Genomic DNA, 72,089 nt, shown 5'->3' with positions numbered 1-72,089 from the left:
CAATGTGCCAGCAGGGAGTTATCATGTGGTGAAGTGCAACTAAAGGGTAAAAGCTGGTGGGGTCCCAGGGCTGCAAATCTGCCATGAAACGCAGCACATCCAGAGGCAGAAGACAGGGGAGATGGATGGGAGGGCAAAAACTGTCTGAACTGTCCTGGTTGTGGCTCCTTAGCTCATTGCCTTCCACTGAGTGAGTGAGGCTAATTAGCCACCTGTGTGGCCTTCAGCTCCCCAGGTGGGATGCCAAATGTCTTTCTTTCACCCTGAGGAAGGTGGACTGTGTCCTGCTGTGCTGCTGAGGCCAGCCAAGGCCTCAGGCATGATCAGCCACCACGGTTCAGCAAACCTCAGTGATTGACTGACAGCAACTGTACCGAGTTTGCAAAGTAATTAGACAGCATCCACATCACTTGGCCGACCAGCACAAGTTCCTGTGGCTGTTGTTGCTTCCTTTCTTCTCTCCTAGACAAGCCATGACTCTTTGTATTTGTGGAGTGACCTGCGGGTAAAAGCTCCCCATGCATCACCTGGGCTGTGAGAATTTTCTATGTGCATCCAATTAGCTCGTCGCAAATGCAAGATAAATGGGCTGGCTTGGCCCTCCTTCATGAGCTCACAGCAGAGCAGGTACTGCAGGTGAGGCTGTGCACATGATCTCCTGCCAGGAAAGCAGAGCAGATCTGTGCCAGTTTGAGTGAACCAAGTCCCTCACATATCACATGTTGAAGATACTTTGGTGCACTGTGCTATTTATGCCCTCAAATCCAGGCATAGCTTCAATTTCTGTACCTGAGACAAGGAAAAGTTCAATTATTAACATTTCACAGCTGTGGGTGCTTGACCACACTGGGTGGGTGATGGCAGAGACATCATCTCTGCAGCATTTTGAGCTCAGTGTCTTTCAAGATCACAGAGGCAGAACCACATTTTTCATACTTCTCTGTCGCATTGTCAACAGCATTTCTATATGTATCCAATTTAAAAATCTGCAGCTGAGTCGTTGTGGGGAGGGTATCTTTTTTACATTGCCAAGTCTTCCACGCACAAGTTGGTTTTGTTTCATCTTCAGGCTGACCTTCCAGTCTAAATCAGTCTTGCATTGACTTTCCAAAGGTCAAATCTGCAGAATGCCGAGTCAGTGGATCCTGCAGAGTGTCACTATATTTTTTTTATCGAATTCTAGGCCCTAATTGTACTCAGTTTGTTCTGCATGAGATCAACAAGGCAGGTGGAAAATCATTCTCACAGGGCAGCTGATGGTTCTCCACAAATACTATAAACAGGGATGACAGCTGCCTATGGATTTTCGCCTGCCAGGGGGTGGGAAGGACAAGCTATGCGGGTCAGTGCAGCTGACTGGTGCTCTCTTAGACTAACTGTAGTGTCCACGTGGCCATCTATGCTTCTCAGTGGGCAGAGAGGCACCTCCATGGCATGGCCTGCACCTTAGGAGGGAGCGGATGTCTCTCCAACTGTTACAGAGACTGACCTTCACACATGCAAATTGAAGTGGTAAGATGTCTACATTTGGGGGATGGGGGCTTTTTATATCACTCTGCAAATCCTTTGTGGGGCAACTGCAAAATGTCCTGAAGCAGCTGAACTGTCTTGATCTGGGAGGAGATGGAGCAACCAGACTGCTCAAGATGGAGGGAAGAGAACAAAGCACCTTCAGTCTCCTGCTCTAATGGGAAGACAGTAGCAAAAGTCTTTTGTAACCCGACAGAACCCTTCCTGACTCTGAAATAGGATTCAGCATCTCCCACCTGCATCAAATGTCAAAATAATTGTGGTGTGGATGTCAAGACAAATGCAGGTACATCTAGATGTTCAAGACTCTTCCTACCAAAGGCTTGCCAGGAGTGTCTAATGTGGAATAAGAAATACTGCAGCTCAGGCTTGTGTGAGCTGAAGGCTTCTGTAGTCTCTGGTCTTCATGGTGCCTGCCTATTTCATTTGGGAATCCCCAGGGATTCCTTGCTGAACCACAATGGCTCTATCATCTTGGCTTAGTCTGTAAACCATCCCAGTGATCTTCAGCTTTCCACACCAGGTGGCCATGACATCACCCACTGTGCAATCGAGGCTTGATATTCCAGACCAGCTCTTCTGCTCCAGGGTTTACTGGTATGCAGCTGAAGTACCTCTACAAGAGAACACTCTGTCCTTCTGTATTATATCACAGAACCATAGAATCATAGAATAGTTAAGATTGGAAGGGACCTTAAAGGTCAACAGGTTCCTCATCTTCCCAATGGCTGTGCCTATAAAAATGGAGATAGGCACCTCATCCCCATCTGTGTCATTCCTAAAGCATGTCATGGAAACAAACTGTTGGGAATGGTAAGAGACTTGCTCTGGTTCCTGACATGAACACGAAGTGCAGAATTCAGACCTTCAGCATGTGGCATGCTCAAGATATGCTTTAGAGGACCATGCAACTAAAACACCTCCACTCAGTCTGCACCATGTGTCTGCACTGGTCCACAGCAGCCAGAGATGCATCTGTCTGCTCCCTAAAACACAATGGTAGCTCAATTCCCACATCAGTGTAAATGGTGTGAATTCATCATTTCAAATGGTGAAAATCAGGAGTGAATCCAGAGCAGAACAGACTTGCACTGCTGTAGTGGATGGATATTCAGGTGGGCATCTTCTGCTGGTCTCACACTGAAAGAAAAGGAAATAGAGTATTTCTCAAAACAAAATGAAATCCAGAAACTGAAACAACAAGATATTTCAAGCCTGTCTTTGTGCTGTACAAGGTATTTTACAACACTTTTCAGTATTACATGTAGGTTTTTATAATCTGATACAGTGAGGCTCTGATGCTGTCTTCATAAACTGAGCACAGGAAAGCAGCATTAATCTCATGTTCCTCTTCTTTTCAGGGAAAGTGTAAGGTCATTTTTGTCTTCACATTCTGGCAGAGCAGAACTGCAAATAGAAGCCAACTCTAATAACACTTTATAGAGGTAATAGAAGAGGAAGAAAATGGGAAGAAGAGAAGGTAGAGAAGATAGGAAAATTACATATGTAGCCTTATCTGGTGAAACCCAGCAATTGGAGGAATTTTTCACCCTCCTTTATTAAGCACTTTTTAATTAAAACCACTCCAATAAGCCCCACACCAATCACCAACGTACACTGACCATTGTGGCCCAAATTAAACATTCTAAAAGGTCACACTTTGATTTTGGGACAATGCAGGAGGGTTGGCCCCTATACAAAGACACATGATGCTCATAAATCTTCCATGGGTGCTGGCTGTATTGTCTGCTTTTAAGTCATTTGGATTGTTCTGAACATTTGCTGACCTTAAAAAGGGATTTTGATGCAAATTCTGACCTACTGTTTAGCATGTGAAGGGGTCCAGTGTTGGTCAAATGTTGGAGCAGCTAGGCTGTCTCTAGGGTGATTTCATTTAGGTGGCCTGGCTACCAAATGAGATAATCCTTGGAAACAGGGTTTCTGATCTAAAGCCACTTGGCAGTTTTTGAGATGGTATTAACAGGCCTTGGACTTGTTCCCTGTGCCCTCCAGCATTTCTGCAGTGCTGCAGGAAGGGAACAAGGAAAAGGGCCAAGATTTGTCCTGACTAAGAAAGAAGGTAAGAAAACAAATTGCATAGGTGGAATAAAGCAGCGTTGGGGTGGTGAAGATGGAGTTGAGAACAATTACTTGTTCTCTAGGTGCATCACCTCCACAGGCTCTCATCTATGTCTGATGGCAGAGGATGTGAGGCTTGGAGAAGCCTTTCTGCTTCCCTGAAGCCCTGCCTGCATGCTTAGCAGAGCCAGGCAGTGGTGGTGATGGAGCAGAGCAGGACCCCAGCTGAGATGTCCACTCCTCACCTGGCTCCCACCCTACTTCTCCTGAAAGAGCAAAAAAAAAAGCAGCCTACAAGCACACAGAGAGAAGTGCCATAAAGCCATCTCCTGAGATCCTCTCCAGGACAGGTAGTGACCACATCCATCTCAATGCTGTGGAGGCCATCACAGCTTACAGCATGGCAAGAGGTTTGCTGTCAGTGGCAAAGCTTGCAGGACTTTGCAACCTACATGGGACAACACTTGCTCTCTGGTCCATCACACCTGCAATTCCCTCCTGGAGGAAGAGGAGTGGGGATGGAGCTGAAGACAACAGAAGTGTTAGTGTGGCTTCAGGACAATGTAAAAAAAGCAGAAAGCAGCTACAAATTCCCTCTAGAGATACCTACCAATTCACCCCTGCCACTGTCACTTCCCCTGCCTGGACCACAGGAATGTGTTTTGCTTTTTTGGTGACTTGGCTCTTCCAAACCAGAGGATCATGTTGACCCTTATTTCTGTCACCAGGTTCTATAATGAGCACCCTTTAAGCACACACATGCACAAAGAAATCCAAGTGAACCCCATGGCACTGTGTTTCTGTTCAGACATCCTAGAGGCACTGGCAGGTTGCTGATTTTCTGCAAAACTTCTTTTCCAAGAAAACTTATCTACATCTGTCACAAGATGAATGATTAAAGCCCCAATCCAGCAAGCCACAGCCACCCCTGCCTATTTACCAGGGCTTGCACAAAGCCTCAACTTGTAACAATGATTGCAGTCCACTCAAGAGAAATAGCCTTTGTGCTTTCTATTTGCTTTCTGAACAAGGGAAAGTTTTAAGAAAAAAAGGAACACAGGCAGTTTCCCCTGAGTCTCCTTCATTTGTTATGAAATGTAAGTCTTTAGCCAGCATGGGCAGAGATGAAACTCATGTAAAACCTGCCCAAGAGCATAAAAGCAAAGGGTTTCTAGGACTGCCCTTTCAACATGAAAGCAAAAATATTAAGCAAGAGTTCCTTTAGGAAAATGCTCTCCTTTGAAGAGCTGAGAGCTGGTGGAGAGCTGATTACAGCTCCAGGACTAGGCTTTCTTTAGGCCAGAGTTGAGGGGTGTCGGGCTTCATGAGCTGCTGGTGCCACTTTTCTTCTGTTGTTTCTGCTTATGAGCACATGAGGTTTCAGCCACGACTTAGATTTTCTAAAAAACAAACCACTTGTTCTTTTATTTAATGGGGATTTGGATTTAAGGAGTAGGGAAAAAAAAATCCAGTGGGTTAAATCTGATTGTAAACTTGAATATAATGGCCCTTGTCTTATTTCTGATATAAAACTCCCCTGCATATTATTAGATTAAAGCCCTGGCCAAGTCTTCAAACTGAGTTTAACATCATAAGAGGACAAGTGTTCTTTAGTCTGACTGGTGTCACAGGGACAAACCCCATCCAGTTATACGCTGAGGAAAATCAAATGCATTTATAAACTTTTCAATGGAACAAGTGCATTCCTCCTGTGCTGGGCACTGGGGAGGGGGCACCTCAAAACCTGGGGTCAGTTCTGGGCCCCTCATGACAAGAAGGACATGGAGGGGCTGGAGCGTGTCCAGAGAAGGGCAAGGGAGCTGGGGAAGGGGCTGGAGCACAAGTGTGAGGAGGAGCAGCTGAGGGAGCTGGGGGTGTCCAGCCTGGAGACAAGGAGGTGAGGGGAGACCTGCTGGCTCTGCAGCTGCCTGGGAGGAGGTTGGAGCCAGGGGGGTCGGGCTCTGCTCCCCAGGAACAAGGGATGGGACAAGAGGAAACGGCCTCAAGTTGTGCCAGGGGAGGTTTAGATTGGATCTTGGGGACAATTCCTTCCCCAAAGGGCTGTCAGGCCCTGGCCCAGGCTGCCCAGGGCAGGGGGGAGTCCCCATCCCTGGAGGGGTTTCCAAGCCCTGTAGATGTGGTGCTGAGGGACATGGGGCAGTGGTGGCCTTGGCAGGGCTGAGTTAATGGTTGGGGTCAATCATCTGAAAGGTCTTTTCCAGGCAAAACAGTTCCCTGATTCTGTAGATTCCCACCCACAGGGCCATGTGAGTTTGCACTTGAAATCACTCACAGTGTGATTCATCTCACCTCATTTCACCATCCCAAAGTCAGTGCTTCCCTGAGATGCTCACTGTGGTTGTCCCCCCTTGCAGCTTCCGTCGGTGGTAGAAAGATGGGTACGTCCTCCAGGATGGGATGAGTGTGAATTCACTTTGCATGGGAGATGTGTGGCCACACAGCTTCAGCGAGCAGCTCTGTGACTGGAGGAAGAAATCCAGACTTGATGTGCAGGCCAGCACGGTGTCAGCAGCTCACACTGAGCGTCTGCAGGGCAAACACCACCCTGGCAAACTCACACATTTTGCATCTAGTGCCATTGAAAAAGAGCCACACTTGTCAGCAAAACTGCTCATGAAAAATAATTTCACCAGGAAACTATAATTGCTGCTGGAGTCATTTTTCAATTAAATCTTTTTCAGCAGTGCTTGTAGATATCAATATTATTTTGGCAATTCGTAGCACTCTGACAAATTTCTCATGGCAGATGAAGACTGAAAATAGGTCTTCACCATGAGAGAGAGATTTTGTTTTGACAAACTAAATGAAAAGTTCTGTTTTCTTTCTGCATTTCTGGAGTTTCTGTTTTGAGATTGTCTTTCCGTTTGTGTGATAAAAACATTAAAATTCATCCTCAATCAAAAGGAAGCATTAGTCTGTATTCAGATAAGCCAGATAATTAACTATATAATTTGGAATGATTTGTAAAGAGGGGTTTTAATTCAGTATTTTTAAAAGTTTTCAATCAGTTGGCTACACTCAAAAGGCTGAACAGCAAAACAGCCAAACAAATGGGAAAATTCATCCTTTTCATAATTCTACCACTGAGTAACGAGCACATCTTGCAGTTAAATGGTTTTCATGCATTATTCTGGTTTCCTGTTTTCAGATAAATATTGGTAGTGGTGGCTGCAAACTGTGTACACAAACTGTAACTACTTCCAACTGCAATAAGAACCTGATTGTGATTCATATGCCATGTGTTTCAAAGAAACACAAGGGAAAACCAGCATTAAAACACATTTGTCTTTAATTATTCTTTCTAGTTTAGGCGATGACACAACTGGTTTCTAGTGTGAGAAGTGGAATGGTGGTTTACATGCATATAAATCATCAAAGAAGGACAAAAACATCACTTTCACTTCATCCATACGTACAACTGTAACTTCACCTTTTTCCTTTGAGTGGGTTTCTAGATTTCCCAAATGGTGCATTAAAATTCTCCCCACTGCAGCTGAGAAGCAGCAAAAGGAATCACGATTTCAACTGTCTGATTTCTCTTTTTGTTTCCTCTGTATCTGACAACTGAGAAGCCCTGACATCTTACCCACATCTCCTGCTCTTACACACGTACTTGGAGTCTCAAGGGATTGGGGCTTTTTCTTATCTCTAAGTGGGTCTTCACCTGAAATTCTGAGCTCACCAAAAGCACAGCACTAAAACTGTATGGTTGTACAATTATTTCAAGTCTTGCTCTTCTTGCTTCCCATATGTCTTGACAGCAGAATGATGACGGAATGCAAATCAAGAGTACCAGCCACTTCCATTTAGGTTTCAAAAAAGTATTATTTTTTTATTCTTTTTTTATAAGAGGAAAACAGAATGTAAGAAATTAATCAATCGAAACAGAATTCTGCTCTTTTTTAAGTTTGAGAGGCTTTGAAAAGCAACTGCTGCTCAGTGTCCATTTTCACAGGAGTGTCTCTTGTCCTTTTGCCTCTCTACAAAAATTGGGGAGATCACAAAGCTGTGGGGGAAAAAAAGCCCTTGAAAGATAAACCCCATCTTTCAACCAGCATGACTGTGCTCCCTGAACCCCTCCACCACAGCATGACACAGTCTGGTTGATGATAAAGGACCTCAAAGAAAGAGTTAAATATTGCACAGGGCTCACAAAGGCCTCCTAGTTAATTTAATTTTTTTTAAGCAATTTAAATGTGCTTTTTGGTATCACTATGGAAACACATCACTCCTGAAAAGCTGGTTTCTGCTACTGGTGCTCATGCAAAGTCCTCTGGGGAGTAGTGCATGTTCTCCATGGCCTTCCCACCTACACAGCTCCTGCCAAGGCCAGGAAAACTCTTGAGCAGCACACAGGAGAGTCTGTGAGAAATCAGGAGTAATTTATCCTCATATTTTGTACATCAGTTCATGTTGGTTATTGAATTAAATGAAGTTAATATGGTCTCGAGCAAGACTGAACAAACAAGATCATTAAAGTAGTTACAGAGAATCATCAGAAACTCATTTGGCATTGTTAAAATTATTGAATTAGGATTACTGAAACCACTGGCAAAATCCAATCCCATGCCTGGGCAGACTGTCTGCAGACTCCCAGCACTCATTCGGAAATCAGGAGACACACAGCAACTTGAAAAGTGAAATGGCAATGGGTTTTATCTGCTCCTTCTCATCAAACCCTTTTCTATTTGGAAGCTCAGTACTAATGAGGCACTGCAGTGTGCTTTGCTACCTGCAAGCTTCCTAGAGAGAAGATGAAAGAGATGCTTATTGGAAGTGGTTTTGGTTTTGTTTAGCAAACATAAAAGAGAATTTTTTTTTTCATTTAATATTATAGTAGAGCAGTGATCATGTAACACACATACAGTTTTCTGTCTAATTGCTCTGCATATCCAGAGCTTTGAAGTTAGTTCATCTAAATATCTCTGAGATTTAACAAATATTACATTTGATTTCCACCCAGGGCAAAACAAACAATTTTATTCTCTAGTGTGGATGGATCCTGAGTTGTGTTTCATACTAGGAAAACTTCAGGAACCAAAAATTCACATCCAGCTGCTCCCTGTAGTGCAGAAATACAAACAAGAAAATAGAAACAATCCATAATTTGGAATTTATTGGTAATTTGCTAGTGCACTTATCTGCAACAGCAGAAGCAACATGAACAATCAGAGCACAGAGCTGCTTGGTCTGGAGGCCCTAAGAAAAGGATGTTTGAGAATAAACCAAGGCTGTAAAAAGAGCAGCAAAAGCCTTAAGCTAAGCAGGGCTAGAGCAAAGTTAACTTGGAAAAGGGAGCCAAGTCTGACAACTCCTTGTGAGTAAAGCCCTTGGTGCTGAAAGGCTGAGGGGCAAAGTCCTGAGCACAGCTGGAGAACAATGGAATTGTGGTTTCTTTTTAAAATGAAGCTGCTGTTTTTAACTCACAGTAAATACCTCACCTATAATTCTTTGAGAAATACTTTAAATATACATCTGTGTTAGGAATTTCCCAGGTGGTGGAGCCTAGCCACATTATGCTTTTTAAACAGATGTGGTTTGTAAATATATTTACTATAGCACTTTAACTGCATCTTTGGGTGGCTGTGGAGCAGAGGCCAGCTGTGCTGCCTCATGGGTTTGTCTCCCCAAACAGATGTCCCACCTCACGGGAAGGCAGTGACTTGCAAATCACCACCTTTGAGAGGTGCCACCATGGAAAAACATTGAGGCATCCACCATCTGAACATTTTCTTTTCCTATCTGGGAGCAAAATAGTAGGAGGATCTAAGTGTCAGTTACGGGTTGGATCCTCCTCACCCTTTCTCTGATCTGGATCAGAGGACACTTGACTTTAGCCCACCTTGCAGTCAGGCAGCTTTTTAAGGAAAATCCTAATGCTGAAGGTTGCTTTTAGTTGTTCAAGCAAGACTCAGGCTAAAGTGGGAGAAAAACTGGGCTGCAATTTGCATGAAAGGAGAGCAAGAGCACTGAGGAAACTCCAGTGAGGAAATTCCTTTCACCTCTGCTAAAACCATAAAAAGCTGGAATTGTCTCAGCTACAGTTTTGGTGAGTTCTGAAGAGTGACAGGGCTTTGGGCTGGAGGGTCTCACACCAGCCCAGACCTCTGCAGAAATGGGGTTCTTGAGAGACACTGCACTGGCTTGTACCCTGCTTCTCCTGCCTGTGACAGGAGGAGAGGATGATAAGCTGATGTCTCCATACTGCACTTTTATTACAGCCCCATCCAACCTACTCTAATTCCTGAGTTTCAACTGGCAAAGAGGATTCCAGGGTAACTTAAATCTGTGTTGGACACATGAGGTAGCAGAGAAGGAAGGTGGTTGAGTCTCCATCCCTGGAGGTGTTTAAGAGACATGTAGCTGTGGTGCTGGGGGACATGGTTTCAGCATTCGACTTGGTTGGGTTAATGGTTGGTAGAATTACATTATGGTTGGACTCAATACTCTTAAAGGTCTTTTCCAACCAGAACGATTCTGTGATTCTCTGAGAGCCTCTGAGAAACCACCCCTGGTTTTTCCTTTGGTCGGATCCTGCCCGCTGTGCTCGGCACCATCGGGGCTGCTGGACACCATCCCACAGGACCTCCTCTGGCAGCCTGTGAAAGGAGCCAGGTAAAAACCTGCTCCTTCTCCTGACATAAGCCTTTGCAGGGGATCAGAGCCAGTAAACAATTAACAAGCTATCACGTAACTACTACGTGCAAGAAAAGTGTCCTCTGGCAAAACCAGCAAGGCCAACACCACCTCTTGCCAGCAGCAGCCTGTGACACTGTCACATGGCAAACTGAAACAGGCAGTCACTACAAGCAGTTCATGCCACGTGCCAGTGTCCTCTGAATTAACCCAAGCTGTTATTACATTTTCTTTTCAGGTGGTGGATAAGGGTGGTACAGAGACAAAAGAGTCCTGGTAATTTAGCAGCTTCCTGGCACTGAATTTCTTCTTATTGGTTTTTATTTAATCAACTCTAATATTTAATTGCAAATTTTAACCTGTTCACATTAGAAACTCTTAAGAATTAATTACCATAAAACTTTCCATCTTCTTCTCCAAGAAGCAAACTTTCACACTCCCTCCACAGGTCTTCACATAGAGATCAGTGGTGGTGTCAGTCCTCCAAATGTTCTCCCACATCCAGGGATAGGGGAAAGGACACTAAATCATGCTGCTCCCTTAGCCAGACATCTGTTACAGAGCCTGGCTTTTAAGAAAATCTTGAAAATAGTACAGAATTATTGTCTTCCTGGCTGGAAGTCAGAAAAAGTTTTCTTGTCTTAAGAGACAGAACATAAAATCTAAGACAAAAGTAACAGGTAGAAGTTTAAAATATCCTGGTTCCAGCTGCCCTCCCACACTAAAGACTTCTTTGAAGAGCAGTTCATCCAAACTCCTTCTTAACATAGTTTTGTCCACCCTTATTTATAGAATCATAGAATGGTTTGGATTGGAAGGGACCTCTAAAGGCCATCCAGTCCAATCCCCTGCAGTGAGCAGGACAATTCCCACTAGACCAGGTTGCTCAGAGACCGGTCTAAGATACAACAGATCATATGGAGGAAAGCTGTCTTCAGTTTAGGTGGGACACCATATTTTATGCAGATACACTAGAAAAGATTCATCCTTCCACTCAAATATTAATTTGTCTGTGTGTCTGCTTTTTGGGTAGTTAGCACATAAACATCCATGATTCCCTCTGACTTGAACTGTTGGATCTTTCCAAGTGAGAGAAAGTCCTGTTGCATTCCTGTGCCACACAATAAACATGGTGCACTTAGTTCTTCCTTCTGCATGAATGGCCCGAATCTTCAGAAGAAAAATCCATATTCCCTATTATGAGGAATTAGAATGTTTGATAAACTTTTAGCAGAGTCTTTTCCATAACTAGAATATAGATTACAACCCTGGCTTCAACTCACACTTGACTTTTATGACAGCAATATATGTGCTTGAGGGGGAGAGGAGATGCTAAGTGCCTGCCTGACAGGTGAAGTGGGACTGGTCTGCAGTGCAGGCAGCAGGACTTGCAGAAAAGGCCCCTTCATTTATTTGCTTAAGGTCCCAAGGTACTTGGTTTTAAAGCCTGCTTGCAGCCAAGCAACAGGAAGCTTTACAAGTGCAAAGCCAAAAATAGCTCCAGCATCCCAGTTAAAATAAACTGCAGATAATCTCCTGTGGCAAAATTACAGAGTGCAGCCTGGTGAAAGCAAAGCAAGCTCTGATGGGGACTCCTGTTGCTCCTGGATGTAGGCTGGATGTTTTTCCAGGTAACACTGCATGATACTGTTTCTTTCATGGGAATGTTATCTGTTCTTCCCCCAGCAATGTCACCCTGCACAAACCCTCCTGCAAGGTTTTTTCAGTGAAAGAAATTTGTGATTTCTCTCACATTGGTCGATACGTTGAACACCTTGATAGGATCCCCTGGTCCTTCCCTCTCCTCACTGAATCTCTTGTCTTAGGTTCTGGCAGGATTTCTAGCTCTGACCTTCTCTGAAATTCATGTGGAGGATTTCAGTCCATGCGACAGACATTTGAGTGTCACGAGATGGTTGATCCTTTCAGGACCGTTGATGTATTTGTGTTCTTTCTCCTTGATAAATACCAACAATCAACATGTTCACAATCTAAAAAGAGAGATTTGTGTGTGAGTTGCAGGTTTTTTTAATATGAAATAATTCTAAGAAGATCCATTATTTGAGCTCCTGGGAAGAAGCCATTAGCTGGAGTGGGGCTTTCCAGCTTCTAACTCTTCAAGGCTGAAAATACTCCAGGTATTTTCAACATTTTGTTACTCAGTTGTTAGAGTTACTGCAGTTATTCCTAACAATAGCACAGCTAGAAATCAGATTTCATGAAGAATAGAGAGACCCATGATAAAGTTTCCAAGAAGATATCAGTAAATCAAAAGAATAAGGGGAAAAAAAATCCAAACAATGAAATGAGAAAGAACCAAGAGGAAGATCCATGGCAGGGGATTTTAGTGTCATTCTCCCAGAGACCCCTGAGCATTTGCCCCTGGAAGGCATGTTTAGTCTACCAGATACTCTAATCCTCCACTCTGTCACAGAATCACAGAATCACCAAGGCTGGAAAAGACATTTAAGATCATCAAGTCCAGCCTATGACCTGACACCACACATCAGCCAGACCATGGCACTAAGTGCTCTGCTCCTCCCTGCACAGCCTCCAGCTGACACCCAGACACTGAAAACTTGAACACCTGGAGAAGAAAGCAAGAAGAAAGCTCATCACACAGAAGGTGGATATTTCTCTGCTTTCTGCTGTGCCTCGATTTACTCCTTTTTTAAGGAAACCTTAAACTTAGTCCTGGTGATGCAGAGAGCCACTGGAGCAACCATCTCCTGCTCCTGCTACCCCTCATTGTGCCCAGGGGTGCAGGGGCCATGCTGATGGTCCTCTCCAGCCATCCAGGTGACATGGAAGGGGTTTGTGAGAGAATTTGCAGTTGAGTGAATTTTCATTGCAATTTGGGAAGACCTTTTCTCTCTGAAAAGTCAGCAAGGTGATGGAAGGGTCTGGCCTTTAATAAAGGCCTTTCCAAATTGCCTTGGCAACTGACACAGTGCTGATGTCACCAGCCAATGCAGCATCACGGGTGACAGCTCAGAGGAGTGATGTGCAAATTTTGCATCACCCACTGAGGGGCAGAAGACCCAGGTCTGTGCTGGGCTTGGCTGCAGAACAGCTGGAGCAGAAAGTTTCCTCCAGCAGAAAGGGCTGTGAAGGAAACCTCTTCCCTCATCTGGGCTGTGATTTTGGGAAGGGGGCAGAGAGAATTAGGTGCTCAAATCTATGGGATTTCAAGGGGTATGGCTTCTGCAAAGAGGGTCTAACCCTGTGTGTCTCCTGGTATTTCTCCTTTGTCATGCAATGCCCTGCAGAGCCACCCTGGACTCAGGGGAGTTTAATTTGTCTCTATTATGTATCTGTGTGTCTTGCTCACACACACCCTTTCTGAAAAGAGCTGTAAATGACCTTTTATGAAAAACAGGCACTCACACACATATTATTTCTTTTTGTGTCTAAGAAAAATGAGCCTTTTCATTTAATTTGCTCCAATTTCTCCTTTCAGTCCTCCCAATTACAGACCTGTAGACTGCAATTATTGTACATTTTATCTGCTCTCACAAAAGGGTAGAGGAAATCAGTAACATAAATGTCAGCAATGCTGCTGTGGGGTAAGGTGAAGCTCTGCTCTCAGCAATCACAAGTATTTTATCTGCTCAGCCACTTACATCTTTTGGTTGTAGCAAGGGGGAGTGTGGATTTGGACCAGCATCATTATTTTTGAAATACAAACTCTTCTCCTACCATAGCCAATGTGCAGCATAACTGGGGTTTACTTTCTGGCTCTTTACACCCACCTGCTGACCAAACCACACTAGATAAGTCAATGGAATGATCTTCTTTGGCCCAGGTTGGTTGGCTGGCTGGTTGGTAGTTTTTCCTGCCCTCTAGAACAGAACCTAATCTGGCCCAAATCAACATTGCTCTATTGGTATTATTTGAGCAGGTTAAACTTGGTGCTACTCAGATCCTTCCTCATATGGCCCTGGAAGTGAGAGTGGTGCAAGGCCATGCAGCCACTATTCAGTTACCTATAGGGCTTCACAGTATTTTTCTCATGTTATGTTGAAGTTCATCCACAGATGGTGGTGATACACCAGCACTAATTAGTCTTTGAAACTTCTAGGGTAAATCCAAACTTTTAAGGCAAATCCAAAGATTTTTCATTTCATACTGGGTAAGCCTGAAAAAAGCTACTTTCACTCTTAAATGTCAGCTTTTGATTGGGCTCAACACTTCAAGAGACTAAAGATATTGTAAAGAACTGATAAAAGAAGGGGAAAAAGGCAATTGTTTAAACTTCACTGCAGTTTTTTCCACTGTGTTATCCAGGAAGAGCTTGGCAGCCACCAGATTGTCAGAGGTGGTATTTTTTAGTGTCAAGACAGTAACTTACTAAGGAGAAACTGAACCAAACAGAGCCAAGTATATTGTCTGTGCTTAAAGTCTCAGAGCAGTGAACAACATCCCTTCCATTTAATTGGAGAGACTGGACACCTCTGTGCTGGCAGAGTCTGGCCAGAGCTGCTTTCAGACTAGGTAGGCACAGAAAGTGAATGCAGTGAAGGTCAAGGTATTCTGGGTGTCTTTTAAAACCCTGACTAATAAAAAATTGGGACTTCTCCAATTCACTGGGCAGGGTGGATGAAAGGCTTTGTAAAAAGCTGCATTGTTACTGACCTATCTGCCAAGATTTCCAAAATCCTACCTTCAGTGCTATTTCCCACCTGAATTCTCTGGCTTTCCCTGAAAGGGAGGAGAGGAAGGGATTGAGGAAATGGGGGAAGTGCAGGTAGGGAGGAGAGACTGGGAAGGAGAGATAAAAAAGGAAAATAAACTACTGATAAAGTTTTCCAGGAATTCACGCTGCCCTGTCATGGTACTGATGCACATCCTGACAGTCAAGAGAAAAACCATGATGGGAAACAAGCTAAAATCTTCAGTTTCAGAAATGCAGAGTACCAGCAATTCTGGAGAGGGAAGAGATGGCACGGAACAAGAGGCAAGGTGCTCCTCACTGCACAGGGGAGCATGTGAGACAGCTCAGATGCTGTAACTGCTGAGAGAGCTGGCAACACCTCCAGGACTTTGAAGTCCTCCATGTCAGGAGTAACATTCTGGAGGAGCTCATCTGACCAAAGGGTTTACTCCACTAACAGCAGCAGCCATGGCCCCAGTCAGAATGGCTTGAAAGAGAGTCATTGTTTCACGGGAAATTGATGAAAAATGCACTCATTGATTTTCCTCAAGCTTTATGGTTTTTACAAGGGAACCTACAGAATGAATCAGCACATTTCTCCATTTCTGTTTTTCAATGGAAAACTTTCTAAATATTATTCCTTATTTTATAGAATCCCAGACTGGTTTGGGTGTGAAGGGACCTTCCAGATCACATTTCCATTAATAAAATTGTTCAAAAAGTAATTTCAAAAGGAAAATGCCAGTATGAAGTCAAAACCAAAGAGCAGCTCAGTAGTGACCCAATAATTAATTTATTTCTTCCCATTTTCCCTTAAACAAATTCCATCTAAAAATCAACAAGCATCTGGCTCAGCCTTGGCATTTTGAACAAGGGCCACAGCAGATCAGTGGATGTGATGAAGAAATAGCTTTAGAAATTAATGGACTCATAGAATGGTTTGGGTTGGAAGGACCTTAAAGTTCATCCAATCCCAGCCCCCCTGCATGGGCAGGGACACCTCCCACCAGCCCAGGCTGCTCCAAGCCCCATCCAACCTGCCCTTCAACACTGCCAGGGATGGGGCAGCCACAGCTTCCCTGGGCAGCCTGGGCCAGGCTCTCACCACCCTCACAGCAAAGAAATTCTTCCTCTTGCCTAATTCCTCTCAATCCATTTTATCTTGTTAAAGGGATATAACAGGAAATGAAGAAACATAAAATATGGGCAAAGAGGTGAAGAAGAGAGAAGCATGTATCCTTTTGAAACCATCAGCTCTTGTCTTCTCCATAAGGACCATATTTTCCATATGTATTTCTTAAAGGTGCTTTCCTCTAACAAACAAATAATGATACTCTGAAGCTCTGTGACCTGTTCAGTTCCAAACACAGGCCTGGGCTTCGCCAAGGGGGTGAAGCAGGCAGTGCAAGGAGCTCCCTTAGAATCCCTTGGTGACAATGTGACCCATTTGTAGCACATACTTGGGTCCAGCTTTGTAGGATTTGCTTAAGAACCACTCGGTGGATAGAAGCTGAAAACTCCACTCTGATTGCTCCCATGAGGTAATTTAAGTCAAGCTGGCAATTTTGGCCAGTATTCAAGCAGGAAGGGATGGGAGGCCTCTCAACCTTTCTTTGAAGTTATAGATATGCATGAACATGCTGAGAACATCTTTGATAGGCTCCCAGCTTTTGAAAACAGAAGTTTCTATAATCACTCTTGAAAACCTTTTTGAAAATAATCATCCCAACAAAGTGTCCTTTCATGGTTTCTGGTGGCAGGCTGGGTCAGCAGCATCATGCTGTGGCATGAAACATGGCATTAAATCAGAGAGGGATGGATCTTAACTGCAGGGATCAAATATTAACCAAGGGAAGAAATGCCAGGAGAAGCACCGTGCTGACCCTTTTATTCCTATGCACATATTGATGACTCCAACCTGGCCAGCCTTCTCTCCTGGTCCCCACTGTGCCTTCCCTGATGAGTGCTGGAGCAGGTGGAAGACATGGCCTTTAAAAGCTGGAATTTTAACATGAAAAATAATCAGGATATTTTTTCAGAAAGCCTCCCACGCATGTTCCTGGCCACAAAGCAGAGAGAGCAGCTGAGGGTGGGTGCTCCAACAAGCCTTCATCTTCTCCCCAGTGACAAGGAGCTGAAGACAAGCAGAAGGCCCCACAGGGACAGACTCCCATGGTGGGTAGGATTCTCCTGGTTGGAGGAACTGGAACCATTTGGATATTCACTAGAGCAACTTTTCACAGTTGATCAGGCAAAATCTCAATAGCTGGGCCTGTTTTGTAGATCTCTGCAGAATTAATCCAGTTCTCACCACTCTGGGCTTTCATCATAGTTGGTTTCTTTTATTTGCAAATTTAATGTTCTGAAACTGTTCCTAATTTTCTTTATTTCTTCTCCATCTGTCCCTAACTTTGTGTTATTGACTTTCTCCTCTCTCCTCTGTAGCATGTCAACTTTTTTCTCATGTTTCTGTATTTTAGTAAATTGCTTCTGATGTAAGCAATGACTTCTCACTGCTTAAAGGAAGTAGAATTGTGGGAAGCACTCAAGGATCTCATGCTTTGGTTTTGGCACCAGCAGCACAACAGCACTGTTTGCATTTAATTCTCTGGGAAACAAAAACACAGCCATGCCCCTCAGTACAGGATTTCAGGCATGTTTGTTAGTCAATAATTACTTTTAACCCATCGTGGCTCTTGCAAAATAATCTTGTTCCTCACAGATAATGATCTCTTATGGGAATGATCACATTACACTTGCAATAGGGAAGCTCACAAATTGATTTGCCTTCTATTAACCAGTCAAAAACTGTGATGCACCATGGAGCTCAGTTGCAGGAGCGTTAAGGAAGTGCTGGGCAATATCTGCTCCTGGCCTCCAAAAAATTAGCTGTCACAATTTTAACAGCAAAACATTACTGTTTCTTCCATGAGCATCTTGGAAACTAGCAGGTTTTTGTCTCCTGACAACCTCCTGGATGCAGTTATTCCCATGAAAACCTGGACTGACAAGACTCTAAACATTATCTTACATCTGTTCAGGGTATGAACCTAATCATGAGCAGGTCCCACATTTAGGGCACGTGCCATCCACAGCTGAAGTACCTAGAAAATACAATCAAACTAAGCAATCAGGCACAGTCCAGTTCCAGAGCAGTGCAGGACTTGGATTTATGTGCTTAGATATCTAGTTAAGGGAAAAGACTGGGAGACACTGGTAAGGGTATTAATGAGTAATTAACCCAAGTTTGGTTATTTCCCAGGTTTTAGAACAAGTTCTTAAAGTAATTGAAGACATGATGATCATGATGATGATGATGGAAAATGAGACAAAATTAAACAGAATTTTACAAGCAGGCTGGACTGGAGTTTTAGGCAAGAAATGCTGTAGGTAAAACCCTCAGCTAAAAAACAAGTGTTCCTGGAGCACTCCCATGGGTGCTTGGGAGCAGGTCAGATGAGGTCCTAACGGTTTCCTCTGGCTCCAAAATCTGTAACTACAATAAATATGTGCTTAAAACTTTGTAAATAAAAAAATAAAAAATTAAATTGTTCCACTCTGTAGGCAAGATCATCTCTGCAGTGTTTCAAATAGTGGTCAGGGCACTGCAAGGTCTTGTAGGAGAAGATTCAGGTCAGGTGCTAGAAAACCTGACATTTTCTTTGAGTTTTGCAATGAATGCTTGGCCAGAACTTGGCCAAACTTCTAATTTCTATTTAGTCAATAACTTCCAGGGGGTCTGGTTTGCTGAGACTGGTATGGCAGCACCTGGGAGTTGTACCACAGCACTCTGAAAAATGGTAGAGGTGGAGAAGAAGGCTTTGGTGAGAAGCTAACCCTCTCCCTCTTGTGAAAGTTTTGTCTTTTGTCTTTGGTCCTTGTCTCTTTTTTGGATATTTCAGCTGTTCCCCAATCCAAGCCATCACTTTGCTACAACCCACCAATGTCCTGCAACTCAGCTCATCCCTGGCAACTTCATAAGCCATGGCAACTCAACTGCTGCCTCAGTCTTGAAGAGAGGGTCTCAAAGTAAAGAAAGTAATTTTTAATTTTTCCTTTTTTGTTTTTTCCTTGTCTTATTTGCTGAACATTAAGTTGCTGCTGGACAGTTCTGATTACTTTGAATAATGAATCATTTCTTTTCAAGAAAACTCAGTATTAGACAATTTGTGCTACTCCCTCAGCATTCTTGCAATTCAGAAAATGTATTTTCAGCCCAAGATCCCATCTGAGATGGAGTCCAGTTTAAGCTCCCCCATCCAGTTAGGAACCCTCTCCCTCCATTCTAGTGGAGCCCCATGTGGAAGGGGAACCCTTGGCTGCCAAGACTGGGCTTTCTGAAGGACTGATTCGTCCGTGGTGCCTCTATGCAGGAAGACTTGACAGTCCTTCATCAATAGCCACATGGATACTGGCCAATGGCCTCATACCAAACGCTGTCACAGAATAAATAAAGATCACAACTCCTGGTCCCTGGTGGATTTCTCAAATACTGTCTCTGACATTGCATCTGATAATGCTTAGGGGGGGGAAAATTAGGTCCCATTTCCTGCAGAAAACTCAGTACAGCAGCATCTGAGTTATAACACAACAGCTCTGTGCCACTTAAATCACAGTTTTAAGAGGCTGCTGATCAACCTTAGAAGCTTGTACACCTCCCTTCCTTCACTCCTGAAGCATCTGAGCTCCTCATAATCTTTGACAGATTTAAGGTAATAGCAGGGCTTGCTATCAGTTGTCCTCGTTTCACACAGAGAAATATGAACGACAGTGAAACTGAGAGCCAGATTTTTCAGCCACGATGGAGGTCACCCAGTCCCACCCTCTTGCACAAAGGCAGTTTCAGCCTTTCTCAAACTGTTACTGCTGCTTTTACTCAGGCACCTCCACCGATGAAGGGAGGTGCTTCCACCTCCCCAGGCAGCCCACTCCAATGCTAAGCCACTGGTTTTTGGAACCTGATCCCTCTCTCCATTCATACCCCCCACTTTGTGCACTGGATATAGAAAGTGGATGTTTTCTCTCTGCAGCAGGATTTTAAACATTGAAGCTCTTGTATATCTCCACTCTGCCTCTGTTCTCCAGCTAAACAACCCCAGATCTTTCAGTCATTTTCTTTTCTAAATTCATAGTAGTTTTTATTGTTTGCTCCCTGGACTATCTCCCATTATTTAATGTCTTTCTTGCTTCCCGGATCTGGAGAGCTGAGACCTCCCCATGACTGCACAGCAGGAAAGGTTTATTGCACAGTACTCCTGTACACATGCCCCAGGATTGCTTTTGAATGGCAGCTGAGGTTTCCTTCTCCAGCTGTTTGCAGACTCCTCATTCAGCTGTCCCAGCTTTTATCTAAGCAATTGCTTAGTCCAAAACATAAAAGATCTCCAATTTTTCCAGATTGTTTGCATTTAGAAAGTGTCTCTCAAACTACCTTCCATTCTGGCACAGCATCACTGAGGATGTTGGATTCATTCCAGTTTCTTCAACATTCATCCTCAATCCGGTTTCTCCCGGTTATTTCCAGGAATGCAATTTATCTGACCCATGGTTTCACTTCCCTTTCCTTCCTCTTTCCAAGTACAGCAATGCTCTTTCATCTTTCAAAGCCTTTTGGCTCCTCTCCTATCCTCCATACAGAGGGAAGAGCTCAAAACTTTGTCAGTGTTCCTGCTGAATCCATTAATATTCTCAGAAAAAAAATGAGGAGGCTCTCTCAGGACTTAATGTTTATGTTCTTGATGATTCCTATTGTGGTTTAGAACTATCTGCAGGACAATTTCAAGGGAATTTAGGTGATCAGTCAGACATTCAAAAAAGTTTTTTGGAAACTAAATGTGATCAAACAGAATCAAGGCAACTAAGAAGTCTTGAAAATTCCACCAGGGACCAAAATCTTCAAGATGTTTAGGATCCTACAAATGTAATCAAGGACTTAGGGCTCAGGGAATGGACAAGAATTAAGAGTCACGTGCCCTGTCCTTATCCAGACTTGGCTGTAGGTACCTACCTTTAGGTGCCTAAATGTCTTACACAGGCTGGTCCCAGGCAGGACAGACAGACCACAGAGGAACATGGAATAAAACATCGTTCCCTCAAGTCCAAGAGCATCCTGGAAAGCTTTGTACTATGTCTTCCCAGGCCATTGTGTTTTCTATGGACTGTTTGAGAACAAAGATTGCCCAAATCTCTGGTAAAGTGCTTTTTTTAAAAAAAAATTGTTTTAAGTTTATGATAAATTTAACCAGATAAAATCAGAGCACTGCAGTCACGTGGCTGCTGAGCAGCTTGGTAAATCTGATTCTGTCCCAGCCTGTCCTCACAGTCAACCCTTGCACACACCTTAGAGAACACAGGGAGAACAGAAGAGTTCCAAGGCCACATTTCCAGCTAGAGAATCAGTGCAAATACCAGTGAAGCTCCAGTAATGTATAGCTTAACATGCTGCTTGATAGAAGGACTTTTTCCAAAGCCATGTTCCACATATGTGGGAGATCTGATTTTGAACACACATCACTGAAGAACACGTGAGGGATGTGACTGCCCTATCACCAACCATCTTGTTCTGCATGCAGCCAGACTTCAGTGATTGCAAACAGACTCAGATTTGAAGTGCTTAAGAGGCAATGGAAGGGGAACTCCACTTCCCCCTTTTTAGAGGGTTTTTTTTTCACAGTTTACTGTAGGAAAATTTAAACATGTAATTAATGTCAAATCAGCTCAGCTCATTCATATATTTTGCATAACATTCGACAGAAACTGGCACTGTGTGTGAACACCCTCTTCCTGAGACAGCACAACTTTAGTTCTGCATGAACAGAGCTGTCATATCTTCTTATTTATTTTCTTCAGTTAAATGAAGTGTGACCCAACAAGTCAAAGGCCAGTTATGCTGGTTTGTTTGCCAGTGTTTCAGGTACACGGTCATAACACTTCAACACACAGCATTTCTATTCAGCTGCATCTTCTTGTCTCAACAGGAGATGGGTTTGAGAAACTGAGAATCATAGAATCATAAAATGGTTTGGGTTGGAAGGGACCTTCAAGATTATGTAGCCCCAACCTCCTGCCATGGGCAGGGACACCTCCCACCAGCCCAGGTTGCTCCAAGCTCCATCCAACCTGCCCTTCAACACTGCCAGGGATGGGGCAGCCACAGCTTCTCTGGGCAACCTGAGCCAGGGTCTCACCACCCTCACAGCAAAGAATTTCTTCCTCAGATCTCATGTAAATCTCCCCTTTATCAGCTTGAAACCGTTCCCCCTTGTCCTCTCACCCCCTGCCCTTGTCCCAAGCCCCTCCCCAGCTTTCCTGGAGCCCCTTCAGGCACTGGAAGGTGCTCTAAGGTCTCTCTGAAGCCTTCTCTTCTCCAGGCTGAACACCCCAACTCTCCCAGCTTGTCTCCAGAGCAGAGCTGCTCCAGACCTTGGATCATCTTTGTGACCTCCTCTGGACTTGCTCCAAGTGCTCCATGTCCTTCTTATGTTGGGGACACCAGAACTGGACAAAGTACTCGAGGTGGGAAGAATCACCAGTATTAATAACATCCAAAATACAGTAGTTGGCAGGTGGCTGGTGGCAATAGCATGGCAAATATTCCATTCAAACTGAAAAACTGGAAGGTCTGATACAGGTTTGTCCAGCTGAACTTCTGCATCTTTAGTAGCTGTCACTGATGGCATCATCTCAGTGTGGGGTTTTGTTCCCTGTTTTCAGGAACACTTCATATCTGGGAAAGATTTGCAGACCTTAGCAGCCTGCAACTCCCTGTGAGTGAGCCATGTTAGTCAAATGGCAGATCTCTCTGGGAGATCTTAACAGGAGAGCTGGAAGATGGATACAAGACTCTGAGATGCTGCTCCATGTTGTGAGCACTGCATTTCAAAGAAGGAAGATGCAAGAGAGTGGGGAGAATTTGCAGGAGAGAAACAGGAGTGTTCAGCCAGCTGACAAGCACGAGTTGCTCAGACAGGTGGACGGCTATGGACAGCTATAGGTATGATGAGGATGATAACTTTCATAAAATGACTCATAAATGTGAGGGCTGTCAGTTTTTCTCCACCAGTTCAAGGAGGAATTCAGTTATCACCTCCAAGATCTCACTGGGCTTTTAGAGAAGCATCTTTGACTGTAGTGGCAATGGAGCAGGGAGCTGAGGAGTCCTCTCTGGTGGATGGTTGCAAGAACATGTGATGAACAGCCTGCCCTGGCAGCAGAGCAGGAATAAAGGATATTTTCCCTCAGTGCAGAGCTTTGATGCAGCCACTTTTTTCAGCTTCCTTCTTACATTTCTGTGATTTATGCTACTGAATGAACTTGTTGATCTCAGGCTACACAAAAGGACCCTGGAGGCTCCAGGTGGATCAGAGGTTTTATTTATTGCATGTTGCACAAATGCAAACCAGGGATCAATTCCTGCACAGAAAAGCTCACTTTGCAAACCTGAGAAGTATTTTTAAAAAAGCTAAATAGCCTCAGTAGAGCTGCCAGCCATCTGGGTTTCCCTGCTGATTGTCTATTTTCAAGTTTCTTTTGTTGTTTAGAACAATCATTCGGAAGGAAAAAGAAAAAAGAAAAAAAAAAAAGAGAGAGAGAGAAAAAAAGAGAGAGAAAGAAAAGAAAAAAAGAAAAGAAAAACAAAACAACAAAAGAAAAACAAAACAACTAAAGAAAAACTGAGGAAAAAAAACAGGTACTTTTCCTTTGTGCAGGATTTGCAGCTATCCAGCAGTCTGCTTGGAGTACTTCATGCCCAGGAGTTCCATCATTCCCCTCTGCCCATGCTACTGGACCAGGATCAGTGTGGAGAGCAAGTCCAAGGCCTCAGAAGTGCAATGTGCTGGTGACATAGTTGTGCCCAGCGTTTGCAGCAAGTTGAAGAGAGCATAGAATCAGAGAATCAGAGAATCATAGCACCACTTAGGTGGGAAAAGACCTTCAGGATCATTGAGTCCAACCAATAAACCCTACTCTCCCAAGTCCAGCACTGAGCCATGTCCCCAAGCGCCACATCCAGAGGACTTTTAACATCCAGGGATGGGGACTCAACCACCTCCCTGGGCAGCCTGTTCCAGTGTCTGACAACCCTTTTGGTGAAAAAGTTCTTCCCAATGTCTCGTCTAAACCTCCCCTGGTGCAGCTTGAGGCCATTTTCCTCTTGTTCTATCACCAGTTACTTGTGAGAAGAGACCAGCACCTGCCTCTGTACAACCCCCTCTCAGGTAGTTGCAGAGGGTGATGAGGTCTCCCCTCAGCCTCTTGCTCCCCTCAGGGCATGTAGGAGCCACCTTTTATGTTGCACAGCCCAGGTGGTCTATGTTTCTGTACAGCATTTCTGAGATGCAACAACTAGGTGCCTCCAGCTTCACCCAATGACTTTCCACTGTTGATATCAGTACCAGAACTTGGAATGGAAATCAGGTCTCCTTGTGGCTTAAATGGTAAGCGTGTTGGTCTTCTCCCAGGAGATTTAACTATATTAAACTATCACTGTTTTTTCCTCAAAATAAGACCAGGGTTGCAGGACAAGTCAGTCTGCAGATAAACACTGGTTCTTCCTTAACTCTTGTTCCAATTGTCATGACATTGAACTGGATAATGCAAAGCACCACGGGCCTTTATTCCTTGTCATCATATTGGGAAGATGCACGTACTTTTATTTTAAAAAAAAGAAGTTTATAAAATAAAATTTCATGCATTGCATTGCACAACCTTGAACATACTTCTCCAACATGGCATTTGAATTCTCTGAACATTTCCCATGGTCATCCACACAAAAGGTTTCCTAGAAATGAAGTAGCCAAAAAGCTGCTGCAGGGAAACAGTGTTAGAAACAATTTCAGCCAAGACTTTCTAAGCGTGGCTTGTGCCTAACAAACCACTCCAGCACTACTGAAAATGGCCCTTGAAATGTTTTGTTTGAGCAAAAAGAGCATAGTGTGAACTTGACTCAGGACACAGCCCATAAAGTCAGGCTTTATTTTTTCAAAAACAAAAGAGATTGAGGCGTTTCTTTCCTGTGAACTAATGGAAAAAGCTCCAACTTCCTTCCAAAAATAAATATCGCAGGGCAAAGACTGAGCGAGGAAAAGCTGGGAGGGACTGAAGATTAAGAAATCCCATTTAAAGCTCGAATCTTAAATTGAATGTTAAATATGCAAGCCCACAGAAGTGGACACAGAAGTGTTTTCAGGAATGTCACCACTCTCAGGTTTTGAGGTCTCTTCAGGGTCACTTCAACCACTGAAGCTGAAGCACCTCAGTAGTTTCCAGACTAGAAATACTGCCTTGGACAAATGTGGCTTGTGAAACACTCACACTCCAGTGCAATTTAAAAAGCATGTTGAAATCCTAAAAGTTGTTGAGAAACAATTTTATCTGTATGGTTTCTTTTTCTGCAAGAGACCTGAAGCACGGACAGAACAAGCTCTCCACTCACAGAGAACAGGGAAACATCACATTGACTTATTCTTGAAGTACATGTTACCTGTGTGAGAGAGAGAGAGAGACAGGAGGAGAGCAAAACTGATCCACCAGTTAAAAAAATTAATTACACACATGTCTCTTTTTCACAAGACTCTGAGGTTTAAGATATAAACCGTTTCACACTAGGCTGCTCAAGCCACTGAAGTGATGCTCACCTTCACGCTTGTGTATGTATTTGAGGTTTAAAATGCTCCCATCTTAGGTTAGTTGAGCACTGTTCCTGAAACTAAAGTAGAGCCCATAGTTGTAGAATGAAAAATTAGTGTTCAAAGTGGGATTTGTACCAATTTAATGGAATAATTCAAAATTCGCACTTTTAATTAACCTCTGCCAATCTTAATGCCTTGTGTTTCTGTGACAGCTGCACAATTCCTTTCTTATCTTACTCCACGGGCTCCTCTTGCTTGACACACCCCAGCTGAATGATGCCTGGGTGTGCAGAGTGGTTGTGAAGCTCTCCATCCTGCTTCTGTGAGGGGGAGCTGTCAGGAGCTTGGGGCAACTGTTTGGTAAATCCTCTGCAGCCTTCCTGTGCTTCAGAAACAACTCACGCCAACCAGGCCAGAGCAGAGGAAACTATAACTGTGCTGGTATCTTCACATCCTGACCACCAGAGACAGTCAGGAGCTCATAGATTATTTTACGTGAGGTTGACCTTGCTACCCTGCAAACTGTCTGTGTGATACCAGTTAGAAGTTGCTCATAAATTCAACAGCATGGTTTTTTGAAGAGCACCTCACTGGTTTACATCTTTCCAGTGACATATGTATTCATAAGTTCCCCAACGTCCAGCCAGTGGTCCCATTACCTTATTTCCTCACATCAACAGCCATGTATTATATTTCCTCCCTTAATTTGTCTAGTTTCTGCTTTCAGCCACTAGATTTTGTTACACATGGGCCTGAAAGCCTCAAGAGCCCATTATCTTAATTTCTATTCCATGTGTTGATACTTACTTGTTAACATCAAGTCATCTTTTAATTTCTTTCTAAATTACCCACCTTGTTCTCCTGCTGACTGTTGCTACCAGGGCATATTTTCCCACATTTTCCACATTTGTTTGGTTCCAGTATGAGCCTTGTTTAAACTATTAACCTTCTCCCAGAGCTGTGGACAAAGGACAAAATGCAATAACACAGTTAGCCTTGCACCAGCACTAAGTACCAACCTTTTGCTCCTCCCCAAGAGTTCCCTTTATTTGTATCCAGGTATTTCATCATCTGTTTGGCCTGGAGCATTAATGGCACAAAGAAGTCTTGTTCATCTGAAGATCTGCCACCTACTTCTCAGCTGTAGCTCTCTGAACATCTTTTCTCATTGTACAGGCTTTTGCAAAGCCCTGCTAGAGCACATTACTACTTCTTTTCCTCTTGCTTACCACCTGTCATAAAACATTATTTATCCCTGGATTGCTCTTTTGATTTTTATCAAATAGATTATCTTTAACTGTGTGTAGTTGCACAGTTTTCCAATGTTTCCCTGGCCTGAGAGCCACAACAGGCCCTGGGCTAGAAAGAATAAATACAAGCCAACATTCATTGTATGTGTATAAGCCATTTCCACATTATTTTCTTTTCTGTCATTCTCATTTAGCTCCATAAGTGGATTTAGCCTTAAATAATGAGTTCAAAGGGAAGAAAATAAAGATATGGATATGTATTTTTTTTCCCTAATGAGTTGCTCATTTACTGTAGATTGTGAACTGGCAAAATCCAGTCAATAATCAACTCTATCTGCAAAAATGCTGGCTGAAAACCAGCCTACAGGAGCAGTGCTTGTAATCAGTGATGGTTAGTATATTTGCATGACTTTCTGTTTATGATGTGGTACTGCTGCTCAATGCAAAACAAAACAGAAATATTAATTCAGTGCAGAGAATAAAAAGGAGTTTGGAGAAAAATACCAGGCTTGGCACAGGAAACCTAAAACTGTGCAAGAAAAGCACATTGTTGTCCTGAATCTGAATTTTTAAATGGCATTGCTCTGGCTGCCAACCTGTTTCTCTCCTTCCTGCCAACACACTGAAAGATTTTTTAAGGTTTCTCCATGAGAATGCATTGCTTTGGCCTCAGAGGCTCTCTGCAATTTCTCTTCTACAAATGGATCAAACTTCTGCCTCCCTGAATTTTTTCCCTGGACTCAGCTCCTCCACTTCCCTCCCCTCTGCCAAGAGGCTCCTGGCCTTCTTGGCATAAATTATCTCCTCTGCCAAGAGCCTTGGTAACGCGGGGCAGAAATTGGATTTGCTCCTGCAGGTAGAAATCTTTACAATCTCTTTTTGGACTTCCATCACTACAGAAGTACTTGGGGCCTGGATGGACGAGTGAAAGCAGTGACTTATCCCAGCTTAATGAACGTATCACTGTCAGCCAGGCTGAAGTGATTACCCACCATGTGTGCTCCTCTGCCGGGCACAGCTCCTTCCATCCAAACACCTGCATCATCACTTGCTCGGCTGCAGGAACATCCTGGTTTGCAATCGTTTGTTCATATCTATTTTTGCTCTCTCTCCTGGGCCTGCAGGCAATGTGTTCCTTATTTTTCAGCTCTGGAATTTGCTGCAAAAACACTCTCTCAGCAGTCCCACTGCATTTTGCTCCGATGTTTCATTTCCACAGAGTGCTTTAAGCTGTCAGGGTTTTAACAAGGATCTCAAAACAAAGAGTGCACCTAACCCACACTGTGATTGTCCCTGCTCTTCAGAAACATTGCTTTTACCTCCCTGCACTTGCTCTTTTCTGACAGCAACCAGCTTTCTCAGAGGATCAGGATCTATTTAGTCTATTTACAAGGAGACTTTGAATCCATCTCTAAATCCTAACCAGGTTGCTTTCCCAAATCCCTGCTCCTGCTCAGCCAGGAGTTATGGAAGGGATGCAGGTTGTGGGGTGAGCACCTCTGGCCCAGGAGATACCTGAGGTCAGCCTGGGTTTTCCATCAGCCTGACCTCAACGACTCTGTCAGTCAATCACAAATAATGATGTTAATGTCTCCTGTGGTCAGTTCAAACTCTCCAAACAGCTTCTTTTATTTGCTGCATTTTGTGTTTACCTTAAAGATAAGCCCAGTGTGCCTGTAGGGACCATCATTCAGAATGTACTCCCAGATGCTCTTAGACATATAAATGTTCATAGATAACAAAACTGGACCTAGGAGGAAAAGCAGAGAGTTGTTTGCTGCCAGTCTCTCAATTCAGGCAGATCCATACTGCTCAAACTGAGCTAATTGTGGCACTTTCCTCATCACTCTCAGCACTGACAGGCTGTGGTCAAGTCATGGTTCCCCAGGCTGCTTGAGCCAGGCACTGGAAGATCTCCAGGTCACTGCCTCCACTCCCAGTCTCTGACTCAGACTGTCCCTCATGAAAGGGACAGTGAGTTCAACCACAAGTAACTTCTGCTACCTCTTTTTCATGGCAGCTGCAGGCTACCTGGCCTATCACTTCTCACATTAACTGTGTCCCTTCTCTCTCCTGTGGCAGTTAGCTAGTAGACACATCTGAGCTCTAAAAACTGAGCTACCATCAGGCATCTTAAGCCAAATTTTGCAGCAAAGTTCAGACTGCATCATGAAGTTATTGGGATGGAGATTCTCCCAATTCCAACACAGGACAGCTGTTCAAATAAAATCATCAATGAGGAGGAAAAACACAGGTCAGTGAAGCCAATCCCTGCAGTCACAGCCAGCTGTACCACAGAACCTCCTCTGGCAAGATGTCCCAAATCTCCCAGAACTGCTCCAGCCACTCTAACAGCATCAAGATGTGTAAGAAAAGATTGTTTGTTTTTTTTTTCTCTAAAATAAGGCCACTAATATTCATTTTTAAAAATTAACCTTATAAAGGCCAGAAGATATGACCAAAATCCTGTGGTGCAGAACCTTGCAAAATGCTATCAAAGCAGGGGATGTCTTCACCACAGCTTTACCCAGGTTACAGCCTCAGCTCCAGCTCTGTTCTATGAGGAGCAACAGAGCAGTCCTGCAAGAAAACACTCAGCCAAGGCTCAGCTGGGACAAAACCCACCTCTTCCAACCAACCCAACACTGGTCACAGCTGGAGCTTCACAAGTAATTGATCTCTTTCGTATTTACTGTAACAAATGTATTTTTAAGCAGAGACTCAAATCCTGAAGGAGTATAAAACAATGTCAGCATCACTGTGCTGATTTATACAGAGTGAAGACAGGTCTTTTACTCTTTATTGTGATATAGCCTTTAATAACTAGTCCTTCACCAAAAGCAAAAAACAATTACCAAAATGATTTCCCACCCTGTGCAACCAGGACTGGTTCATAAACTCGACAGAGCTACTTTTCTTCCTTTGCTTTTATATGAGTCTAACAGATTAAAATGCTACTTTTATTATGGTGTTTCCTTTTCAGGATTTCCTAAATAATTATAAGAAGGTCCATGATTTTACCATAAAACACATAATTACTCCTTAGCCATGCCTCTTAGTACCTGAAGGCCTTTATAATGATTGGGAAGTAAATACTGAAATGTACTACGTGAGGAAGACAGAACTAATAAAATAAGAGAACACAACAACTTGTCTAGTAAGTCTTGCTCACACATATTGGAATAACACATGCAATCTGGATTTCTCGTAAATAAAACAAAAATTGTGATAAATAAATGTCAGATATAGAGTTTCCCTTTCCACCTTTACCTCACTGGGGAGTCTTAATCAACTTGCTGATATTTTCCAGTTTGAACCACTCAGGAATATCTCATTCACACTGGTTTGGAAGGATCATTGCAGTGACATTGAATGGGTGCCTGATAAGAAGGTTCACATCTTCTCAGACAATATTTTCAGGACAAAGATGTTTTCTTACTGACAAAGTAGGACTCACGTGCAATTATTTCCTCTCAGTGCTGGTGAGCCATGCAGTGACCTTGAGCTAACATGATTATCCCCAACATCACACAACCTGCCTCCAAAACTCTGCTGAAGTTAAAGACTCCCCAAACCTTCTAGGGGCTGTGAAGGAAAATGTAGAGCAGAGGTGCAAAACCTGGGAGAGCTAGAGCAGGCAGAAGCAAGGTCTGGCACTGAACTGCCAGGTGAGGCCTTAAAACTGCAATCATACACTTCCCTTTTAATGAATGAACACTTAATTGATGTCTCTCACTAAGAACAGTGAGGGTTATTTATATATGTGTAAGCAGCTGCAATAAAAATAGCTACAGCTCACCTATGTGGACATGTGGGCAGATTTCCTCACTGTTCAAAGACAGTAATTTTTGTATTTGTTCATGATAAAGAACTACTTCTTAAGAGGCATGACCTGTAAACAAAATCTAGTAAAGAAGAAAAAAGTGTGTTGTTTGGCATCACCATGTATTTTACAGCAGTGATTAATGTAGCATAATGATCAAGAAAATTACAGTGCAATATCTGGCTGCCTTCTCCTTCAAAAAGCCAACACACTTGTACAAAACCAAATTCCTAAAAAGGAGGTCAGTCTGTACTCTGTGGGTAGAAAGCTGCTCATCTGTTAAGCATTACAGTGCACACTAAGGGCTGTTCATTTTACCAATGACCAGATCAAAGTGCCACATCTAAAAATATACTGACCAAGGAAGCATTAGAAAAAAATGAAAATAGTCACACACTCACTGAACTAAATGACAATTTTGAGCAGAGAAATACAGGATTGTCAACTTTGGTCCAAGCTTGGGTGAAAGGAGCACTGGTTGTACAAAGGCATCTGAAGAGGCAACTGCATTTATCTAATTGTCTTCTCCAATGGGAAATGGAGGCCCCAGGCTGATGTAAACCTGTAAGAAGGTGCCCAGAAAAATTCCGAGATAATAGACTTTATCTGCCTCTGGCTTGGTATATTTTATTCTATCTTCTTTTGGGAGATTTTTTTACAGCCATTGCACTTGGCAGATGCCATTTCCTGGAAGGAAAAGGAAATAAGACACCTGGATGTAAGTAGGTGGCAAAAGTGAGGGTTGAAATTCAGTCTGGGAATGGTTGACTCAGGGGGTTTCACCAGACAGCGTGGGAGGATAAAATAAATCCACAAAGCATCTCATTCCTGGAGAACTGAGCATGAACTCAGCACCCCTCACTGTGTATCCAGCACAGCCATAAACCATAAGAAGCTGTTCCTGTGTTTGGCCTTTGCTGCTCATCCCCTTTTTTCCCCTCTACTCTAAGGTGTAAACTTAAAGACACCTCCTACACCCTTCTTCCACTTTTCTCTAGACATGACTCTTCACTTCTTTCTCCCTTCTCTCCCTGCACAGACACAGAGTTCAGTGCCCAAGAACCAATATGCTTTATGGGTAGAGATAAAAACCAGATTTAATCATGGCCATTAACATCTCCAGAAACACACACTGACACACTCTATTCACTCTTCCTCTTCAGGCATTTTTCATTTACAGTGTCCAATTCCTGATTCTGAGGCATTTAATTACTCTCCCTTTATTATAAGATCCTACTAAATCTCTTGACTTACACAGTGCACCATAAATAAGACCTTTTCTCCACATTGCTTGGTTACTTTATGGTTACACAGGATTCTTGAAGACATCTGCATAAATTTTTATGGGACTTATTTGTCTGCCTCACATCTTTCTTGTGTGCTGTTTTCCCCATGAATCAGAACTGGCCATCACTGTCCTAAGTGCCACACAATGCATTTACCCAGAGTATTAGTCTCTGTGTCTATTGTTGTCTCATTTATTATTATTATTCTCTCTTTTTGCAGTCCCAACAATTACAAGTGTTCATACATGAGTTATTGGGATTATTTGCAAAATAGGATTAAGGCGTGAGGCAAGATTCGTTTGGAAAATTACTCAGCAGTCTACCAAGGAAGAAGGTCAGGAACTTCATTAAAACAGATTAATGTAGAACAACTGTTATCTAATAAGACTAGAAGCCTGGAGGACCCTCATGCCCATGGCAGAAATACCCTGCTAACATGCATTATTTGTGAGAGCAACAACAGCTACTTTAGAAACACCGCAGTCGCAGCCTGGAACGGTTGACAGGAGATACATTCTCTTTAGCCACTCCAGCCATTGATAAATTAGTTTTTGCCTGAAATTGGCATTCTGTCAGGGAGCTGAAGGGGACTGCAGCAAGTGCTGCAATTAGTGCTCCCCACGGAGAGGAGGCAATGACAGTGTGCCTGCCTGCGAAGCTGCTGAGAATTCCTGGGCGGGTTTGTTATGCAGCCTTTACAGCTTATCCACTCCACTCCAGGCTCCAGGGAACGGCCTGGATAATAATTCTGTAACTTGAGTACTTAACCTGCTTGCTTAGTTTGCAAAGCCAAGTCTTCATAAAGGAGTGACTCACGGGGAGTCCCACTTGGGGAGAAGTGTATGTTGAGCGGTAGGGGCAGAATTAGTACTGCTGCAATTTCATGTCTTCTTTTCTGCCTTCCATTAACCATTTCAGAAAGATAAGTACCAACATCTCCCTTCCTCCCCACCCTCTGAGGCTGACCAATTTTAAACAAAGCAAAAAACCACAAAGCACGAGAGATCTGGCCATAGATGTGCATGTGTGTGCACAGTGCATGGATGTGCACACGGGTGTTTTTCCCAGAGGTGCCCTCAGAAATAGAGGCATAAAAATGCAGGCAGCACAGAAATAGCCCTGCTACCTTTTTGTGCTGCTGCAGTCCAACAAGTGACAAATTCTAATGGCTGGCTGCAGCTTCCAGAACAGTATCTGTCTCACTCCTTTGTCCTTGGTGAGTGATACAGACCACAGACTGGAATTTGTTACACAGATTTATTACCATAAGTTTTTTTCCTGCTTGAACTCTACACTACCTGTCTCTGCTTTTTCTAACCATTGAAATGGCGTTTGATTTTGGAGTACTAAATGTCACTGGGAAAAAAGGAGAAGGCAGGCAAAGAAAAGCCATAATCCACATAAAAGTGTGATTTTATTAGTTTTGTAATTGAGAAAAAAACCCAGCAGAGATTTTGAACGTGTGAATAAGACGTGACCTACCCCCAGGGAGTAGAAATGCAGGTCTTTGCCCAAGCACTTGTGATGACTGGAGAAAGATTTAAGCTCACATTGTGCCACAGCAAAGAAAGATTTATAAAAGGCCAAGAGTCTTGGAAGATCTCTAGGAAGTCATCAGGTGAATATGCTAAGATTTGAGAGGAGATGACTTTAGCCGTCTACTGTTCTAGTTGTGTCAGAATGATTGAATGGTTCCTCTCTTCCACAGTTCCAGCTAGTGTCCCTTTTTGGTCAGATTCTCCTCTGTACAGATCTCTGCATCTCTCATTTGTCACATTTAACAAAATCCGTGCCCAAGAACACACACAAGAAACACAGATGGAACTTGTAATGCACGTGGTCTACAGGAAGTACACCGAGATCTACACAGGTTCCTTCCTGGTTGCAAACAGCTTATTAGCACTGGACTAAAGTAGATCTGCCTTAAATCTTTTTGAGGAATTTTCATGTGCTCAGAACACATGGAAATAGAGCATTGACCTCCCTTTGAAGCCCACAGGCTCTGTAAGTGTAGGCCACCCTTTACGTTCAAACCCTTCATGTCAGCACATGCAACATTTATAGCCCTTTCTAAGGCAATTTTGTCACTCAGGAAAAATACTGGTGCTGTCCTCTCCATAGATAATAATTTCCTTTCACAAGAGCCACCAAAATAGCTCATCTCAGAGCATGCACATATTTAGAATACACCCGTGAGGGACCAAAACCATATTCCATTGTGCCACTTAAATGACGGGGGGAAACAGCACAAATTGCAACTTGGGGAATTACAATTGGATATAATATTTATTTTTCATCAGGAAGGTAGTAAAAAACTGGAGCAGGGACATGAAGAGACTGAGAAATATTTTGGGAGTTACTTAAACTTAACTGGATAAGTCCCTGAGCAACCTGATCTAATCTAGTGAGCTCTGGAGATCCCTTCCAGCCTCAATTTTTTGGTAGTTTCATAAAAACCATCCCCACTGGAAACATGAGTCAGGTACTTGTAGAGGAGAATAAACTGGTCACATCCCTCAGTGGGTATGGGTGCCTGGGGACTTCCACTTCTGGGAAACACAGCCCACAGGTGAGCTGTGAGCAGATGAAACTGCATCCCAGTGAGCACAGAGCAGCAGCTTTATCTGTGTTTTATCTGAAATCCTGGTGCACTTGCAGAGGAAGCAGGAAATCCCAGCAGGAGTATTTACATCTACAAACGCTCCCATTAGGATGAAGCTCACCAAGACAAAGTCCCACTCCCTCTTCCTGCCCCCTCGTCTATGCCTCTTTCTCCAATCATTTTATGAAATGAGAAAAGGTAAAACCTTGCAATATGGTCCTGGTCCTCAGCAGAATGTTGTGCTTAAGGGAGGAAAAAAATGTGAATATTCGTAACAGAGTTGATTCCTGCAGTCTGTCAGCTGTTGTTTTAATCACTAAGGAGGAAGCAGTTTCCCTAACAACGGTGCCTTTGTTTTACCTCGTCTGGGTGATGGTTGCAGAGATCTGTCCATCTTGTCCTAAAGAAGGAGCCTGATTTCTTCATGAGATACTTTCCTCTCCTTTGGACGTTACTGGGATGCGTTATTTTCATGTACTTTTTAAGATGGTAGCAGACAAAAGTCCCAAAACTGGAACAGGACAGTGTGTGCTCAGCAGAACCAAGACATTCCCAGCCACAAAGGAATTAAAATCTGAGCAGTGGGAGCACAATATAGGCAAATAAAACATGCAAAAAATTAAGATATTTTCAGTCAACATCATAAAGCAAGGTCCTATCTAACCGTGTCTCTCGTGGTCATGCAGTTTTGAGGATACCATGGCAAAGTCAAGGTCAAGGAACGCATGATCCTGTCCAGACCCAGCTCCTCACATCATCTAGCTGGGTCTATTTTATGCCAATATCCAGAACCCACCTGTTTCTTCCCTCAGACTCTCTGCATCTAGTTCACAGCCCTGAACTCCACACCCAAAACTGAGGCTTCTCTCTCTGTAAAACCCTGCTCTGCTGACAGGTGGGGTTTGTCCAGGTGATGTGCTATGTATGGTAGGACCCTCTCCATCACTGTGATGATGGGGAGCCCTCAACATTACTGGCTACCTCTACATTATTGGTCACCTACTATCAAGAATGACAAACTTTTCCCACTGCAGAGGTGATCAACCCATTTCAAAGCCTGCTGGGTGGCAGGATGCTCAGGATACTTGCACTGTGTGAATGAGGCCAACATTCACAGCTAGTTAGATCAGAAATCATTCACTTTGTTAAAGCAGCTGGTTCTTACTTTCTGTGCATGCTCTGAAGTTTTATCTGGATCCAGACCACTCGTAGAAAAGCCATTTGGATTTTGAGGTCATTTGGATGTTGGGTCTTGCAAAATGAAAGGGAAATGCATTTTTTTTTTAGTAAACATCCAGAAGGGAAAGAAGAAAGGGGAAAAAAAAAAAAAAGGAAAAAGAAAAAAAAGGAAAAAGAAAAAAAAAAAAAAAGAAAAAAGAAAAAAGGAAAAAGAAAAAAGGAAAAACCAACCCAGCAGGGAATTGAGTTATTTAACAAAAACTGCTGAGACAAGAACTAATGGTGTTTGAACAGTCTGAAAGAAATTCTGGGCTAGAAATTAGAAAATGCTTTAGCTGACTTCCTGAGGGAGTATCTCTGTGTGTAGGAGGCCAAAGTGCTTGTAGTTAGAAGATGAATCGTGGAATCATAGAATCATAAAATCATAAGGGTTGGAAGGGACCTCTGGAGATCATAGAGTCCAATCCTCCTGCTGCAGCAGGAACACCTGGAACAGGTCATGTCCAGACAAGTCTTGAAAGTCTCCAGAGAAGGAGACTCCACAACCTCTCTGGGCAGCCTGTCCCAGGGCTCTCCCACCCTCACAGGAAAGAAGTTTCTCCTCATGTTGAGGTGGAACTTCCTGTGTTGTCACTTGGTGCTGTTTCCCCTCATCCTGTCACAGGCACCACTGGACAGAGACTGGCCCATTCTTGACACTCACCCTGCAGGAATCTATAGACATGAATAAGGTCCCATCTCAGTCTTCTCTTCTCTAGACTAAACTGCCCCAGGTCTCTCAGCCTTTCCTCATCAGACAGGTGTCCCATCATCCTTGTATTCTCCGTTGGACTCTTTTCAGCATATCTCTGTCCCCTTTGAACTGGGGAGCCCAGAACTGGACACAATACTGTTACCCCAAAATTAAGGGGCTGGAGGGCCAGCTCATGGTTTCTATGCTATTTTAGGTCTGCTGTGTTCCATGTGAACACACTGGGTATAATGTGTGCACAATCCCCCTTTGCATAGAGTGCTCTCCTCCATGCCAGCGCAGCACACCTAATAAATTCTAAATAACAGTAATAATTTCTGAGATTCCTATTTCATTTTGCAGTTATTTATTGGCTTTTCCCACAAGAGACTGGCTTGCTGGAGCTGGGAGATAAGCTTATTAGAAACCATAGCTCAATACTTTGAATACATGATTTATGTGTTTTCAGGCCAGTACTGGGTAATCAGCTTATTCTGGATTCCATCCAAACAACTTTGCTGGTACTTTAATCAGACCAGCTGTGATCCACCTGGCCCACAGGTTTCTAAAAACTTGTCTCTGCACATTGGGCCAGATTCTCAGAGGTTTAAATTAACTCCCTACCACCGGTGACAACGGAGTATTGCTGATTTACACCAGCAAAGCACTCTGCCCACAGTCCACAAGCACAGCAGAGCTGGCACCATTAATAAAAGTGGGCAGGTAATAATTTATTTTAATGAATGGTGTTGATGCCTGGTGTCATTCTTTGAATTCAATAAAAAACAATATTTGGAGCTTAATGCGGAAATTATGTATAAGCTCTTGTGTATGAAATCTCTACCAATGAACAACTCTGAATCACAAAACTCTTGGGTGTTCTGCAGTGGAATGCATGTGCACACTGACGTGGTTTCCTGAATCACAGAGTCGCAGGAGCATTGAACGGTTAAGGTTGGAAAGGACCTTAAAAATCATCAGGTTCCAACCTATCCTGATTTTAAAGCTATATATTTGCTTAGGAAGCCACAAGGACCTTAGCCAAAGACACCCAACCAAAGGATTCTTGCAGGGACATCCACTCACCATCTTCTTGTCATTTGCAGGAGTGAAAAGGAGATGTAGAAAGGAGTCTTTCATAGCCAGGGCAATTTCATTGTTTCCCTTTTCTGCCAGGCTCCTTGCTCTCCATGGACAGCAACTTAGACATCTTCTCATTTTATGGTGTGCAACCAGTAAGTCCAGCTCAGACCTCATAGTAGGTGATGATAAAGAGTCTATAGTTGGGTCCTCTATTGCTTCTATGGAGAGAGCAGGGTCCCTTTAAGCTTATTAAAATTTGATATATGCCTTTATTTCTGGAGCAAAAAAACAAAGTCAAGAGGTTTTTCTTAAATAGTTGCAGAGAAGATAGTTGGGTTCAAAACTCCAAAATGGGAGATCATCTCCTGCAGCTCAAAGACAAGGGCTGGTGGAAGATTTTAATAACTGACATCAACCCAGAAATCTGCATTATAGAGAAAACCTTTGTTGAGAATCCACCCTTACTTTGGGAAATGGTGGGTCCCTGGCCAGGGGGGGTGTATAATATCCATGTAAGGGGACATTGGACCAAACAGCACAAAGGGGGTAATTCCATTCAAAGGTGGAGAGCAACCAGCACACAACACAGCTGCTGTGCTGTGGTTTCCTACAGTAGCAAAGTATTGAGTTAATGATTAGGATGAATTTCAGCCCCTTATGTCCTGGCAGGCTTCAGGTGTGTCAGTGCCTGCCCAGCCACCAGCATCACAGCAGCTCATCCATCCTCAGCAATGCCCCATGCTCCTGGAGCTGCAGGGAGATGCTGAGCTGTCTTGTGTCTAATGACAAAGCACCCAGTGACATCATTGGGAGCAGAATCAAGCTGCTAAACCCTGACTGGGAGGAACATCCTTGTTTTGGAAAACATTGTTGTGGGCAGTGGGAAATTTTCCTAATTTCATCTCTGCAAACCAAACCAGGCTACAGCTCTGGAAGGCATGGTAAAAGGTAGGTGCTGGGCTTCATTTGTGAAACACAACTGAGAGAAACCTCCTGGTTTGTTACAAACCTGATTTATCAGCCTCTTGTGGCTGCAGAAGTTTCAGTTCACAGTATTGAAGTCCCTGCTATTCATACTCTAATTTTCACTCAAAGAGCTTGCTGGTGACCAGCATGGGGTGTTCTCAAACCATGGGAGGAGGTGATGTTCCACCTTCTCCCCTCCTGTTCTTCAGCTGGAGAAGACCCAGGAAGCTGCTCCTTCTGTGGTGCAGCACTCCACCACTTTCTCCATGAAGGAAGATGAAGGCCACTGACAGCTCATTACCCCCTCACTCTGCCTGGCACAGACACTCAGGTTGATCTGATGTGGCCCTCCCAAGACTTTCCATCGAGGGAGACAACTGCTCTGGAGTGAACTGCCCCCGTGACGTTGTCCAATGCTCTGCCTGGGATGCTTCGCCATCTGCAACACAAGTTGTCCTGAGACCACTGGTGCAACATTATCCCAAACAAAAATCAGGTCTGTGACTCCACTTCTTAAAACAGTCCCCTCCATCCTGCAGGCATCGCAGCAACGCCCTTACTGAAGAGCTGGAGTGAGCCCAGCAGTTGTCCTTCAGTGAGCTGTCAGCTTCTCCTTCACACCACACTCAGGATCAGCTCTGCTCCTCAGCACCTGAGGATCTGGCCTCAAGCACCCCTGTCCTGAGCACCTCACTGCCTGCACTGCAGCTTTTGGCTGGACTCTGGTTTCTCACCTTCTCTTTATATCCTTCATTTTCACATGGGTTGGCTGACCTGCTCTGATTTCACATAGCCTGGTTCCTCTGGTGCCCCACAGGGCTTCTCATTGGGCTCATCTTTATTCAGCCTCCACAAGCTTCCTTTCACTGCTATCATCTGAAGATATGGATAAGAGATCAGTTTTTATGCAGATGACATGCAGATTTATGTGAACTTTATTCCCAATTATTCTTCTTCTGTTTTATCAGTTTGTCTTGAGGACATGAAGGCTTAGATGTCAATCCCCCCCCTTATCCCCTCCCCCTGCCCCGGTCTATATTTAATGCTCCTAAAACTCAAATCTTAATTGTTGCTTTCAGGCATCATCTTAAATATGCTTCTCTTTTCTCAAAATCAGATGAATACTCCAGCAGTTTTTTTGGCTGGCTGGGGCAGCAAGAAGTTCATCCCTTGTCAGCACAGAACTTGTGTCAGCCACAGAAGTGCTGATTCCATCATTACAACTACACCAGCTGCAGACCTGGAAATTCAGATTTGTATCAGGGGAAGTTTAGGTTGGGTACCAAGAAAAGGGTTTTCAGCCAGAGGGAGGTCGAGCACTGGAACAAGCTCCCCAGGGAAGTGGTCACAGCACCAGGCCTGCCTGAGCTCAAGAGGTTTTTGGATGATGTTCTCAGGCACGTGGGGTGATTCTTGGGGTGCCTGATGGGTCCCTTCCAACTCAGCATGTCCTACCATACTGTGAGGCTGTGATTCAGCTCTTGCTGTAGGTATTTCACTTTTAGGCAAGGAAATACCAAATCAAGAAAAAAATGGAAGTGTATTTTTCCCATTCCTTTTGAGAAAGAAATGAGATGTTAGCCAGTGCTTTATTAGTTCGCCGAGTAGTTTTTAGGCAACGTGCACTTATTGGTATTTCAGTCCTTTCCAGTAGTGACTTGACATCAGAACAAAACACAATAACTAAAATTCCCTCTAACAGCAGCAAATTCCAACAATGACATCCAGATTTGATCTTGGTGCACCAATCAGTGTCATGTGTTACAAACTAATGCAAGGAGTTATGTGCCTCATTCAGAAAGAGCAGCTGAGCAATGTCTCAAGGCTTCTGACACACGTTATTCTTAAGAGTTTCTTTTTCTGGTAGCTGATGATGAAAAATGGATTAATGTTTCTATTCATGCTCAGCACTGTGCTGCAGCACCTTGCAGTAATTTTGCAATTCCAGGTGCTGAAATAACCACTACCCTTTAGTGTCTGCTCAGTCACAAGCACAAATCACCACAAAACAGTCCTGAGTCACTCCCATGTTTTTTTTCTTAAATCACAGTCCACAGATGAGATGTCCAACAGGTCATTTTGGTACTTCACTTACTAGTAGTAATGGGATTTTTTTTTTTGTAAATAAATATTTCTCTAAATTGCTGCTCATGGGCTCTCTCCAAAAGAGCAACATGTAGAACTTTTGAAAATATTCACAGACTAACAAGTTGCTGTGAGTATTAAAAGCAGCTCATGAGCTGGTTTCAAGAGTGACTCACTTTTCCAGGGAACTCTATTATTAAAGTGAGGGGGTTTTGCTTTAAAAAGAACAATACAAGAATTATAGTGCAGTCATCCAAGTGCTTCCCTTCCCTTTCTCAAAACTGCAAGCCTTATATTCATCATCTCTTCACTTTGCTGTCCAGTGACTGTGACACTTACAACCAGGAGGGGTAAGTAACATGTTGTATGTTTGCTGAAAAATACATGGAAAAGATAGATATAAGCTGGATGTCCCAGCAAGTCTTCTGCAGCATTCAAGGCCTGCATTTACTTTCTCCAAGGGAGATGCTAGACTGCTTCTGTAGGACTGAATTAGTCAGCTAGCAAATGAACGGGAGAAATAACATCATTAAATATCATTTATTCCCCGTAACTAACATGTTATTGTAAACCTGGGAAGATTGGACAGATGGATGGAGATTCACAAAGCTGCATTAGTCATTTCCCATTTTCAATCTCCGTGCATCCCCAGATCATTGAGAATAAATATGCAGGGAGAAAAACCCTGGTTGAGTAAGTCAGCATCTTTCCCTGGGCTTAATCGAGCTCTGCTGATTTACTAGCACACGGCATTCTGAGACATTCTGTCTCCTGTAAAAACAATATTCATAGGACAGCTGAGAAATCAAACGCCACCAGCGTGAAAGGTAATTGAATTTGGTGGCATTCCTAGAACAGAAATGGCACGAAGCTTATTCAGACACACCTTGCTGCTTTTTGCCCCGTGGCTTGAGAAAATCCTGAAAACAACCCGAAAAGGAACGATGGCTGTTGCAGGATGGCTCAGACCTGCAGTGCTTTTCTGAGATGAGTAAACATGAATCATGGGATTTTTTTTCCCCACAGGGTCATTTATTCAGCTGCAGGTCAGCCAGGATCAGCTCCGAACAACTTAGTACATTGAAATGATGCTGGGTGACACTTTGATCCCTCTGCTCATCTCGAGAAGTAGTTTACTCATTCAAAAGTCTCATTAAAATCAGCATCACTAAGCACAAGGTCAGATGCTTTTCAGAAGGATGATGATAAGAACCTGAGTTATTGGATAGTGGAGCTACTCCTGGAGAAAAAGCAAGTGTAGCATTTTTCCAGAAGGTAATATGAGTTTTCTTGAAATAGAAATTTTTCATCACAGCCAAGTTCATTGATTTTCTCTGGGGAAAAGGGATCAAAACAATTTAGATTAAATTTTCTCATTGACTTCTTTTATCTTATGTTTGTTGCTTTTATTAATGGTTGGGGTTAATTTTGGCATACTGTATTTTATATTCATGTTTTATGTTATACTGGGGAGAGCAATCCAAAAGGGGAATGGTTTTCCACTTTCTTAATGCTGCATATTATATGAATATTTCCCCCAACATTAATTGCTTTGGATTTGATTGTTTGTTGGACTGGATTCAGACATTTCCACTTTTCCTTTGGATTTGTGAAAGAAGGCAGGTTTTTTAGGCTTTAAATACTTGTGAGGCAGTTAACTGATTGAGGTAACTCCTAACATGACTGGATGAAAACCTTCTTGCAAGATAAATTCTCTCTTCTTTTTTTTTTTTTAATCCAGTGAGCTCATTTGACCACCTTTCCCATCATCCAGCCAGAACTGACTCTGCTGAAATGAATTTTCTTGGACACACTGAATTTGGGAAGCAAATTCTGAATCCATAAATATCAGCACCTCAGAAAAGCAAGTTTATAATTCATATTTAACCAGATAAATAGTAGACTTGTACCAGGTAATCTTAAGTCTGTGTCCAGTGACACAACTTGCAGTTTGAATATCAAAAAACTGTTTTTCCACAGATGCTGACCAAGACATAATTTACAGAATTTTGGGGTGAATTAGGCAGGATGCCATACAAATTAGTGTTTTCTGACTTTAACATGAGTTCTATTGTCACTGTAGTATTGTTATGCACTTGAACTTTACCTTCACATTTCCTATTTCTCCATTGTTCCACTAATCTTTATCTAATCTCCTGTTCATGAATGGGAAATGATCATAAGGCAAGATCATATCACCATCATCATAACTTCATTTTGTTAAAGTACTTCTGCAGGAAGTTTATAATTTATTAAAAACCTTTATCTATTCTTTAATCATCTCTTCATTGTAATTGATCCTCTGGAGCTCACAGAAATTCTTCCAAGAGCCTGTTTGAATAAGATTGCTTCAGAGCAATGAAAGGCATAAAGGAGTCTATTAAAATTCCCTTTGGCCTTTTTTCCATTATATAAAGCTTCAGGGTGGGCTTGTCCATTAAGAGAATAATGGTGGGTTGTGCAGCTCAGACCAGGGACCTGTGTGAGATGCAAAGAGTGGGGAAATCACTGTGACACAGTCAGGAACACAGGGGAGCAAGACAAGGGGCACAGATAACCCCTCCAACAAGCAAGGGGACAAAAAGGGCTGAGAGTTGAGGTTTTCAGCTTGGAGAGGAGAAGGCTCCAGGGAGACCTTAGAGCACCTTCCAGTGCCTGAAGGGGCTCCAGGAAAGCTGGGGAGGGACCTGGGATAAGGGCAGGAAGGGGTGGGATGAGGGGGATGGATGAAAACTGAAAGAAGGGAGATTGAGGTGAGACACAACGAAGAAATTCTTTGCTGTGAGGGTGGTGAGACCCTGGCTCAGGTTGCCCAGAGAAGCTGTGGCTGCCCCGTCCCTGGCAGTGTTGAAGGGCAGGTTGGATGGGGCTTGGAGCAACCTGGGCTGGTGGGAGGTGTCCCTGCCCATGCAGGGGGTTGGGACTAAATGATCTTTAAGGTCCCATCCAACCCAAACCAATCTGTGATTCTATGATAAGAGATGAGCCCAGAAAGAGTTTTGGGATCTGCGAAGGCTGAGATGGAGATCTTCTCTGCTAAGTGTCCCACCTACTTGTGAACCAAAGTCCTTGAGGAACTTGGGAGGAAGTTGTCCACGGGATATTGTGCCTTGCACTGGCTGCAGCCCTTATAAACATCTGCTCACTGTAGGATCCAACAGCAAAAGTGTGTTGGTGAACTGCAAGTAGAAAAGCTGCCTTGAAAGTCTGTGACCCCACCAGCCTTTGAGAGTGCTGGATCATTAACTGTCGGGGCACTGGAGATTCAAGGACAGATTTCACTGAGAAGAAGCACCCAGACTTCAGATTGTTACCTGAACCTTGTCAGACAACTTGAAAGAGAAAAACTGGGCTGAATAGCTCAAATAAATCACCTTCCTTAGAAGACACACACTTTTTCTAGCTTAGACAAGTTGTGTGAAAAATAGTATCTATTTATCATGCTGTTACCATCCTTAAAATGAGGTCTTCAAATATTAAAAGGAAACTTAAAAAAATTATCACAAAGCAGATTTATCTTCAGATTCTTTTTCTTTTTCCTGAAAAAACACACCGACGGTCCTTATTTGACTCTCAATTCAGAAACTGAATTCATTTCTCACATCCAAACTTCTTCTTTGGAAAAGCTCTTCTTGAAACTTGTTTTTTAAATCAAAGCTGAGTTTCACTTTCTGACTCTTCATTTAAGCAGCAGCAACTTTCAGCGAAACAGCTTTCAAGAGCCTCACGGAACAATTGCGTCGGATTTGGCAATATTTTAATCCCTTTCCCAAATGGTGTGACAGTTCCTGAATTTCTCTGTGTTTTTATACATCTCGTTCCTGCCTTTGGAGGAATCTGAAAATGCCTGGAACCGGCGATCTGCATTTCATTATCTTTTGCACTCATTTAAACAGAAAAAAAAACAGAAAGCTCAGCGTAGATTCAGTTCCAATAAAGTGCTACACCAGGAGGGGTGTTTTTCCAACATTATTCAAATCCTCTCCTCTATCCTCCTGGTGAATACATTAGTAGTTCTGCAGTACAGTGAATTTTCATGACCTTGAAAAAGTAAAACCCTGAGTAGGGACGGAAGGATGTGGGCAACAGAAACTTCACCTTCTATTTCTAGAAGCTCTTCAGGGAGCAGGCTTGGGTGGAGAAGAACAATATTGTCTGACCCCTGGCAAAACTCAGCCAGCCTGGCAAAAATGTGGAGTGGGAATGAGCAGCCCCTGCACAGAAGTGGGCTCTGAGGGCTTGTGTAACCAGCACACAACCTGAGGCTGCCTACGTGCCCTCTGAGCTGCGCTTCGTCGAGGTTTTTAAATAAGCTCCACTAAATAAGCAGGACAATTAGGTAGGGGGGCCTTAGATCTGGAAAGCTGAAATGCTCCTCTTTTTCCAGGCCACAAATTTTCATTTTTTTTTAGGTTAGCACTAATAGGAGGTGACACGAGCTCCTATAATAAGATGCTGTGTGTCATGATTTAGTTAATAACACCCAACTAATTGGCAAGTGTATGTTACATGAAACAACAACAAGGAGCCCTGCTCAGCACCAAAACCTTCAGAAAAGCTGCTTAGCTGTGTAATTCATACAGGCTCTCACCATCCAGTATTTGGATACGTAGCAATTTTCTATGATCTTGTCAGGACAAAACAAAGATCACCCTTTGTTGCCTGGCAGCACCTGAGAGAAGGTCAAAAGGTGATCCCAAATGGTGAAATTAAGAGGCAACGAGGTCAGATGTCACACACACAACGAGCTTTTATTAGAGTAACACAACAAAGTCCCTAGAACGGATAGGACAGGGAGGAAAACAGAGACAGAAAAGAAAGGAGAAAGCAGAGATACAGAGGACAGCAAACAAGAGCATAGTTACCACCACGGTCCAGCGATGTCGTCGGTGGGGAAGTGGTTCCTGGTGGGGAAGTGCTTCCCTGCACCCATAGTGTCCCAGATTTTTATACAGTTCTTGCCCACTGCACCCCCACTTTTCTCCCTGAGTAAGTGAGAAAATCCTTCTATCTTGTCCATGCTCCTCTGAGATAGGAGGGGGCTAGGTATGGTCCCAGGGCTAGGTCCTGCAGATAGTCTTTGTTTGGCTAGGTGTTAAGACCAGCCATTTCAAAGAGGAGGTTGAGACAACTGGCACCACAGGATTAGTTTATTGCAGTAGAGTTTTGGTCCTAGGAAGTGGCTTGAGACCAGCACTCTTTGTCTTGTCCTGCTAAGTCAGTGGTTTTCATGAGATATCAAGGCCTGGTTATCACTGGATATTCTGTTCCCAACGCCAGCTGTAGAACTCCTTTGTCTCCAATCTCAGCATGTCCCACACTAAACTCCCCAGTTCTCAGGTACACGTTGCAGGAGGGGAAGCAAAACGGTTGGGTGGGTTGCTGAGACAACTCTTTAGTCCATCAACAAATGTTGCTTAACTCTCAGCTCAGACAACAGATATCCAGAGTGCCTAAGTCCATCACTTATCTCTTGGATTGTTCGAGACAAACACTATACATCCTGAATGCCACACAGGCCATCGTGATCTTCTACCTAACCTGTGGGGAAAGAGCCAGGTGCTCAAACGAATACACAAACTAATTGGCAACAAACCACGTGTTGTGCAATGCTTATATCTTGGCTATTAAAACCTTTCAAGATGGTTTTCTCCTGGCACCGTTCTACAAAGCCATCTCAGCTTGGATCCAGCATAATTACAAAGACCTTTCAGATCACCCAGCCCAACCATTCCCCCAGCCCTGCCAAGGCCACCATTGCCCCATGTCCCTCAGCACCATCTCCAGGGCTTGGAAACCCCTCCAGGGATGGGGACTCCCACCCTGCCCTGGACAGCCTGGGCCAGGGCCTGACAACCCTTGGGGGAAGAAATTGTTCCCAAGATCCAATCTAAACCTCCCCTGGCACAACTTGAGGCCATTTCCTCTTATTCTATCACTAGTTCTTTGGGAGAAGAGAGTGACCCCCCCCTCAGTCCAACCTCCTCTCAGGCAGTTGCAGAGCATGAGAAGGTCTCCCCTCAGCCTCCATTTCTCCAGGCTGAACACCCCCAGCTCCCTTGCCCTTCCCTGGACATGCTTGAGAACCTCCATTCAGTGGAACTTACATGTTCAAACATAAGAGAGGCAACCTCAGAGAGCAAATTTTGTCCATTTACAAACATCACCCTGCTGTGGTCTCTAAAAATTCCCTTGGGGAAAGAGATTATGAAAGAACAGATACTTGTGCAGCAATTTTAATCAGGCAAAGCTGAGGCAAAGGGCTGATTACAAAGTTATTCTGGTGACACACTTCTGACTGCAGCTTTGTAATCAAATTGCAGCTCCCATTCAGCCACGTAATAACCAGAGCCCTGTACATCTGCCTTGCCGTGCATGTTTATAAAGAATGCATGGCTGAGAGTTATTTAGCTTTATTAGCTATATTCTCCATAATTAACTTAATTGTTGTGAGTAGTTTTCAGTGCCTGGGCTCAGCACAACTGCATTTGTATTCAAGGTGTCTAATCTTTCAGTGTCTTCTTGGAAACAGATTAGGGTTTGTCCAGGTAAAAAGTACACATAGTGCCATCTCAGATGAAATGGGCACATCAAGGAAGTTCACTTTCTGCAAACACCAGTTTATTGGAGTTGAAAAGGTGTCTGCAGGGGGAAATGAGGGTGGCAGTGTGCTGGGCTTGGATCTAACAGTCACAGAAAGAGGCCAACCTGCTGGTAGATGTTACAAGTAGACAAAGCAGCTAAAAAGTGACAGCAGCCTGAAAATCAGCATGCAGGGGTAGGTGATTGGGTGGGTTACACAAGGAGTTTTGAGAGGTGAGAGATGGATGCTGGTTTTCTCAGAAGATCTAAGAGAAGTTGTTGGTTTGGAGATTTTTTGTTTGGTTGTTGGCAGTTGGTTTTTTTGTGCTGTTGCTGAACATACCATTGGTGTCCCATTTGGGACAACTGGGAGTGTGGGGCAATCATTTTAAGTTGATCTAGCACAATTGTAGGCTCCCTCCACTGGCACTGTTTTGATGACTCTATGCTTGGGTGCACTTAGGGTATGTTTAACGAATGTTAAACATTCACTAAAAAGAGATAGGTTATGGGGTTTCTGTGACACAGGTCAGAACAAAACACTTCACAGCAGAAGAAACTCTGTAGGTGACCAGACAAGAACCCCTCACTAGAAAGAGGAGTCTCTGCTAAATCTTGCTAAAATCAGGAAGACTTCCCACCTAAAGCACAAGTGGGACCAAGTTCTGTTGGTTCAGAATATCTAATAAGGGCTGTTTCATCTGGGGATATACAGACTGAACCTCCATAAAGGCCTGTCTATTAAGCAGAGGTCATCTCCACGGAGCCACTCAAGTATTCCATGAATTTGTATGCAGTGATGGAATTCCACTGAAGACAATAACATGTGCTCCTTTAGATCACATCTTTATTGACATTCAAACATAAGGCATGATGTGTTTTCAGGTTCTTTGGGTTGGAAAGCATGTGTTCTGCTGCTGCTGAAATTGCCACAAATTCATAGCCCAGCAGTCAGATTTTGGGATGTGCCAGCATGGGCTGAGGCTTGTCTAGCAACTCGATACTTCACTGCTCCATGTGCAAAAGTTTCAGCTGTCACACTCCCTGCACAAGCAGCACTGGGGAGGCAACCACTTGGCAGAAGAGCTGGGAGGGGGTTGTGCCACGGGGAGAGTCATCTCACCAGAAGAACTTGGGGAGGAACATCTTCAGACCTGGTGTGCTGCAAGCAGGTGTCCCTGCGTGTGGCAAGGGGGTTGGAACCAGGTGATCTTTAAGGTCCCTTCCAACCCAAACCATTCTGTGATTCTGTGATTCCATGGCATCCTAACCCTCCACAGCAGTGACAGCTACACCTGGGAGGCTGCTGCTGGTCCTGCAAGACATTTATTTACACTCCCTCCCCCCAGAGCGGGGATGGAAAAGTGTTCTTCCTCATCTTGCTCTGGAAGTCATCAGTGCCATACTTTTCCTCCTCTTTAAAAGCTGAAGTGCATCATAACTTCCAGGAAGTCACCATCCCTGGAGACATTTGAAAGACATGAATCACCATTTTAATTAAAAGTCACCATTTTATTTAACAGCTGACTTACCATCCCTGGAGAGATTGAAATGCTGTGTAGGTGTGTGGTGATGAACAACAGGGTTTAGTGGTGGCCTTGGCAGTGCTAGCTGAACAGCTGAACTTTATGAACTTAAAGGTCTTTTCCAATCAAAATTATTATTCTGTTATTCTAAGTTCAAAGAAAAAAATGAGATTCTCTTTTTCTTGGTGTTCAAACCAAGGAATGCCAAAGGGTTTCATTTTCACACCTGTATTGTTCTTCTTTTATGTTGCTGGTATCAATAGCAATCTGATGTCAGGTCCCTGATAATAACATTCTTTGCCTTTGCTGATGATAACATTCTTTGCCCTCCGTATGGATTTAATCTATGAAAATTACATGGGGAGACTGTCCTTCCATATGGAAGTTGTTTTAATTAATGCTCACTTTCTTCTTAATGCCTCAGAGGCTGATATCATATTGTTTAGGAAGAGAAATTGGAAGGTTATATTGAAACCCTTATTAGCAATGTTACACTGAGATAAGGACAGACTGGAGAAAAGAACCAGGTGCACAGATGTGCAAACCCAGACCTTTTCCCAAAGCTCAGATGTTTGCACTGATATGAAATTACCTCAGTGTGGAAGTGGTTTCTGGCACCACTGATTATTGCATATCTTTCCTGGTTTTCTCTGGGTGCAGAAACCACAGGTGTATCCCAGATAGCTCACCAGGTTGGGAAAAGGTCTTTGTCTCCATACGGTTTTAATCTCGATATGTTTCAACTTCTCACCCTACAGACCTGATCTTGGCTGTGGTGATGAGCACTTGCCACCTCCCCAGAGCACCAGCACCACAGCTCACCCACGGTGGTCAAAGCCAAGCAAGAATTTACTTTCATTAGGGTATTTACAGGGCTTAGTGGAAGTGATACCTTGAGCTGCCCTTGTAAATGGGGGGTTTCTGTTCAGCACTGAAAGCATTAGTCTGTTAAGGGGAAAAAAAACCATGTCACTAATGGCTGGATGGTTTAACTACCTTAATTGTACCTCCTAGAGATGGGACCGTTTGCCACATTTATACAATCCACTTTTTTGTAGAAGAGAGAATCATCTTAGAGGGAAATTCTCCTCCTGCAAAAGGCTGGTCCTGTTTCTCCTGTTCACTGAAATCATTCAGCTGGTGATGTTCATTAGACATTGCCTTCAAGAGCTTAGCCAATGCTATGGTGGCTGTGAAAGACCACATTAGATGCTTGCTGATCTAGTGAGCATCAGTGGAGCTTATTTGAAAAAAATAAAAATAGAAAATTGATCATTATAGCATGTCAACATTTAAAATGAAGAACAAAAAGAAATAAAGCTGCATATGCGGATTCAGCCTCCAAGTGGAGCTGCTTCTGATCCCATCCTCAGTGTCCTGATCACATGCCATTTTTCTTCTCTGCCTCATCCCTTGCACAGAGAATAGAGGCCATTCCCTTAATAAGAGAAAATCAATATTTTGCTTTTTAGCATTGTTCACTATGCCATCCAAGTCCCTATTTATTGTGGCCTCTTCAAACTCTGCTCAAAAATCAGATGTCTTACCAACCCATGTAATTCCTTAGGTGAAGGAGGGGTGATTTTACAGACTGGGTGCAGCTGCATGGAATGCTCAGGGTTGAAGACCTCCACTGATTGTGGGCATCAGTTTTGAAACACCAGGTTCTTCACAGAATAAGGATCACAGAACTATTCTGGTTGGAAAAGAAGTTTAAGATCATCGAGTCCAACCATAACCCAACTCTACCAGCTATTACCCCAACTCTACCAAGTCCAATGCTTAAATCACATCCCTTAGCACCACATCTACAAGTCTTTTAAACACCTCCTGGAATGGTGATTCAGCCACCTCCCTGGGCAGCCTGCTACAATGTTTAATTACCCTTTCAGTGAATAAATTGTTTTCTAATATCTAATCTAAGCCTCCCCTGGTGCAACCTGAGCCCATTTCCTCATGTCCTGGTCTTGCAGGTCTCCAGTGCTGAAGAGTTCAGGTTTGAAATGGAGAGTGGAAGTAGGGGTTGTTTTTACATTTCTGGAAGGTAATTATTTCTGCAGCTGCAGTACTTTGCCATTTATCTCCTTTATCCTTACAGCCTTTCATAGCTCAGGGACAAGGGCAAGTGTCTGTGTGATCGTAAATCAGCCCCACTGTCCCATCTGTCACCGCAGCGAATGGCAGCATCCTGTGTCCTGCCTCCACAGAGCTCCTGTGTCCAAACCACACACAGACACTGTGCAGACTCTCTGAGTTTTTGCCATGTTCTTCCTCTTTCACCCTTCTTCTCACATCAGGGGACGGATGGCAGTTCCAGGCACCTCCCAAGGGACTCTGGAGGTACAACCTGGAGAGCTGTGGCAAAGACAGGACCCAGACTGGAGCAGCCCTGTAATGAAAACTGTCTTCTCAGAGGAAAACCTTTGCAAGGTCTGCTCTTGATGTATGGGAGTAAAAGTTGTTTGCTGCAGCAGTTGCCAGCAAAATCAGAGGTGATTCAGTGGCTTGAAAACCTTTAATAACTGAAGTTATTTTCTGTTATTATTGTCTCCAGTAGATTGCAAGACATGGCTGGCACACCACATGCTCTACATCTCATGCTCAGTCTCCAACAGCTGATCTGCCACTTTCTTTTGATGATCCCTTCCCAGGGGCTTGATTCAAGGTGCAAGGACTGGAGTGGAAGGTGTCTCACTGACTTTTGCAGGTTTATTTCCAGACCTCTCTTATGATTGTTGTCTCATGATAGAAATCTGAAGGTCTGAAGAGTGTAAATTTCTCAGTTTTGAGAGGACCTGTGTGTGATGCCTACATCTCCTCTCATGGCTGTGGAATTTGGCACTACAGGAGGACTTAGTTACTTTTTGGCAAAAATGAAATCTTCTGGTAACAGTAGAGAAGGTTGGACTCTTGACTGGTACCTTATCTAGTCCTCATGCACCATGGAATTAAACTTTCTTGGCTTTTAGTCTCTAAAATTCAAGCTTTTAATCAAAACTTCAGACGTGCCCTCACTCTATACAGCAAAGTAGCACAGGTCTCAGGAGTTTATTCACCCAGAGCTGAGATAAGAGGATTGAATCAGTCGGAAGATGCTCCAGACAAAACTTCTTTCCTAAAGAGTCCTCAGTGCATCTCACCAGACTCCTCAGGTCAGTGGCATTTTTCAGCAGGTGACTTGTACAGTCCAACCCCAATGAAATTCAGCCACTGCTGAAGTTATTGCCCATGACCTTGCAGATTGCTCAGTGATTATGGGAGAAAAGTTCTTATGAAAAATTCTGGTTTGGAACAACAGAAAACCCCAATTTTACACTTGCCTGACTCTTCACTGCATCAAACTCTCATACATTTTCTGTCCAGTGCAGAAATATATCAGAAACTCATGACATGGAACCTGAGGTCCATAACAAGCCAACAGAGCAAACAGGGACCTCTGCCCTGATGGGGAGAGTGGCTGAGCAGCTCTGCCAAAGAGACAGGGTGCTCAGTGGCAGGGAAAATCAGGCCACAGGCAATCCTGGACTTTTCATCCCAGGTTAATAAAAGTTTTAGCATGAGTTTCAGACGGTTGATTTGTCTCAAGAGGCTTAAGTCCCACGCAACAGAGATTGATCTCCTGTTATTATACATCCCAGTGTGTTATTAGTCTGCTTTATTGTGAAAAGCACAATTACTCCTTTCTGAAGTTTCTTTCAAGGAAAGAAGAAAAAGTATGGTAAGAAGCCATTTTCAGAGCTGATTATGCTGTTTCCCCATTAATCTCACCCAGCCTCACAACATTCAAGTATCTACAAAGGTTCAAACGACTTCTGGTTTTCTCCATGCATTTCAAATGGCTAAATATAGGTCTGGTAGTATTACCATCAGAATGAAAGTGTCTGGGTTGCTTTAGGTGATGGCTGCAAACTTCACAGCACTGCAAATTTTGCTGATGGCCTCTAAATCAGTGTTCATTTAACACAGGGAAAACATAGAACTCGTGTAAGTGTCAAGCAAAGGCTTTAAAGAGGAAACAGCAAAAGAAGCAACTGAAACACTAGCTCACAAAGACTGAATACTCCAGAGCTGATGCAAGAGCAAGTACCCATCAATTTTATCCAGTGTAATGGCCTCAGGGATGCTGGCACAAAAGACAAGGATAATGAAGACATTCCTATTTGGATATACACCAAAACATTCATTTGTTCCCCAAATTAAACTTTCATATATGATTTTTGGTTGGGTTGGCTTCTAAGATTGTGCTGTGCTGTGCATTCCTTCTGAGGCTGAAATATTTATAGCTACATGGACCAAATTCCTCAGATGCTTTGCACTCTGCTTCTTTACAGCAGTAACTGCTGCCATTAGAGTGCTGCATATCTTGTTCATCTGCATGGAGAAGCACAGGAGATGAGTCTGGGCCCACTGCCTGCAGGTGATCAAAGCTGAGAACAAGCAACAAGGTAGGGTTTTTTCCCCTCTGACTAGAGTGTTAACTAAACTAAAGTTGATGGCCTAATTTAATAACCCTCTAGCCACGACAACCTGCATCTTATTTTCACCTTCAGAGATGCCTTTTCTAGAAAAGGAACAGGAGGGAAGTTGTCACTGTTGGTCCTGATGCTGTCATGTTGCATTTCAGAACTTCCATTTCGTTCCCCTCTTTGCTTTTGCCAGATTTTTTGCTGTTTTTTTACAGAAAGGAAATGAGGTTCTGCTGTTTGTCCTACAGTCCATGTAGCTTTTCCCAGAAGCAGGAAAAATAAAGAGTGTGGGATGTTTTGAGAGCATTAAATCCCACTGAATGTGCACAGCCCAACAGGGAACATGTTGTTTGCTGTCCCAAAGGTAAGGTTACAATATTTTTACTCACTAGTATATCTTTTTATGTTTAATATTTACCCACAATGGCATAGATGGACCACTAGGAAGTGCAATTTGTTATTAAATGGGACCATAAAACTCATTACTGCAGGGAATCACAGGGGCTTTGTGATGATAACCAGTTCTTTGCTAGAGTTTTGCTCAGCCTGAGGTAATGTCTCCAGCAATGGCTGGAGGCTGTTCCACAACTTAATGCATCCCAGCCCAAAAGCTCCTCGTGACTGCTCAGCCTGAATCCCAGCTCTTTATCCCATCAGATTTCTCTTTGCCATTACAGAGTACATCAGACAACTTTTTTTTTTAATATGCTTTTGTATTGAGTGAAAAACTAACAGAGAACCATAAGGCTGCACAGCAATTACCTTGCTGCTAACTAGGACCTTCTGCCACTTTCTTCTGAGCATCCCATTTGTATTAACACCAATGTCAGCCAGCTGCCTTGGAAAAACTGTGCTGCCTGTCCCCACCAAGCTGATGGACTCAGGAACCTTTCCAGAATCACTTTGTCATGCCTCTTCTTTCTTGTTTCCAGGTGCCCACCACTGGGGCCTGGGGAATCTTTACCACTGTGTAAATAGGGATTTTTGGACTTGAGTCATTTTTTAAGCTGCTTTATGAAATATGTTGGATTTTTATCTTTATAGCTGCTCAAACCCATACAGCAAAGTAGCTGGGAGACAAAGCTGCTCAAAAGACCAGCTCACATTAACACAGCTCCTGGGCAACTCCAGCAGTACAGCTGTACTCATCTTAAGTGCTTGAGATCTTCCAACATTAAATGCTCCTAAAGAAATCGTTGATAAAATATCACAAAAATACATATCAAAATCCTCAGTGCTGGGGAAATGCAGGGAAATACATTTGAATATGATGCACTGATGCCTTGAGCAAGAAGGTGAGATGCTTCTGGAGAGTGACTCTTGTTGGGATTTATTGGGGACATAACACAATATATCAAAGGAACCCGAGGAGCCTCTTATGTTTGTAAAATGTCCTTGAAGGGGGAATTTGTTGCATGTAAAACAGAAAAGCTTTATGCCACTTTTGCTGGAAAAAGTTCAGTGCTCAATTTGCGTGGTGATAGGAACAGTGGAAGGGAAGGGAGCGAGCTCAGGTTAGAATCTGATCTGTAAATGAAAGCTCAGAAAATGTAGTAGTTACTTCACAAGATAAATTCTGACTAACTGACAGCTCCAGCATTTTTTTCCTCTTCCTCTATTTTTAAAAATTGTATTATTTATCATTTTTGCCTGCTTCATCCAAAGCTGTTTCCTTACTAAACTCATAGTGAGACTGGGAAAATTTCACTCGTGTCATGTTGCTGAAGAAACACACAAGCTGTCATCATCTGTCACTGGCATCTTTCCTTCTCATCTGATGAGGCTGCCCCTTCTGCTGCTCACAAGGTCTTTTGATCTTTCCACCTCACCATCTCCTCTGGTGATGCCACTATTTGATAGACTCAAACACTCCAAGAGAACAGTACCCAGCTAGGAAGAAATTAAAGGGACATTGTGTCTTGATTTATGTCACCAGAGTTCACAGAGTTGAAAGGAGAAAATCTTGGGCTCAAGCTCAGAAATGGCTAAAGAAAATGAAGTCAAGGAATCCATGATAAGCAAGTAACTGATGAAAGAGAAGAGGCCTCTGTCCCTGATTGTAAAGCCAGCAGGAGCTGAGTCACAGGTAGGCTGTAGAACTGACACACAGAATTACAGTGTTTGAGCTGAGAAGAGGTGACTACATCATTTGTGTGGCTGTCCCTTAGAACAGAAACCATTGCATTTCCCCCTCGTTTAACCCTCTTAATTTACACTTAGGTCAAGTGTAACTTCATTCCAAAGACATCTCGTCCTTGAGAAACACTGAAGTGATGTGAGATAGGACACAACCTGCCCATGAAGGCATCCTTTGATCTCTCTTTGATTTCATATTGGGGTGGGAGCAACAGCACCATGACAGGAGGGAAACCTCCACCACTTCCTCTGACTGCAGGTGCCTCGAGTGGCCTGATGGCATCAGAAAGCACACTGCAATAATGAAGGTAATTCTTAACACATCACTGTCTTCTACCCCTGCCATTTAAGTCAACAAGGGAATAAAGTTGCATAAAAAGGTTCATAAAGATCCACTGCTTAAAACCTTCTTTTAACAGAAGTGTTACAGCTTAATGCTTGTCGGAGCACAACACATCAATCATTACAAGAATAAGCACCAAATAAGCAGTCAAAACTCACACTAACTCCTTTCCTCCCTCTTATCCCTGGTGAAGTGTGTGTACTTGTGAGTTTACAGCATCTCCCTACCCTGGGGAAGGAGAAAACTCATCACACTAGGGGTGAACCTGCTGGGTCACCCGCATAATTTTTGCAGGACTCTTGGATTAATGTGACTTTGTCCTACAGATACTTGGGAATCGAGCCATGGGAAATATCAGTGAAGTTCTCACCGTGTGCTCTAGGTGATCCTGCTCTGGCAGGGGGGTCGGACTAGATGATTTTCAAGGTCCCTTCCAAACCCTAAGATTCTGTGATTCTATGTTTTAGTAAATGCCTTTGGCTACAAACAGAGAATCTGAGCTGAGCCCTGCTCTACACTGTGCCCTGGGAGTAGGAAGTCATGAGATATCCTTGATGAACGTCCCCTTGGAGGTCATGCTGGGAAAGGAGTCAAAGCAAACTCTGCAGTAAAAGGGCAGAACTCAGATGCAAATGGCCAGCTGTTCCCATTGCCCTGCAAGGACAGACTAGGGCATCCCCCAACCAGCCTCACTGAGCACCATGACTTGGAGAGCTGCCCAGCATCACTGAGTTCCTCACTCTGTCCAACTTGGCCTTCAGAATTTCAAAAGCCACAACATAGATTGTGGTAAAAGTGTCTCTTCTCTATCTCACATAGGAAATAAAAGTTCTTTGGCATAAATCCAGATGCAGCATTTCATGTTCAGGAGTACACCTCACTGTCAAGTCCTTTTATCTCTTTTTTCTCTTCTGCAATGGAAGAACCAAACATGATGTTGCATTTTGGTTTACTTTAAAGAGGGGATAAGGGAACCTTAAATGAGGAAACCAAAATTGTACAGTTTCTCAAATCCCCACAAGTCAGAATGAAGCATAATTTCATTTCCAAATTATAATTGTAACAGATATTTTCATTTTCTGTATTTCCTGTGAGTACTTAGGTCTTCCCATGGAAAATTTTAATTGCAAGGAAATCAAACTTTTCCTGCAAAATTGAAAGGAGAAAAAATGAACATGGTTTAGCTTTGAACAAATTGCCATCTTGCTCTGATTTTCTGTTTCCTCATGTCACTTTTATGCTAATGTCTCTTCAGTGATTTCAGTGTTTTTTTAAAAATACAAGGACTTGCATTTTTGAAGTGCACTAAACATGAGGGGAGGGGAGATGAGCATGTCCAGGCTCAGTTCAATTGTCATTGAAGGAGGTCTCCAAAGGGGCTGGGCAGTGCAAGCCTTGCAGTGCAGGCCTGTTAACCCACGGGGCACAGCAAAGCAATCATAGCAACCAAAAGCAAGAAGAGAAGAGACAAATCTGCTTGTTTGTCTCTGATCAGTAGTAAGAGAAAACAGTTCTCCAAATCTTGTGTTGAAACCACTATCTCCTGCTAAGTCCCTTGAGCAAACCAGGGTTTGACTGGTGGAATTGCAGCCCCTAGAACAAAACCAGCCTGAGAACTGCTCTGCAAAGCCTCAACAATTCGTTGATCCACACCTCAAAGGGGAGACTGCTGTGGTTGTATCGAAAGCAGAATCAACTAAATGCACTACAAATACACCAAGGGTGCAGGTTTGTGACTGTTTTAGTTTATATTATTGCTAATAAAAAGAAGATGCTTGAGCAGAGCTCTCAGAGTAACCTAGTGAGAGCTCTGTCCTGAGGGATTTGCTCTTTGGTGTATTCTCACCTTCCTATTAACTGCATCAATGGACTTTGGGGACCAGGCAAATTCTCTGGCTCGATCCAGGTTGTATCCTACAGCTCATGGGACTGTTTAACTGCATGTGTTGATGTGGAATGATGGACAGAAATATCCCACATGCCACAATGACTTGACACTGCCCGGGAAAGGAAGAAGTATCCTTTATTCTGGCAGCTGTTGGGAAGTGAACTCCCCTTCCCAGCCAAAGATGCCACTCTGATTTAGTTCTCATCTTCCTTATCTTCCTCTCAACTCCCTTTTTCCCCCTGTTGTCCCTTACCCCCACATCTCTATTACTATTATTCCATCCTATTGGTTTGCCTGTTCTTGGAACTACCTGCCCCAATCCCCTGCACCTTGGTTATGATCCTTCTTACCCCAGAGAACTTCCAAAGGACCCTCTTCTCTCTCTGATATTTCTGTGGCATGTATTAGCTACTAATGGGGGTTATTAGCATGCATTCACTGCATTCAGACCCAAGAAACCCATCTTGGGTCATTCAGACCACAGGAATGTTACTGTTTTGAATGTGTGTAGTGCCTGACACAATGGGGTTGCAGGCTCAGCCATGGCAATGCAGCTCAGGGATGAGCACTGCAAAATCTAGGTGGTGGCTTCGCTTTGATGCCTCTTGTCAAAAGCCAAAGAACTTCCCTCATGAGCTCAATGTAGGATTAACCAAGGTTTCTGCAAGGTGACACACCACCAGCTCTCTGCTCTGTCTTTCCCTTCTAAATCCTTCTATAATAAAAGCTCACAAATCCAACAATTGTATTTTGCTAAAATAACACTCCAACATTATCTCAGAAACCCAAAGGAATCCATAAACAAAGCTAAGCTCAGTAAATTTCCAATTCTTCCTTAATGATGATCCTTAGATGACTCCTTGCAACATATTGAATGCAGGATTCACCTCAGCTTCTCTTGCACTTGGGACTGGTTGGTGGGTGTCTGAAGTTTTTAAACAGTATTTTCTGAGGTTATTCATGTCAGCATTTGCCCACACAATCACAGGGCAGCAGACAAAATTTATCCCAGTGCACTTGCCATGTGCTTTATGCTGGTGGTGACATTCATCCCAAATGACTATGGAACCAAATGCTGTGAGTTGCTGGTGGTTTGGGGCCAGTGAACTGTCCATGGGGGAGCTGAGTGCCAGCAAAGAAGCACCCAGAGGTGCTGTTCCTTTCTGAGCCGAGTTTTAGTTTGACTGCCTTTTTTAGCATGCAGAACAGCAGAGTAAGCCACAAGGTGCTGGCCCAGGGACGCTGTCTGCAAAGAGCCCTGATGCCAGGGCCACCTCTGCCTGCCTGCAGGTTGGGTCCTGCCAGCCCCAGGCAACGTGCTCAGCCTTGCTGCTGGCAGCAGCCTGTATCCACAGCAAATGATGCTTGGGTGAGCTCAACACTATGGCAACCAGCACAAGATCCAGCATGGTAAGTACCCTATGCTGAAGTTGTTTAGTCTGGAGAAAAGGAGGCTGAGGGGAGACCTTCTGGCTCTGCAACTGCCTGAAAGGAGGTCAGTTTCTTCTCCCAAGGAATAAGTGATAGGAAAAGAGGAAACAGCCTCAAGTCATGCCAGGGGAGGTTTAGATTGGATCTTGGGAACAATTTCTTCCCCAAAGGGCTGTCAGGCCCTGGCCCAGGCTGCCCAGGGCAGGGGGGGAGTCCCCATCCCTGGAGGGATTTCAGAGCAGCATAAATGTGGTGCTGAGGGACATGGGGCAGTGGTGGCCTTGGCAGGGCTGGGTTAATGGTTGGACTTGATGATCTTAAAGGCCTTTTCCAACCCAAACAATTATGTGATTCTGTGATTAGTGGTCTATATTATCTAGGCAAAGTTTTTAGTTTACAAGTTCATACTGATTTGAACGTGGCATGCAAACACTGTTGCAGCATTAATGAGTAATTCTCTTCACACCAGTCCTCCCCGTCCATCATACTCCCTGCATTAATTAAATTGCCTGTAAAAAGCTGGAGAAACACCAGTGCAAGGGAAAGTTTGGCCCAGATCTGTTTTCTTCACTACCTCCTGCCTGCAGTGCCACATGATGGTGACCAGGAAAGGTGGTTGGAAGCAGGGACCTGCTTTGATGGGCAGGCTGTGTCCCTGCTCAGTCCTCTACATCTCCCCAGTCTATAGGCTTGTAGAGCTGATCCAAGCCCCCTCCTGCCCACTGGTGCTGCCAGACACAAGGCTGTCTGCTGGAGTTCATTACACATGTATGATATATATCCCAGTACGAAAGAAATTTAATAGCAAGATTTAATTAGCTTGACTTACTCACCTCCTCCGGAGGCCGCAGGTCATTGCTCTGCTGCTCCACGGGTCAGGGTATCTCCATTGCAAATAGATTCCCTCTGGAAATGGTTTCTTTGGTTATTTTATGAAAATCCTGGTGATTACTCTGTCACAAACAAAACCACTGTGCTGCATACTAACAGCAGCCTTAGGTTTTGCCTGCCTTTAAGTCTTCATTTGTAGCCTGGCATTTCAGGGCTTAATTTGAATTTATAATAATGTCATTCAAGACCTATTTTATGGATTATAGTTCCATTTGGAGCTGTTTCAGTCATACCAGAGTAAATACTGGATCATCTTTACAAGAAACTTCCAAATTAATATAACTGCCAAACTTTCTGACTGAATACAAAGCAGTTGTTATAACTGGGAAGTACAACAACCTCAGTTCCAGATGTGAAGAAAAAACATTAGAGGAAAAAAAAACAAACAAACCCAACAAACAAAACCACAGACTGTTTCTCTTTCTTTTCTCTTTGGTATTAAATTTATTGACAGCCACTCAGGCCTGGTGAGGAAACAACCTTTTAACTTGTCACTTCTCTGCTGTCTCAGTGGCTTTGCCCATGGGCAGCCCTGGCTGGTGCATGTCAAAGCTGGTTTGCCTGCTCTCTTCCTTTGCAGAAAGGCTTCTAATGCTTCCTGCCCACTGCAAAACGTCCAGGGCAAGACTCTCAGCTCCACACGCTTCAGGTCCATTGAATTGCTTGGTTTAGATGTAGCTGCTTTGATTTACATGAGCTGAAAGTCTCTCACTTGCACTCCCTGGCGTGGGCATTGGGGCATCCACGCCAGGTCCGTTCACATGGCTTCACTTGAGATTGTTTAACATCCCCTCATCTACCAACACTGTTACCCTAATTTGCTCAAAGGAATGCAGCCCCAAATAGCCTGAATTCCTACATCAGCTTCCAAATCCCACAGGACACCTTTCTTTAAATAAGAAAATAATTTACCCTTCTGTTGCATCTCTCCATTTTTGAAGGTGATTGAGATTGATTTTACTGTTTTTCTCCAATATAAAAGTTTATAAACCAAACTCTTAGTTGCATTTCATGGACTTTGTCCCTCTGGCTTCCAGCTTCTCTGACTGACACCTCTGTGCATTTAATGCACAAGCCAACAGCCCACTGCATCTAGCAGCAGAAAATGCTGACCCTTACAAGACCAGATGTCTCAGACATCCTTAAAGCCTATAGCAGCTTCTTGAAAAGAAAGAAAAGAAAAGAAAAGAAAAGAAAAGAAAAGAAAAGAAAAGAAAAGAAAAGAAAAGAAAAGAAAAGAAAAGAAAAGAAAAGAAAAGAAAAGAAAAGAAAAGAAAAGAAAAGAAAAGAAAAGAAAAGAAAAGAAAAGAAGGGAAGGGAAGGGAAGGGAAGGGAAGGGAAGGGAAGGGAAGGGAAGGGAAGGGAAGGGAAGGGAAGGGAAGGGAAGGGAAGGGAAGGGAAGGGAAGGGAAGGGAAGGGAAGGGAAGGGAAGGGAAGGGAAGGGAAAGGAGAGGAGAGGAGAGGAGAGGAGAGGAGAGGAGAGGAGAGGAGAGGAGAGGAGAGGAGAGGAGAGGAGAGGAGAGGAGAGGAGAGGAGAGGAGAGGAGAGGAGAGGAGAGGAGAGGAGAGGAGAGAAAAGAGAAGAGAAGAGAAGAGAAGAGAAGAGAAGAGAAGAGAAGAGAAGAGAAGAGAAGAGAAGAGAAGAGAAGAGAAGAGAAGAGAAGAGAAGAGAAGAGAAGAGAAGAGAAGAGAAGAGAAGAGAAGAGAAGAGAAGAGAAGAGAAGAGAAGAGAAGAGAAGAGAAAAGAAAGAAAAGAAAAGAAAAGAAAAGAAAAGAAAAGAAAAGAAAAGAAAAGAAAAGAAAAGAAAAGAAAAGAAAAGAAAAGAAAAGAAAAGAAAAGAAAAGAAAAGAAAAGAAAAGAAAAGAAAAGAGGGCAAAAATACTTAAATTCTTCTATACTTCCTTGATGCCAGAACCTGGGACTTGAAGAAAAACAGGCACAAATATCACCAGGCTTGTGCAAAGACCTGAGCTAATCCCAGGAGCCCCTTCACTGATTTCTGAAACAGGTGGTGTCTCCTTCTCACTCCACACTTCTCTGCCAGGGCACCTCTTCTGCTACAAAACTGTTTATTCTCACACTGGCAGGTGAAATCCAGCATATGCCTTTGTCATGTCACCCCATTAGTCACCTGCATGGGGAGTGCAGCTCTTTAATGCCAGAGTAATTAGCTGAGTAAAGACTAACAGGCAAACCGTGATCTTTATATGTCTTTGAAAATATCATCTGACCATACAGAAGGATGAGATACCTTGGGAATGCCCTTAGATTGAAACAAGGAGTTTGGGGGAAGAGAATTTCCAGAAATGTAATTGTGATGCTTCTCAAATGCCAAATCTCAGACTAAGAGCAGCTGGGATTTATTACTTTTACATTTGCTATGTAAATCACAGTGAAGGCAGCAGAAGGAAGAAAGGGAGTGAGGGGAGATGCCTTTCAGAAGGTGTCATGGACTAATCAAATTGAATCCTTTTTTCAACACTTACCTGAAAAAAAATAAATAAATTCTCTCATCCAAGCTTGAAGTACATGGAAACACCAAGTGAGACAAGACAGCTCCCCTGAGAGTCTGTAAGAGTAGAGGTAAATCTGGGTGTTAGGCAGGTACGAATGTTAATCAAACCCCAATATGGGAATGCTACAGACATAAGGCATTTTATTCTGGATCTCTTAAAGGAATAACAGAAAAATAGGACTGGGTGAGATGACCTGGGGAGGCTATCCATTCTGTCTACATGTCCTAAGGCTGGGTCAAAGATATTTAAAATTATAGGGGGAACAGCAAGATGAGAATCACATTTACCTTGCAGCCTGACTTCTGGCCTCGTTCTATGGTTTAGTTTCAGATCTCCAGGCCAGCAGTACCTGAGACATTTTCTCAAATATCTCCCACGTAGCAGAACTGTCAGGAAATAAAACAGCAGCAGCAGCCCCATTGGGTTAGAACCTGGTTATTGAGGCAGGAACTTCTCAAAAGATCAAGTAACAAAGAGCTGTGAGCTGTCCTCACTGCAGAAGTCTTTCACCCTGGGAGATGGCACTGGACCAGGGACTAAAGGGAAGGGGGAGGTCCAGCACTGCAGGATCAGGTCTCCTTGTTCTGAACTGCAGCTCTTTGGTGTCAAAGTTCACTGATCTGGGGCAATATTAGCACTGGAAGCTGGAGGATTTTAGGGTTTGCAGGGGGCTTGAGACACACATTCTGGGATTTGGAAAAGAAGAAGGAACAAAAGTTTCGAGAGGTGGCAGAAGAATCATGCCCTGGGAGGGAAGGATCTTTAATGAGTGTCTGTAAGGAAAGACTGGCCTAGCAAACTCTGTAAATCTTCTCTTTTCCATGTGTTTTAGTGTCCCACAACACAGGTCAATAAATATTGCTTTCACCAGGGCATTTAATGTATAGTAGAATTCCTTTGCCACTTCATTTTATGTCAGCTACATGACAACAGAAAAACCTGCCTGAAACTTCAGAGGCAACAAGCATTTGTCATAAAAACCTGAAGCCTCCACTGTTCCACATCAAGGTATTTTTAAACGTGTTCGTGCATTATATGAGACAACCCTCAGCACCAGCAAGTGGGAGGAACACAAAAACCTCAAGCAGGTCACCTGCATTAAGCACAAGGCCACGTAAGCCACGTAACAGCCCCTGGCAAGCTCTCTCAAAGGATCTCAGGCCATTGCAACATGATTTAGAAAACAGAAGTAGCTCTGCATTGTGCTCTGTGTTTTCTCCTAACCTTGTCATGCACTTGGTTAAGGTCTCCAGGAAAAAAGAACAAGCTCTTCCGTGTTTTTAGTCACCAGTTTCAAGAGAGGGTTTGGGGAAGATGCCAGAACAGTGGCCAGAAATTAGTCCTTTATGCAGAGTTGCATGAGCAACAGTTCCTCAGTCCCTGAGATGCTACCAGGGTGGGGCAGTCCTTCTCTTCTCCCCCACTCCTCTGCATTTTTTTTCTTGGTGTGGTTCAGCGACAGAATCCAAGTGGAAAAAACAACCTTATATGAGGAAATGAATGTAGATGATCTGCTAATGCCATTTGAGTCCCCAACTACCCTTCCAGTGGTAACAGTTATCAGCTTCTCCTGATGTGGGTTGGGTTTCTATTCATATTGTTGTCATGCTTGCGAAAGAACCACTATGTGCTGTGCCCATAGTGACATATTTACTCATACTTGCTCATCCTTACTCCTTACATACTCTTCCTTACACTGGGTTGTGTTACTTCTGCCTGGAACAGCTCACAAGCTGCTACAGAGAAAGCTCCCACTATGTTGGTGCCACATCTTAACGTCACCAGCCAGATGAAGGAGTGTGAGACAGTTCCAGGAGTGAATTCCCAAGAAGCTGTGGAGCATTTAATTGTCTGACTCCCTTTAGAGTTAATGGAACCATAAACCTCCACATTAACAGCAAAATGTGTCCTGTAACAGTGTGAATTTGACATGAACATCCATTGTAAACCCTTGTACCCTCTTTTGCTGTTTCATATGGGGGGATTATTGCAACACACTGCTCACCTCAATGGCTTTCACAGGAAATTAATCTGAGATAAAAGGGAACTGCCTAACTGGGAGGGCAGTAACAGGTCAGGAAACCTCTCTACAGAAGGAAGGCTACAAGAGGGGGATAAATAAATATGTAGCCCAGGAATTGCACAACCCAATTGTGCAGTCAGGGCTGTGTCCCTTGTATCCTCAGACTCATCTTAGGTGGTAGTTAACAAATTAGGAACCATGAAAGCAAGGGAGGAAGCTTGGGGCCTCAGGCTGCAAACTGACAAATGGCTGAGCCTGGAGCAGTGTCATGAGGAAGGCAGGAATTTTTGAGTCAGTACCCCATGTCCCTCCATCCATTCCAGTGCTGCTTTTCCTTCTTCACTGTTTAAAGTAGGAACTTCATGCAAAAAAATAAAAAAAAAGAAAAAGAAAAAAGAAGCTCTTTAAATGCCCCCTCCTTTGAAAGCTGATCAACACTGGAAGTCACCATGATGTTTGTTTCATTTGACCTCTTTCAAAGACATGTATACTCCAGCAGGCACCCAACACATGCTGAAGAGCAGCCCTTGGCAGGACAGCCTTCCAGTTCTGGGTGTCATGTCTCACAGCCCCAAAGGCAGAGGAGGAATGGTCTTTCTAGCAGGGATGTGGGCTGCTGAAGATGGAAGACACTGAGATGCCTGCACTGTTGCTTCCTCATGTAGTGCTGGAGCCCGTTGCTAGGAGCAGCTTTTAGCCCCTAATGCCTTAGCACCCTTCCCATCTTTTCCATGGCCCTGTGCCTTCTCTGCCTGGAACACACCTCACGTTTTCGTGGCTGGCCTGGCCTGCACAGGGCATGCTGATTTTGACATTGTCACCACATGGTGTCTTTCGAGTTTTCAAAGAGAATTTGTAACAGTTGCTGTGCTTGCTCAAAGCAGCATCTTTATCCTGAGAGGATCTGGGGTTTATGAAGGGAGAAGGAACATCTTTATTTCTCTGGTTGCCAAGAATTTTTGGAACCCCTCTGCTCGGTTCTCATTGCCTGTGTTTATTTATCCTGCCTGCTTTGCTCCTCAATTAGCAAAGCCCTTTATCCTGCAAAATACTCTGTGCAGAAGAGGGAACAAATGGGACCAAAGTCCTTCTTGCCATCTGCCAAGGTAACCTTCTGTGCTTTCCAACCTGGTGTCTCCAGACGGATGGCTAGAGAGCCAGGGGCACCTCACATGGACCTCCCCCAGGCCAAGCAAGGAGCTGTGAGGTTGCTTCTGTAAGTCCATTTTTAGAGAAGAGGGGAGAAAAATAAACTTTCTGTGTCCTTGCTTTGGATCCTTGATCTGTGCTCTCATCTAGGAGTGACCATGACAGCCCAGCTCAGCAGAAATCTTGGTATTAAAGAGCCTGGGCCCTAACAACTGCAAGAAATACAAAAAAAAGCCCTGATGTTCCTGCACCTGATGCAAATGTGGGGATTGTCCCTACAGCTTCCTTTAATGGAGAGCAATAAAACACATTCACCTGAGCTCTGCTGAAGCCTGCCTGATCTGTGGCTCTAAATATTTACCCAATATTTGCCACTGCACAGTACAGACCTGGGGAAGAGTGGCATCCTGGCTTGTATCAGAATTAGTGTGGTTAGTAGGAGTAGGGAAGATATTGTCCCCCTGGGCTGGGCACTAGGGAGGGGGCATCTTGAATCTTGGGGTCTGTTCTGGGCCCCTCATGACAGGGGGGTCGGTCTCTGCTCCCAAGGAACAAGTGATAGAACAAGAGGAAATGGCCTCAAGTTGTGCCAGGGGAGTTTTAGATTGGATCTTGGGAACAATTTATTCCCCAAAAGGGTTGTCAGGCCCTGGCCCAGGCTGCCCAGGGCAGGGGGGGAGTCCCCATCCCTGGAGGGGTTTCAAAGTCCTGTAGATGTGGTGCTGAGGGACATGGGGCAGTGGTGGCCTTGGCAGGGCTGGGGGAACGGTTGGCCTTGATGATCTGAAAGGTCTTTTCCACCTAAATGATGATTCTGTGATTCATACAAGCTCCACTCAGCACCCTGACCCCACACCCCTGCATCACTGCAGGTCTGGGCTGAGCCCTGCACTCCGAGGCACAGCTGAGCCCTTTGCTGCACAGTCCTGCCTTCTGCTTGGACACCCTTTTCACGATGGAAATGGTGCATCAGTGCTTGGGCTGAGGGGTGGGAGACCAGCCCTCCTGACCTAACACAAACTGTACCCCCAAAAGCAGGGAACCTGCAGGTGGGTGATGTATCAGGGCTTGAATCAGTCTCTGCTCATCCCAAGGCTCTGAATGGGAGGGAGTGGAAATAACATTTAAATCATCTTCCTCCCATCCTCTTTCCTGCCTCCCTGGGTTCCTATATATCTCTTAGCTCTATGCACAAGTTTAACAAGCTCATATTTTTAATCAATGAAATCATCCACTTCTAATTAACCAGAAAACATCAGCCTTGTCAACTGACCTTTCTGTTTGATGGAATAAATATAATTACATTGTCACTTCAGTCTTGTTTAACAAACAACCAGAAAATGTTCTTTAATAAGCTGCCACACTGAGATGGCAGTTTATGATGGTTTAAAAGAATGTTTAATCTTAGTTAATTAATACTGTCTAATTTACCAGAACTAATGAACTTTCAACTACAATAGTAGGTCAATGCCATTGTATTCAATGACATGTAAACATTACAAGTTGCATATTTATCAAAGCACGAATTCTAAAGAATAAAAGCAAAATGTCACCTTTACTAAATTTGTATCTATTTTAATGTTCCTCCTATAATTGCACAGTAGGAATTAGAAAAGAAACAACCTACTTACAGGCAGCAGAAAGTTGTCAGTGTTGGAGACTACAAACGCAGGGAGACAAGGTGCTAAAATTAGCCAATTATGCATTATCATCAATAGTGACTATTTATGAAACCATCTGAGTAAGATTCCCCCACCCACTCCCACAACCCCCCTTATTATGGCCGGTACAGTCATGTTAGACAAAAGGGAAGATAAAAAAGGGAAAGGAAGAGAAGCAATGGGGGGAATTGCCAGCAGAGCCTGAGGGTTTCAGCCACAACGTGGGAGGAGGGTCACACTTTCATGACAGCTTGGCTGGTGCATGGACCACGAGCTCACACAGCTCCTCACCTCACTGCCACCTCCCCATGCTCCTTTGTCACCTTTCCCAATTCCACCTGCAGACATGGAGAGAGAAGTGGTGGACTTGGTGGTTTAGTGGTGGCCTTGGCAGTGCTGGGTTAAAGGTTGGACTTCATGATCTCAAAGGTCTTTTCCAACCAAAATGATTCTATGATTCTAAGTCAGACCCACATCCACTTAGGACCTCAAAACTTTACCTGCAGTGAGAGCAAGTCCTGAGCATCACCTTTGGAAAACTGCAGGAAGTTTTCATACCCAGAAATGTTGCTGAAACATCTTCCAGGCCATTCATAACCCCCATTTTTTTTAGAAAACAAAGTCAGCAGGGGAAAATTAGGCAAACTCGGGTAAATTTCAGTCAAGAATCCGAAAAAAATAAGGTTACTTGAGAAAATCTCTTCCCCACTGCTATTAAGCCTTAATAAGGATGATAAAACAAGAAGTTCCAGAAGACTGGTAAAGTCTGAACGTGGTATTAACATTCAAAAAAGCAGTTGTGATGAAACACACAATTTACAGGCTGATTAATCTGCCCTCATTCCCAGGCAAAATAATGAGGAAGCTGATAGGGAGATCAATAAGGATTGAAAGATAGGGATATAATTAATTCCAGTCAACAGTGCTTCGTGAAAAATAAGTCATGTCAGACAAATCTGATTTGATTCATTCATGAGCTTATCCATTTGGTGAATAAAGGTATTTGAAAGGAAGCAATTTTGCTAGATTTTCATAGCACATTAAAAAATCACAGTTCCTTCCCATGGGTTGATATTCTGCTACACTGGTTGTAGTGGACACTGTGAAAGGTGATAAGGAGATTATTTCTAAAATATTGCAAACAGCTTTGGTTACCTGTACTCATGGAAAATGAGAAAAATTTAAATAAGTGATTCTGGGCTAGGGAGGGAAGAGAAGTCATTTAAGTGTAGGAAACTTCAAAACTTGGTAATAGCCCAGTGAGAGCTGAGCAGTTCATGTGTAGATTTACATTGTAAAAACCAGTCGTAGCACCAAGAAAGAAAAAGAAATACATAAGCAAAAAACCAGTGTCACCAAAAGGGCCAATGGAATCCTGGGGTGCATAAGGAAGAGTGTGGCCAGTAGGTCAAGGGAGGTTATTCTTCCCCTCTGCTCTGCCCTGGTGAGGCCACATCTGGAGAACTGGGTCCAGTTCTGGGCTCCCCAGTTCAAGAGAGTCAGGGAACTGCTGGAGAGAGTCCAGAGGAGGGTGACAAAGATGACTGGGGGCTGGAGCATCTCCCTGATGAGGAAAAACTGAGAGAGCTGGGACTGTTCAGCCTGGAGAAGAGAAGGCTGAGAAGAGACCTTATCAATGCCTGGAAGTGTCTCAGGGTGGGTGCAGGGAGGATGAAGCCAGACCCTGCTCAGTAGTTCCCAGAGACAGGACGAGGGGCAATGGGCACAGGCTGGAACATGGGAAGTGCCACTGAAATATGAGGAGAAACTTCTTTAGTGTGAGGGTGACAGAGCCCTGGGACAGGCTGCCCAGGGAGGGTGTGGAGTCCCCTTCTCTGGAGACATTCCAGACCCACCTGGATGCAGCCCTGTGGAATGTGCTCCAGGGGATCCTGCTTTAGCAGGGGAGTTGGACTGGATGATCTCTGGAGGTCCCTTCCAACCCTGACAAATCTGTGATTCTCTGATTCTGTGAAACGTGGATGATTTGGTGACTATGATCAGGTGACAGGCTGGGAAGGGACCTGTTGACCCATCCTGTCCACTGCTCCTAAAATGTGAACACCTTTGGGCACCTGGGAAGTCCAGGGTGTGTGCATGTAGAACTGGCCACATCACAGGCCAGAACTTGTTGCCATCAGTAACTTGATGATGAAATTTGCAGATTATACCAAGATCAGCAGAATGGTAAATAATGCTGAGGACCAGGTATTTACAGACTTGAATAAGGCAGGACCACTTAAGCAGTGATGTTTAATTACAGTCTTGTTCAGGATCATACACCTGGTCATACCTATGAAATGGGGACCATGCCATGGAAAGGAAAGACTGGAAAGTATGATGAGTTTAAAGCAGAAAGCAGCAATTCAGCAGAACTTCCTTATATGCCACTAAGACCCAGGCAGTGCACAGGCAGGTGCATCTTTGGGTGCACGGGCAGGATTGCAGAAACTGAGAAGAAGTAATTCTATTCCTGCATACAGCACTGTGGAGGGAGCACAGTCACACTGAGCACAGTTCTGGCATTGACATTTATAAAAGACAGCTGGAAAATATAGAAAGGTGCATGAAAGGTCTGAAAAAAAATGTTTCATGGGCCAGAAATAAAATTCCTTGCAGGGAGTTTGTCCCGCTCACATTAGCAGAAAAGACAAACTGACAAGGAAGTGCTGAAATCTTCCTCTAACCCAGCAGAGGAAACAGGAACTGGAGCAACAGGCTGGAGACTGGAACAAGACAAGCAGCAAGGAGAAATCACCCACAAGTTTGAACAAGGAGGGTAATTAGCTGCAAAAGAAAGGAGGGATAGAATCAGAGAATCATTTTGGCTGCAAAAAGACCTTTAAAATCATCAAGTCCAACCATTAACCCAGCACTGCCAGGTCCACCATTAAACCATGTCCCTCAGCACCACATCTACACGGCTCTGCAATCCCTCCATCCCTCTGGGCTGCTGGGAAAACCAACAGGACCCTGCAGGCCAGGGTCTCGCCAAGAGCAAACAGAAATGCAATGACCCACAGCAGACTAAGGAATCACTCCCCCAGCCTTAACCTGTTTCAATCTGCCAATAATACCATCTGGGATTCACACAGGAAGGCTGACCAGAAACCAGATTTCTATAGCCCAAAGTATTAAAGGAACAGCAATCTAAAGGCCACACTCATCTACTGATTGATTCCTTGATGGATCTGGAGACCTCTACAACACATGAGGTTAAAAAGAGATTTGCTGCCTTGGATGAATTAGGGAATTTCATAAATCCCTGAAACAAACAGTGAGGAAGGAAATGAGAGCTGAAATTCTGCAATATCTTACACACAAGGTCAAGAGTGGATAATAATTACAGACTCTACTCATCTTCAGATTTAAAAATGTGTGAAAAACAATTATTCCCTTAACTGAACATTTCTAGAAAAGAAAAAAGGGGGAAAAAAGAAAAAAAAAATATTTATTGCAAGAATTTAAGGCCAGTTTTACACCTTAACATCCACATACTCTGATACAATCTGATCATGATATAATCAGACTCATGAACTTTCAAATGCTCCTCCTGACTAGCTGATTCTCATCTATTGAGCCATCACTGGGCTGTAGATGTACAGGCAGCAGATGCAAACTCAATTTAATGTTGTTCTCACTGAATTTACAAGAAATCAGGATACCTGGGACATTTCCCTGGGTTGGTTTTATGGTTATTGTATGATTTTAAAAGCAATTCTGTTCAGCTGTAAAAATACTGTTGTCCTGCCACAGCTGGTTTACTCTGAAAATAATCTTGAGAGAAGTAAAGGTATCACCTGGTGTGTTTGTGGGATGGAGCTGACAAGAGATTGTCTGGATACTCACGGCTTTGTTGGGAAGATTAACAGGTTCTCTGACACCACCTGCTTTATCCTACCATGTATTTTTTCTTCAAACATCTCTGTAAGAATGAAAGTTGAGCTCTCCTTCCACTTTTGGCTGCCAGGTGTGATATGCTGCCTTGGGAGGTAAATCAAGTTAAATTTGGCCCTTAGCAGATGGCCACACTTCTACACAAGACAGAGGATGATCTCAGACTTTATTGAAGCAGGAGAATTGAAGATAACTCACCCAATTTGACTGACTGATAGATAGACTGAGTGGTTGTTGTTCATTGTCTTCTAGATCCCAAAGCTGGAAGTCAGAGGCTGGGGTCAGCAGTTCCAAAAGACGTTTGGCAGCCCAGAGTGTGAGCTATGTCACAATTCTTGGGGTTTTCTCCTCATTTCTCCTAAAGCACTGGGAGGGAATACAGACTGTGGAGAAGAGAGTGTGTCCTGAGAGGTACATACCCTGGGCTTGGGAGGAGCAGTAAGGGAAGGTCAGCAACCTTCAGAATAAAAGGCTTCAGTCCTTTTGGATCAAGTGCAGTTACAAGGCTCTCAGCTGGGGCCATTCCCCAAGTCAAAGACAAAACCACATTGTGAGTGTTTTGAAGGTAGGTATCTCACAGGGGAAAGGGCCAAATGACCAACTTGGAAAGGATGTGTGAAGAAAAAACAGCACACCTTCAAAATTTAATGGTTAAACTAGATGACCTTAAATGTCTTTTCAGCCAAAACAATTCTATGATTCTACTAATTCTATGAAAATCAGAACTGGGGCTTGAGGACTCCTGAGCTGGGCAATGAGGGGTAGCTGCCAGCTTCCACCTTTGGAAGGTGCTCAGTGAATCATATCCCAGACCTCAGAAAGCAAAGACAAACACAGTCAAGGACAGATGCAAAAGAAAGACAAAAGGCAGAACATAAATATAATATTGGCATTACAGAAGCAACGAGACAGTGCAGCCAGCATGTGAGTGCCTTTGGCAGAGCAGAGACATTACTCACCTACAGGTGTCTGATTGTCACATCCCTACAGTAGAGGAGATTGTCCTTCCCTTCCCTGTTGAGACT

The sequence above is a fragment of the Apus apus genome, chromosome 5, assembly GCF_020740795.1.
Source record: "Apus apus isolate bApuApu2 chromosome 5, bApuApu2.pri.cur, whole genome shotgun sequence".
Taxonomy (NCBI): Eukaryota; Metazoa; Chordata; class Aves; order Apodiformes; family Apodidae; genus Apus; species Apus apus.
The sequence above is the reverse complement of the archived record's forward strand: the minus strand, read 5'-3'. Positions refer to the sequence as shown.